Raw genomic sequence first — 72,089 nt, 5'->3', positions numbered from 1 at the left:
TCGACTTAATCCGTCTGTCTGTCCTTGTTTATCTCCTCTATGTTTAGCCCCTTGTGGGTAGTAATCCTATGGTCTTTCATGACCGAACAGGGTCCAGTACAGATCGGTGGCTCTCAACCGGGGCCCATATAGCCCCTGGGGGTAAGACTTCGTTGTTAGAATTTGTCCAACAAATTGGTTTTAGTTCTACAATACAGAAAATATTTTAGTTATTTTCTTATCCAATTCCTAAAAATATTTTATCATAAAAATACAACAGGACTTTTATATATATAATATATAAGAGATAATGGTGTCATTGAAACCCAGGGCTGTCAGGTAATGCTGGATAAGTGCTATAGACAGACCATAGTTAAGTTCCAGATTCGGTAATTTTGAGAATAAGGGGTTCAACGTTGGTTCTATGTCAGCGTGTGTATATAAGAATTTTTTGCGTAATAAGATAAAACACCAAAGCTGTATAGATATTAGAGCATTTATAGATAGAAGGCCTTATAGATCTTTTCCTTTTGATATATATATATATATATATAAACATGGAATGGCTATGGAGGTCCTGGGGTGTAAACTAGGAATCGAAGGGGTCCATAAGTATAAAAAAAAGGTTAAGAACCATTGATATAAATCTCTACAACTCTTTACAACCCCAACGGTGTAAATGTCTGTCTATAAAAGTCTGAGCAATAAACATCTTTGATATACAATCGTTGATTAGTAATTTGTCAAAGCAGCCTTGGCTGACGGTGATGGACTTTCTTTATTGACTCTGCCCTCTCCTCGCCACCACCACCACCACTTCCTCATAACTACAATGGCGTTCACATAGTGTCCGGTAGCCGAAACCAGTTAAGGGTCTCACGAGCCACTGGGGAGCACTTCTTTGCAACCATTAGTCCTGCTAAAAATAACAGACAGGTTTCCTTCGAATCACTTCCCCCCAGCTTCCTTTAAAAACAAGAGGTGGCGTCAGTGGAGATGGTATTAGTGTTGTTGTTGTTGTTGTTGTTGTTGTTGGTGGTGGTGGTGGTGGTGGTAGTGGGGGGGGCATGGTCAATTACTATAGCAGTCTAGTGCTATACTATGTTGTGACAGTTCTGTTGCTGACTGAATCTCCCCCCCCATCTCACTGCCAGCACCACCACAACCACCACCACCACCACCACCACCTTTATCCAACCCTCCTACCTCTCCCATCCAACAAATCACACACACACACACACGGGTATTTTTTAGTTCGCCAAGAGTAATTTATCTGTAAAATCTTCCCTACACAATGCCCTCGTGGTGGCGGCGGCGGCGGCGGTGGTCGTTGTGGTAGTGGCGGTGGTGGTGGTGGTCGTCGTCGTCGTTGTGGTGGTGGTGGTGGTGGTTCTGGTGGTGATGAAGGACCATGGCGGGTGTGTACTGCCCCACACCTCCATTGTGTATTTTGGCTGCTTGTCTCTCTTGACATCCGCCTGTCAAACGCAGTACGGAGCTCCCCACCCGAGAATGTCATGCACTGACACCCAGACAAGACACCCTTGCAAACGGGCTTCATAAAGGGCTGACTTATAAGGAAGGCGTCAAGCGTGAAACGCCCACATTCTGTCCCCAACTCAGGCGCAGCGAAGCATCAAGCTACAAAAGTCAGCTTGCATTTACACACACACACACACACACACACACACACACACACACACATGCGCACACACTGAGATTTCAATAGAAAGTACTCTTTCTAGTCTTCCTTTCAAATGCGTTAAATGAAGGACGGCCCCAGAAATTATCTTCTGAAAATCTGTTCTTATCTATCGAGTAATGAGTTCATAAATCTTATTCAGAGGTGCGAATACACAATTATATGTATATGTGTGTGAGTATGTATGTGTGTGTACATACACACACACACACACACACACACACACACAACAATATATATATATATATATATATAATATATATATATATATATATATATATATATATATATCGTGACGTATTTTTTGCCATTTCAATATGGCTAACCCCTAAGGGTGGATGCTACTGTGTAGTTTTTAGCCCCAGGAGGACACACTCCTCCAGCTGGCCATAGACACACTATCTGTGTCCTGTCAGTATTTGCAAGGGAAGTCATCCTTCCCGTCTTCAACTTATGATACACACGGACTCGAGTTTCGAGGTATTGACCTCTCGTCAGCGTGTGACAATCATAGTTGTCGCCGAGAATTAGATTTCCTTCACAAATACTTATACTTTACAGTAGCATCCACCCTTAGGGGTTAGCCATATTGAAATGGCAAAAATACGTCACGATGTGTTACCGCTACTGTATATAACTCACTTTGATATTTATCATTGTTTGATTTCACTTTTCAATATCAGCGACAGTGGGCGTGGAAAAAGTATAAGTATTTGTGAAGGAAATCTAATTCTCGGCGACAACTATGATTGTCACACGCTGACGAGAGGTCAATACCTCGAAACTCGAGTCCGTGTGTATCATAAGTTGAAGACGGGAAGGATGACTTCCTTTGCAAATACTGACAGGACACAGATAGTGTGTCTATGGCCAGCTGGAGGAGTGTGTCCTCCTGGGGCTAAAAACTACAGTAGCATCCACCTTAGGGGTTAGCCATATTGAAATGGCAAAAATACGTCACGATGTGTTACCGCTACTGTATATAACTCACTTTGATATTTATTAATATATATATATATATATATATCAATTAAAACCACTGGTTTTAATTGATTAATATCAATTTCTACCCTTATTAAATTTTATGGATCTTTTCCTTTTGATGGACGGAATTTTCTAGTTAACTATAAAAATTTGAAACTTCGTATACTGGTGGTAGAATGTGTCAAAAGAAAACATTATTGTAAACAAAATTGAAAACAAAATTGTAATTTGTAAGTTTAACGTAGTTTAATTCTTCGAATTTTAACCAATGAAATCCCAGCATTTCAGCTCAATTCATTTGCTGCGTCTAAGTAAACAGCACACACACACGCACACGTGTTATTCATCCTTCTCACTTCTACATATATATTATATATATATAAGTTAATCCAAACGAGAAAACACAGAAAAAAAGAGAAAAAAAAAAACACACCAAGCAGGACGTGGAACAATAAAGTATTATTGACGCTCAGGAAAGAAGGGAAGAAGGAGGGTTTACGTTTCGAGCGGAGCTCTTCGTCGGAAACAAGGAGAAGGAAAGATCCCAAGAAGGAAGACAGAGGAAAAATATTTGAGCTGGTGGTGCTCAAGAGATCACATGTTGAAAGAACAGAAGTTGAGAGGTAGTCGAATCATGGTTTTTAAAGGCATATATATATATATAATATATATATATATATATATATTATATATGTACCTCTATTTTAATACAATCATGTGTGATGTGTTGGTATATATATATATATATATATATATGATTGTAATTAAATAGAGGTACATACGCAGATATGTACACTACACGCGCGCGCACACACATTGTGATTGCTCCGTCTTCGCAGATGACTGTCGACTCCTGAGTTCTCTCGTGTGTCAACAGGTGACAAACGAAACTTCCACGGGCTTGGCCGGGATCCCTATGAACTGCCATAAGTCCCTTCAGAGACGAAATCGACCTCCAAGCCCTTTCGCAAACTACACACGTCGAAATACTCGGTCTTGGAGGAAGGACATTGCATTCAGCTGATCTTTCATTGGACTTCAGATTGTTGACGTACCCAACCTTGTAAAGGAATACACGGCCACCCGTTTCACACTTCCAACACTTTACGTTCTCATTGAGGTTCTGACGACAACCCCTCCGAAACCAACGCTTTAGGCTTTCGTGCTTAGGGTGATTCTCTTCAAAAGTTTTACAACCTTACCCAGGGGATGGAGCCTGAGGGACACGTACCCCCTTCAAGAAGAGAAGTGCGACCTTCAAAATAATGTTATTACACCCTTTTCTTCTGGAATAGGGAATCCGTGTATACAATAAGCAACAAATAAAACAATTAACAAAAGAAACAATAAAAGTTCCCCAAAAGGGGTAGTTCCTCACGCGGACAACCGAGGAATCCCACACAACCTGGTAGTGTCAGGAGATCAACATATTATCACGAAAGAAAAAGAAAAAGGTCGACAAATATGGAAAAATGTATTGCGAAAATCGGCCTCGCTTGGAATTGCACGCATATTGCGTGAAGTGCTCTCTGAGGTCTTCGTTGTGACTTGACAGCACAAAACCCCGGTACGTACAATAACTTCCATCTACATCACAATATTGGATACTGTGCGATGTCTTCAATAATGATGGTGGTGGTGGTGGTGGAGGTGTTGGTGGTGGTGGTGGATGTTGGTGGTGTTGGTGTTGGTGGTGGTGGTGGTAATTAATATTCAACTCCGAGAAAAAGAGTTGAATATAAACTAATTTCTCTTTTTAACATGAATGAAGTTCGTGATGAATGAAGATCAAAAACGAAAGAAGAAAAGCGAGGAGGAGCGACGGCGATTATGTCTGTCGACCTTTCTACGTAAGTAAATGCATAAGAATAACACACAACTAAAAAGGAAAAGAAAAGAAAATGTACTCTAAAATTACTCGACTGTGACAAAAAAAAGTTTCCAAAATGACAAAAGCAAAAAGATATTAATATTTTGGGGATAAAAAGGAAAAGAAAAAAGGAAAGAGAAAGAAAAGAAATGAGCGCATAATTTTGCAGACGACCTCCATGTTGCATGACGGAATTGATTATGAGGTGAGACTCATAATGAAATGCCTCGAGCGTTTCAGTGGCCGTGGTCGATGGCTGTGTTCACTCGAGCAGAACATCGTCGATTTACTTCGATGAATAAACAGATTAAACGCTCTTCTGATTGCTGTATTTACAGCAATCAGGTATTCGCCATCGACTTCCGGTTGGCCGAATGAAAGGCAAAGTGTTAACACTGTCACTACTACTACTACTACTACTACTACTACTACTACACTACTACTACTATGAGTAATGATCTATGTTTTTTTTCTTTTTTCTGCACTGTTTGACGAGGGTGCGTGGCCTAGTGGTTAGGGTGTTGCACTCACGATCAACAGATTGAGAGTTCGATTCCTGGACCAGGCAGTACATTGTGTTCTTGAGACAAAACACTTCATCCAATTTGATCACGATAAGCAAACCATTTGTGTAGGTCATTCAGCAAGAAATTGCAGAAGCATCATTTTCTCGGATTACGAGAGACTGCCATTACACCTGAGGTTGTCAATGACCCACGAATCTCTTTATATTTTACTTGTTTCAGTAAGTGGAGGGGGGGGTGCTTTCCTGAAATGAATTTATTAAAAGATGGGTGGCTGAAAGTTGCTGAAATGGCAGCATATTAGACGTGTGAGTGAGAGAAGAGGAATTGGAGAGGACAGCTGACCTTGGCATTCGGGGAGATCTTGGACGGAGGGGTTCCTCGATTATCCCCAGAGGTCCTCCTGTGTTAGGAGGACAACATCACTGTCATCATGCCCCCTCCTCCTTTTATTTCATGTTATTTTGCTGTTGTATACTGTGTATATTTCCTTTCTCTGTCTCACTGAGTATAATTTCTATACATTTATACATACATACATACATACATACATACATACATACATACATACATATATATATATATATATATATATATTATATATATATATATATTATCCCATTTCATTATATGCAAACCCCCACATTTGTACTGTCTTTGTACTGACTCGTCATGGCAAATAACAGAATTATTATTATTATTATTATTTTATTATTATTATTATTATTGTTAAGTCAGAGAGCTGGAAGAATCGTTAGCAGGCCGGACGAAATGCTTAGCGGCTTGTCATCCGTCTTTATATTCTGAGTTCATATTCCGCCGCCGAGGTCAACTTTACCGTTCAGGCTCCATAGACTGAGTATCGGTGAAGCACTGAAATCGAAGTGTCTGGCTCTCTCCCACAAAATTTACAGGCCTTGTGCCGAAAGCAGAAATGGATTTTATAACAAGAAATAAAGAAGGGACGGACGAACGGGAGTAAATTCGAGTGTAGGCTATAAACCCCGCCAAGATCTACACTGGCTGACATGGAACACAAGAGCTGAAAAGAGCGGCGGGAAATACAATACTTGCAGTCATAAAGTAAAACACACTTTAAAGAGTTACATGAATCTAATATGGACTGATGACCACCAACGAGGCGTATCAAAACTATTAATAAGATAACCTCAACTCTGTTCGAGGGTGTTTTTAGTAAACAAGATTTGGATCGAGAAAATGAGGAAAACAGTCAAAGCAAGTGAAATGCATTAAATATCCATCAACAGAAACGAAAGAAAACTTCCATTTATTATATTTTTTTTTTAATGTCCATAAAAGTTTCGATAAAAAAAAAATGTACGGAGTTGTTATTGCATTTTATTTGATTTTATTTCGTTTTGTTTTTCTTTGCGACTTGGGTCGTTTGGTTCAGTGAATCCTTACACAAAAGGCTTGAAAAGAGATATAGAAGATTGAACTCAAAAGTCTGGGACCACCCAGATTGCTGTTGAGGAAATTAGATAACAAGCCTTTAAGAGCTACATGCAGTCAAGATAAAAAAAGAGACGATGTGTTGTACAGCTAAAATGGAGACTAATTAGAATGGCGATAAATATACGACGTAACAGCTTTTAGCTGTTGCTACTAATGACAAACGCCGGGAATAAACAAACATTATTTGCCAGTCAAATGTTTAAATAAACGGACATACGAGCCGTAGGTTCTTGTCCCATATCTAAAAACAATATCTTCTGTTGCCCAGATTTTATTGTTGAAGGGAGCGACGAGTTCGTTCTTGTATATCTCAACCATCTCAAGTTGTGATGTCTGACACCGCTTACTGGAAATGTCTTCGTATTTCGGTCGGGGGAAAACACAATAATCACTTTTATCCTGTAAAGACATTTCACCCTTGAAGACGTCAGCCCAACGGGAAACGAACAGCTGGGAATGTGAGAGGAGAAAATCCGAAGAAATATTCAGTCTTTTTTTTTTTTGCAACGTAACAGAAATAAATAATTGATTCTAATACAGGCACAAGGGCCACAAATTTGGCGGCAGGGGTTAGTCGATCCAATCGGCCCCGATGCTTGGCTGGTACTCCATTTAGACGACTCCACAAAAACGAAAGACAAGGCTGACTTCAGTGGGATTTGAACTGAGATATTAAACGGCCGTAACTAAAAGCCTGGAGGCATTTTGTCCGACACTCAAATCACTTTATCGAACCACATCACTACTACTACTACTACTACTACTACTACTACTACTACTCTACTACTACTACTACTACTACACTACTAATAATAATAATAATAATAATAATCCTTTCTACTATAGGCACAAGGCCTGAAATTTGGGGAGGGGGACAGTCGGTTACATCAACCCCAGTGCGTAACTGGTACTTAGTTTATCGACCCCGACAGGATGAAAGGCAAAGTCGACCTCGGCGGAATTTGAACTCAGGAACTCAGGACGTAGCGGCAGACGAAAGGCTTCTAAGCATTTCGCCCGGCGTGCTAACGATTCTGCCAGCTCGACGAAAGGCAAAATCGAGCCCCCCCCCCCGCCGCCCACCAAATTGCTGGCCATGTGCTAGAATTTGAAACTATTGTGACTGGTAGATTTAACCCCCACTAATCGGTGCCCTAGTGTGCCTTTACCAAGGTGCACAGTATTGCAAACGTCCAGACGAAGGCCAGTGTCTGCGACTAATTTGCTAATTTGATGCCCTGCTTCCCAAGAAGCTTTCCGCTCTCTCTCTCTTTCTCTCTCTCTCTCTCTTTCTCTCTCTCTCTCTCTCTCTTTCTCTCTCTCTCTCTCTCTCCCTCTCTCTCTCCCACTAAGCAAGGATGCCATGCAAAGAGTAATGGCCGCAGTCGTTACGTTTGTGATTAATCCGAAAAAGGGGATTTGGAAATGTGACCCTTTAAAGTAGATACCGTAAACCATCCGGGCCCATTCGCTGCGTCCGTCTGTCAACTCATAAAACGTATCTAAATGGTTTTATTGACGATGGAGACACATCGATGAAGGCGCTCCGCTGACAGACATCGTTGCCGCCATTTTCTTCATTTTATTGATGACATTCACCAGCAATTAATCATTTGGATTGTCGGATTATTACAGGAGCGATTAACGGTTTCAATGTCGTGAGAGAAAACATGATGGATTGGTGGAGGCGCAGGCGTGGATGTGTGGTGAAGATACTCGCTTTGCAACCCGTGTGGTTTTGAGTTCAGGCCCACGGCGCGGCATGTTGGTCAAGTGTCTTCTGTTATAGCCTCCGACTGACCAATGCCTTGCAAGTGAATTTAGAAGGCGGAAACTGTGCAGAAGCCTGTGGTGTATGTACATGTGAGCATGCGTGCGCGCGTGTACGTGCGTGCGTGCGTGCGTGTGTGTGTGTGTGTGTGTGTGGTGTGTGTGTGTGTGTGTGTGTGTGTGTGTGTGTGCGTGTGTGACTGTGTCTGTGTTTGTCCCCCACCATCGCTTGATAACAGGTATCGGTGTGTTTACGTCCCCGAAACTTAGCGGTTTGGCAAAAGAGACCGATAGAATTAATACCAAGCTTGAAAACAATAAGTACTAGAATCGATTCGTTCGACTAAAATTCTTGAAGTATGTATATATGTATGTATGTATGTATGTATGTATGTATGTATGTATGTATGTATGTATGTATATATATATATATATATATATATATATATATCCGGTATACGCAATTGAGGCAGTATCAAATTAAAGTAGCTATCTATGTGTCATACATAATGTATATACACTGTCGATAGGCCAGTGACTGTAGTATTAGTCCTGAGATAACATCTCTTATGGATATTCTGTATTCAGAACACAATTGGTATCAGAGGGAGTCGGAAATTCCTGCCAGCAAGGTCGCAAGGTCAGCGAAAACACCAGATGCATTTCGGCCTTTTGGTGCCTTTGCAATGGCGCTTACTCACAGCCAACCACATACTCAAAAAAGAATTGGTCACATCTGACTGGGGCAGGATTAAGACCCATAGAGGCTTTAAGCACTTAAGATTTTGGTGTCCCCGTATATTTGTAATTCAAAATATAAACAATAATAAACCATAAAATATCTTTGTTTTTCCAAAAGGAAACGAAACTAAATTAAGATGGCAAATAATGTTTATTTTTGTTTACTTCCACATTTAAAAAGTTTCTCCTTTTTTTTAATGCAAAGTCTTTGATCAAATCCTCACTGTGACACTATGAACACTTGGACATTATATTCTCGATTATATAAACCCACTTGGAATATTATTGTAGTAAGTTTAAAGTGATTTTCTTTTGTGCCGTAAACCATTTCCCATTTCTTTGGTGTCCCCCACTTCCCGTAATGTCCTAAGGACGTGCTTAATGGTTAATCCAGCGCTGCTTCTGGTGTTGTAAATGGCCACACGGCTGATTGAAAATCCGCCACATGCCTCAGCTGCTTATAATACAAAGACCATGTTTGAGGAACCCCACCCCAACCGGTTCCGTTTTACGACTCTGCCCATTGTATTACTTGCAAGTTACATACATTTACATATTATTTCGTAATCCTGTGTTCCTTCCTTGCAATATAGAAACATTTCTCATGGCACCAGCAGACAAAACGGAAAAGGAGTCGCGCCCGGGGGATAGCGAGGGAGAAGCGCGGGAACAGTCCCTCTGACCCACGGAGATCGTATTTGCCGAGAGCCATGGCCCCAGCCGACAAAATGGGAAAAGCATTGCCCAGGAGGATGGCCACTCTGACTGGAACATTGGAACGGCCACTCTGACCCATAAGGCCTACCCTGGCGGACATCAATCTCCGCCTCGATAGCAGTGAGCAGGGATATGGCCCGGGGGCCAAGAACGCCAGAGGTTTCAACTGGTGACGGCTCAACCATAAACCTGCCGGACAGCCATCGATTACCTTGACGGTTCCTTTTTGGTGCTTTTTTTTTGTATCCATTTTGTTTACTCTCTGCAGACGGAGTTTGTAGAACAGAGAATTCGTTATCGCTGCTCCACAAGTTGTAATTACATCCATTACATATTACACAACGCAACACGCAGCACATATTTAGCACAGCACAATACAACACCACACACGGAACACCACACAAAATCAAACACGACACACAACACAAGTCACTCAACGCAAGACGAAACTCACAACATTCACAATACCACACATAAAGGAAACGCCACACTTCGTCTTCTTCTGTCTTTTCTTTTTTAATTCTTCTTCTCTTCTTCTTCTTCTTCTTTTCTTCTTTTCTTTCTCCTTCTTCTTTCTGCTTCTTTTCTTCTCCTTCTCCTTCTCCTTCTTCCTCTCCTTCTCTTCTTCCTTCTCCTTCTTCCATCTTCTTCTTCTTCTTGTCTTTTCTTCTTCTTCTTTCTTCGTCTCTTATTCTTCTTCTTCGCTTCTTCTTCTTCTTTCCTTCTATTCTTCTTCTTATCTCCTTCTTCTTCTTTCTTCTTCTTCTTCTTCTTCCTCTCCTTCTTCTTCTTCCTCTCCTTCTTCTTCTTCTTCTCCTTCTTCTTCTTCTTCTTCTCCTTCTCCTTCTTCCTCTCCTTCCTCTTCTTCTTCTTCTTCCTCCTCTCCTTCTTCTTCTCCACCTTTTTCTTCTCCTTCTTCTTCTTCTTCTTCTTCTTCTTCCTCTTCTTCTTCTTCTTCTTCATCTCCTCCTCCTTTTCTCCTCTATTGAATAATATAATCAGGAATCAAAGACGAGACGGTCACTGATGGAACGTCTGACGCTAAACAAAAATAATTTCAACGCATACATTCATGTTTTTTTTCCCTTCAATTCTGGATTCTTCCATTCGCGGTTTTCGTTGTTCGTCGTTCGTTGAGGCAATCAAAAATTGGTTGCCTGAACGAAAACGCTGAATCGAAAGTTTCTGATCCGTCCGTCCATCCGTAGCATCGCTGGTTGCATCAGTTTGTGTGACGTCACGTGTTGCCGAAAGACTGGAAACAGAAGAAAACGTTTGTGACAACAGGACGAGCAAAGAATAAAGGAATGGCAAACGTGTCTGTGTGTGTGTGTGCATTTTACACCCACCACACACGTCATGTATATACTGGGAGAGAGATAGATAGAGAAGGAGCGAGAGAGAGAGTGAGTGAGTGAGAGATAGAGTGAGAGTAAGAGAGAGGGAGAGAGAGAGAGAGAGAGAGAGAGAGAGTGAGTGAGTGAGTAGAGTGAGAGATAGAGTGAGAATGTGTGTATTTGATGGCATTAAAATTCGAGACATTCCAAGTTCAGCGGCGCACATTCACGAAAATGGTTCTTGACGTATTTAATCTGGGACCCGGAGTAATTTTCGAGAAATTTAGGGGGAAATATCTGATATGCCAACAACGGTCAATGTGTATAAAATATGCATACGTGTGTGCGTGCGTACGCGTGTGTGTGTGTTTTATCTGTGCTTGTGTTTGCGTATTCATGTATGTATGTATATGCATGAATATATATATTCAAATATATACAATCATGAAAAATATATCCGAAATTTTACTCTGAAGGAAAGCAAAATTTAAACGACCATGAGGCATTCATCAGTTACCTCCCTTACACTAAAACTTTCCAATAATATTTGAACGAATATTTCGAGTTATTTCCCTTGAATTATTCCTAATTTTTACTTTTTTTCATATTTAAAAAAAAATTTATTTGATGAATTTAAAATGAATCAGAATTTATCCGTTTTAACAGTTTTGTTTTTCTAAGATTTTTGTCACAAGCTGCATAAGTTTTGCGAAGGTACTTTTGCAATCGAAACGAGACTAGTATACAAAAACATATTTTTAGCCCCAAGTAATCGGACAAACCAACAGCAAATAGGATTCTGGCTGTGATCCACCCGACTTTTTCTCAATGTGACTTTTATTTTTGAAGACAGTAGCCATGAGGCGAATTGACTGAGTTATTGCAGTGTTATGTGCTGTGCCTTGGAGTATTTTTGCGAACCTCTGCGCTCTGCGTTCGGATCTCATCGATCTCGACTTTGTTTTATACAAGGCGCATTAAAAGCAAAGTACCAATGCAAGGCTGGGAATTGGTGAAACTATTCCACTGAAGCATTCTTTGATGGATCCGTTCTCGTTTTGTGCATTCTGGATCCAAATTCGCAGCCAACGAAAAACGGTGACGATTTCATGCGACAATATCAGTAATTTGGGAAATAAACGAGAGAGGGGGGGAGCGAGAGAGAAAGAGAGGGAGAGGGGGAGAGGGGAGAGAGAGGGAGAGAAAGATAGGGGAGGGGGGAAGGAGGGGGAAAGAGAGAGAGTGAGAGAGAGTACTTCTTTCTTTCCATCGAAAAGATTGTCTGCCGCCATCACCACAACCACACAACCACTACATCCCACACAATCACCACCCAACCACCTCAGCTACCACTGACACTAGCTCCAACCCCCCCCCACTACTACCACCTTACACCATCACCACTACTACCAACAGCAACACTTGCACCGCACCACAACAACAACCACCACAACAACAACAACAACAGCCTCCCCTACTTCTAACCATCACCTCCACCACCATCACTACCAGTTTGTGTAAAATGAGATTAGATTTCGCCCTTCATTTTCGAAATGTCCTACGACTGAATGGAGACGTTCTCCTTCTGTTTCTTGACCTGTTCTTCTCGTCTCATGTTTTGTGTCTGCTAAAAATACAGAACAGCTTTTAAACGTTTTGTTTACTTTGGAGATTAAAACCAATTTCAGTTCTACTCAGAATGTTTAACTCATTTTCTGTTTTATTTTAGAAAAAGTTATTCTCTATTTTGAACTTGAGAAAAGGTTCAGCATTTCTATTTTTGTTTAAAACTTTGAAATCCTACTTCAGTGGATCGATTCCTCGATTTATAACTTGAGATTCGACCAGTTTGGTGTTCGATAAAGATATACTTCAGCTGTGAAGACTGAAATGTGTTTATCTTCAAATAAAACATGAAATACAGGGAAAATACATGAACTTATTTGGGGGAACGATGAAGCTTGTAGCAGATAAAGCTATAATTAAGAATGTGTAAATATTGGGTTTAAAAGCTCTTTGGATTGCAAAAGTCGAAGAGTTTTATCTGCTTCATGAGTCACCGTTCTAAAACGAGACGTCAACATCATCTATTCCTATTATTGTAAATATTACAAAAGAATTCCAAATAATTTTACGGTTCCTTTTGTAATATCTTAATTATGAAACAGTTGCAAGGGAGAAGACTCTAACATTTGTCTCCCTTGCAATGGGCCATCCCTGGAGCATCTATATGCTAGAGATAGTAACCAGATCTCTCTCTCAACTCAACATCAGTCTTTAATGCTGGCAGGACACATTAGACAACGTAGAAAGACGGCAGAGTTATGGCTAGAATGCTTTCGATCTACACGATCACAGATGACCAAGAGTGTCGCTAGATTTTAAAGGCATTGCTGTGTGGTTAAGAATTCCGCTTTGCAACCATGCGAGTGAATTTGTTGGACGGAAGCTGTGTGGAAGCCCGTAGTATGTGTCTGGACGTGGCAGAAATCGTGCCAGACTTTAAAGATAATTACTTAGATCGATCTGTTCGACAAAACCCTTCAAGATGCTGCCTTAGGATGGCCGCAGCACAATGAATGACACAAGTAAAAGATAATTTTAAAAAATTGATAAGAAAAAACTTTTTAAACTGTTTATAAGGGAATTGTGCAGGTTAAAACCTAAGGTGGAGTTAGGGACGGGGTCACCGGGGTCACAGAGACAATGAGGACCCCCAGAAGTTGGAGATATCACGTTGGATCAAGCAGAGCTGATACATCCGTTAGATTCTGAATTCAACTTGATATTAGTTTCGTATTCAATTTGAATTTCTTCGATGTCATCTGATTTTCATTTATCAATCGACATATATATATATATATATATATATATATATATATATATATATATATATATAGAGAGAGAGAGAGAGAGAGAGAGAGAGAGAGAGAGACAGACAGACAGACAGACAGACAGACAGACAGACAGACAGACAGACAGACAGACAACAGACAGACAGACAGGAGAAGACTGATAGACAGATAGACAGATAGACAGATAGATAGATAGATAGATAGATAGATAGATAGATAGATAGATAGATAGATAGATAGATAGATAGATTGATAGATAGATAGATAGATAGATATACACACACACATATATATATAGACAGACAGACAGACAGAAAGTCAGATAGATATTTTTTATTTATTTCATATTTTAATTCTATTTATTTATTTTCATGTTTTTCATTGACGTTCCCTTTCAGCCTGACCATCATCATCATCAATTCCTTAACATTTGTAAGAAGTCAATATGCGATGCCAGAAGAAATTGACAAACATTCAAAGCCTATAAATATCGAAAATGTCGTCGTAACGGAATAAGTATTGATGTATTTGAAACAGTATCGACGACATATTTGTTATTATTAACTGAACAACCTTCGTGACATTTCCTGACATTTCAATGTCTTAATGTTAACGTTCTTTAATCTCCAAACGATGTTCCCAAACGAATATGAATTTGCTAATTTCTAGAGAGATTTTAAAATCTATCTGCGCTGCTTGTGAATATCAATATATCAGTACTTGGCAGTAATGGTTTCTTTTTTTAACCAAGCGCCGGTGTGGATGGCTGTGTGGTCAAGAAATTTCGCCTGGTAATTCGTTGGTTTGGAGTTTGACCCAATTACGCGGTCCTTTGGAAAATGTCTTCTTTAATAATCTGGGGATAAGGCGGCGAGCTTGGTTAAATCGTTAGTCTGGGGATAAGGCGGCGAGCTTGGTTGAATCGTTAATCTGGGGATAAGGCGGCGAGCTTGGTTGAATCATTCGAGTTGCAAACAAAGTGCTTAGCGGTATTTCTTTCGTCTCGTTACGTTCTGTGTTCAAATCCCACCGAGGCCAACTTTTCCTTTCATCCTTTCGGGGTCGATAAAATAAAGTACCAGTCAAGTACTAGGGTCGCTGTAATCGACTTTCTCCCTCCCACTAAAACTGCTGGTCTTGTGGAAAAAACTGAAACCATTATAATCTCAAGACGATATTGTGGATAACATTTGGCAGTGTGGAAGGGCACCGATGGATTGATTCCGTGCTTCGGTCATAGACAACTACGACCCTTTCTTGGAAAGTTCTAATTTTCTTGATGTTACAATGGATCGCAAAGGGGAGACATCTGCTGCCGCGGGGATGCCAGCCACTTTCAGAAGTAGGCAGGATTTTTTTTTCTAAACTACCTTTTCTAGATGCTTCTTGATTTACAGGTAAGTATCGCTTTCCCTGAAAAAGGCTGCTCAGTCACTCGAGGTGCTGCCAAATCTCTCCGTTGGCATACACAACTAGTACTTATTTTATTGACCCCGAAAGGATGAAAAACAAAAATGACCTCGGCCAAATTTGAACTCACAACATAAAGATAGACGCTACATCAGATCGTTTGAGAAGCACTGATCCTACAGGACATATTTCTCTGGCCTTCACGCATCATCTCCGATGCTCACTCCCGTTTTTTTTTTCAACTCCATCAGAGTAACTTGGGACTTCTAAAAGGAAAGTTTACAGAGAACGTATAAAACAAGGGCTTTTGAAAGTCTGAAGACAAACATGGACGTTTTGGACAAACATATGAAAATGTATTGGACAGACAAAGGGTTAAAACGAAATTGTTGGTGATCAGTTCTCTTAATAGTGATCTAAGAATATTTATTTTCACTGTTGTAAATAAATATATTTGTCCTCCTCTGTGATCTTTGTTGCATGATTACAAACTCATCTCGTTTATTAATTTTGTTTTTTCCTGTCGGTCTTTCTGAAAAGAAAAACTCGAACTTCAGTCAGATCAACTTTGCACCCTGTTCTCTTTCGAGTGTCATTGTAAAATATCTTTTCTATCTATTACTAATTTCCTTTCACAGCTACTAACGGGACCACAATTATCATTTTTAACCTTACCCACAACACGACATCCTTTTATCCCTAAACTCTGTACGTCTTCCCAACCTGTGTGGATCGGCAAATCTATTTGATTTCTAAATTCAAAAGGTAACTTATAAAAAGAATTAAACGACAAAATGCATTAGACAATCACGCAAAAGACAATCTTCTTTTCTTCTGTTGTGTACGTGTGGTTGGGGTGTATTCTTTTTAATCCAGTTCTTTCAAACGAAGTTCCAAAGCAATTAGAGATCTAAGGGAGTCTGTGATAATATCTAAAGCCATTACGATAAATTACAATCCGCCATTATCAACTCACGCACCAAATCTACGTCTGCTCGGCTGGACACGTTTACATAAAGCATCTTGTTTACAGATTAAGAAATAATTTTGCTAGATTCTTTCTTCTATCTTTATCTGTCTTTTTCATTCATATACTTTATTTCAATTTAATTAGATATTGAAATTAGCTTCATTTTCCCCCACTTTTTTTTATCGTGAACCGCCATTGTAGCTTGCTTTTCTTTCTTTTTATCATTTCAGGTTTTTTTTAGCCTTTTTTTGATTTTTTTTCTCCCTGTCTCTCCCATTCACCTTACATCAGCAACCTTTGCTTTCTTAACAATGTCCCAAACACCTTATACTGGCCGGTAAAAGGGAGAGATGGAGCGAACAACAACAATAACATCTGAGAAAGGAGAAAAGATGCTTGAATATTTTGTTAGAAAAATCATTTAAGCCGCTGCTGTATTATTATCATTTTTTTTTCTTCACTAGTTGCTCCCTGTTCCGCCCGCTGACCATTATCTCGTTAACCACGTTCCTTTCTTTTTATGTCGCTATCAATTGACAATCGACTGATCGACGTTACACACGTAAATACACACGTTGATCCCCTCCATTCACACCAAGAGAAGCACAATAGATGTTTCTCATCCACTCACCATATCTCTCTCTCTCTAACACACACAGGGACTCAAGTCTTTTTCTCTCTTACTTAAATACACCTCAATCCATTCATACTCAAGCACACAGACACACACAAACATTCTATCTATCTTTCTCTCTGACTCTCTCGTTTGTACACAGGCTCACTCACGCGCGCATCTCCTAACACCTCCAACCCCCACACACACACTCTCTCTCTTCGCTCTTTGATTCCTCTTCAGTAAGATTTTTCTATAATGTCCTCCTCCTCCATTGTTGGCCGTCACTGAAATTAAAATGGCTTTCATAGCTTGACGGGGGCAGGCTATAGTTTATTTTGCTTATTTGTTATAACCTGAGACAAGAAAATGAAATCAATTGCTTGGCGAGAAGAATAAAAGTTAGGAGGTCATTGCGGCTCCTGTAATATCGCCGAGGCTCTAATAAAAGCCGTTTAGCTCTTTGTAAGAGCTAAAGGTGTGTAACTTTTATGTCGGTCTCAGCTCTGTTCAATCTATAGGATTTACCTTTTGACTCGCCATTCGTCACCGTCGTAGCCACTTCCCTACATTATCTTTTACAGGCGTCTTACATCCATTTATCTAATTTCCTATTGAAGTCATTGTGGGCTCGGTTTCGAAAAAGAGCGAATAAAGGGCCTTTACCTGCGTGCACAAATAAAACTTGTCACCTTCCTATTTTCTCATTTACCGCTTTCTAAAATATTCACCTCTTGGATGTAGTTTCTATAGAGATTTTAAATTTATGGCGGTCGGCAAAGGAGGAGAAGAAGAAAAGAACAGAGACGTGATGACTGAATGGGGCGGCGATGATTTAATATGAGTCAGTTTGATATCGCAATGCTCTGGGTTCGATTCATCTCAGAGTCAACTTTCATTAAATAATTATGGAAGTGGAAGGAGATCATCGTTAGAATATCGAAACTCTACATTCTGATTTCAATTCCCACTGAGGCAGTAGTAGGCTTTGTCCTAAAAAAAAAACAACCCAACTAACATACCGTAAATCCTCGAGTATAGTCCGCCCTTGGGTATAATACGTAGGGGATTTTTAGGGGGCTGTGCTTCTGAAAAACCTAAACCTTGTGTATAATACGCACCCCTTCTCTAACTTGAGTCCTTGGTTTGTAAAAATGTATATGGTGACGTCCTTTATTATTATTGTATATATAACATAATGCAAACGTGTAGCGTTTTTGTGAATTTTGTTTGCAGAAAATAAAGAAATAACAGTAATAACGTTTAATAAATGTTGCTTACTGCAAGTCATGGATGATTCTTTTATGACTTCATTGCTTTCAGACTTAGCTTAAGGTATTTTTCTCGCCCGACATCAGAAAATGCGTCTGAATAAACATTGCCGGACAGCAAATAGAGACTTGGACATTGCTTAGAAAATATTTTTCATTTTTAACCTCGTATATAGTATGCACTAGGGATTTTGACCTTTAAATTTTTGGGGAAAAAGTGCAGATTATACTTGAGGATTTACGGTATCTGATGGGGGAATAGTACGGAAGCAGTAGATGAGACTGAAAGACCTGGACTTGGCTGCTGACATCGCTTAATCGCTGAAAATTATAAAGACCTACAACGGTTCACATGAGAACTAGAAATGAATGTTTGAAAGATTGATCTGAGAATCGGTGGGAAGAAGACCAAGATGATGAACATTACAAATGATAATCGGGATCTTTTCCTTTTGAACGGCAGTTTTCAACACAATTTCTAGTTAACTAAACACTTTTAAACTTCGTATACTGGTAGAATGTGTCAAAATAAAACATTTTTTTCTCTTGGCTTTCTTGAGAAAATTGTAATTTGTAAGTTTAACGTATCTTAATTTTTCGAATTTTAACCAATCCTATGGCCTCTATTGAGCTAAAATCATTTGCTGCGTCTAAAACTGAGACATCCTGTCACTAACCCTAACCCTAAATTTTAGCCTTTCGTTTTTGTTTCCTTAATTGTTAAATTAATTTAATTGTTCACTTTGTGAACCACTGCTTTAGCTGAACGGATATAATCTATATATATATATATATAAAGGAGGGGGTGTTGAAAAATCCCTGGCTTTGGGTAAAATAAAATACAGGAGGATCAGTTAGGATTTTATTCAACCTGTTCCCCTCTGATTCACACTTATTGCAGGGGTCCTTCAGTCTTTCTAAGCCCTGTAAAAACACTCAGAAGGTTGGGCCTTCAACTAGGTCTTTTGTGATACTCTTAAAGGCAGGAACTTTTCAGCACCCCCTCCCCTATATATATTTATTATATACACACATACCCATAGCTAAGGTGATATTTAGAAAGTGCTCAATGTAAACGGCCATCCCAACACACCAGGAACTTAATACTCAGAACTAAAATAAGATTTTTTTTTCTTTCTATAACTTACCTCACACAAAACTGAAATAAGAAAAAAAGAAAATCTTAAATTACTGAAACTACCTTATTTCTGTTAAATGCCTTTTCTTAATCCTGAAGATGAGTGGAAGAAGAATTGGGTAAAATGAAGATTTTATTCGTAAAACAACTTTATCAACACTATAAAAAGATTTGGGATTAATTGCAAGTATCAAAAAAATAATAAAATCCCTTTCTATCAAGTCCCCTGTTCTTCATGTTTATCTGCAATCATTCTCTCTGCCCCCCTTGTTCTACTTATATCTACCCTATGTACCCCTATATTTCCCTCCCCACTGCTCCTACCCCTTGCTTGCACATCGGTATTTATTCTCAAGCCGTTTCTGTATCTCTCACCCACTACCCATCCCCCCCTCATACTCTCATGACCCATTCCTTGGTCCAGTGTTTCTACCCACCTTCATGATTGAGATGTTCTGGTATCCCACCAGCATCTCTCATCCACCTTTATGTAATTCTGGGTAGTCTTGTACTTCCTCCATACCAAGGCATTTGGGGATTGTCTCTCCATCACATTTGCAGCCCCTCAACACCCAGCATAGAACCATTGCTCTTCCTCCACTCAAATATTAACCCCTACCTCATCCTCTCAATGAAAGGAGGCTTCTTGCTGGCCTTTTCTTTCAAGCTGCTTGGCAACCTCACCAGCACTCGTGTCACAGGAAGAAAAAAGAAAAACAGCACCCGGTGGTTGATAACGGAGAGGGTATCCAGTCGAAGGAAACCTGCCAAATTAATGTTGAAGCTAGACATGGCTCTGCAGCTGGTGGATCCTGTCAAATCGCCTACCCTAAGCGGCCATGGGAACTGGATGTTAACTGATAACAAACTTGGCTGAGCAGAAAAGCAAGTATCAAAAGAATTTCTTTTCATGTCAAGGCATATGGTCAATTAATTTCCTTAAGGGAAGACATAGTGGAGTAAATCATTCAGACTCGGTCAAAAGACACAGCCACACACACACACACAGATTATATATATACACACACATAAAATATATTTGATGGCAGCACAACTTTTGGTCTAGCCTGTATTAGATTGATTAAAGATTGACTTGCACTAAGTGTCTTGCAGAATCTGTCCTCAAAGGAGTTGGATTAGATAGCATAGAGAATCCAGTTCAGTTACAACTACCTTTTATTAAAATAAAGTTGAGTAAAAATATATAAAACTTCATTTGGATTCATCAAAATTTAAAATGAGAGTAATAAAGGTTATTACAATGACAAAAATTTAAACTACCTTTAAGATACAGGAAATGTCAAATAAAATAAAATTTGAATATAAATATAGGCTAACATTTTAAAGAATAATTATTAAAATCGAATTTTAAAATTAATGTGAATTTCATGAGCTTAGCACACACAAAATCAAATTAAATGTTATTATTACAGGAGCTAATTATAGAAGTCAGTAATTAGAGTCCACTCTGTATGGTTGGTGTTTTTCTCCCCCAAACAGGGGGAGCATCATTAAGTCTCTCGTACACAGAAAAAGAGGCACAAATACAGCTGTGTCATGATTTTTATTCCTTAACACGAGTTCAATTTTACAATTGTTCATTATTTTTAAAATTTGCTCATTTGGTTTTCTAAAAAGGTAGAGAGAAGGGCAACATTGGGATAAAGAATGAGTGGAAGTTTTTTTGTTGTATTGTTTTTTTCTTTCTTTTCTCTGTGACCATATCTAAGAAAAAAAAATGGTTTTAAAATAGGGGAGGAAAAAAATAGAGAAATTTTATCAAACTATCAAGATATTTTAATAGGAAGATGAGAATTCATATATGAATGAGAATTTAGAAAAATTAATTCACTCGCACATACACACTGCATGAACTCATTATCCCAGCCCACTCTCCAAGTCCTTCGTTATTTAGTTTAACAATCATTTTTTTTTTCCTGGAATTTAAAAAAAAAATGATAGGATAAAAGTGAACTTCCCATCAGCAGAACACTAGAAAATGGAAAGACAAGTTACTGCCAAAGTCGGAATTTTGGACAAACTGTGTACACTGGTAGACAATCAAGTTTTTCAGTTAAAAAGTTGAAAGGGATTAACATGAGCCAGCAGTAAAAATGCAAGATCCAACTCTATCGGAATGGATTAGGCAGAAGCACCACTGGCAATTAAGGAAGGAAAACGAAGAAAAATTTAATGAGCATCAAAGGTTTTTCTACTTATCGTAAATCAATCCATTCTGGATGTGTGAATGGAAGAAAGAAGACACAACCTATCACCAGGAAGTTAATTAAAAAATAAACCCAAAAACTCTGGTTGATTCGTCAGTTAATTAAATTAGAATACTGCTCTGGTACTTGACAGGTGAGCATCGGAGTAAAATGTTGTATAATCACAACGGAGAGGAAAATAATATGAGATGGAACTTAGGGGAGAGAGAGAGAGGGAAGTCTATATTAAGTAAAATACCAAAATAATTTCAAATACTCATTTGGGATCTCTACTAACAGATGAAAGAAGCATTAAAGGGACACATAGAAAGGGGTGAGGGATTTCTTTTAGAGATGAGAAGAGGAGGTGGAGAAAAATAAAATTAAAATAACTGATATCTCCCAGAAAATGACTAGACAAAAAGTAAGGTTGAAAATATGCATAATTTGTGGTAATTCTTTTTTTTTTTTCTTCCACTTGTTTTACAGTTTCTTTTGAAATCCTTTAATTTCAAACAAGTTTAAAAAAAAAAAACAGAAACACTTTAATCCAAAAATAAAAACTGCTTACTAATCTTTCTCACACTGAAGCAAAACAATTATAGAAACCTTATTAGAGAGAGAGAGAGAGAGAGAGAGGTAAATGCCTAAACACAAAACAAAGCAAGGAGAAGACAATGAGCAATAAGAAAAATAAGTTAAAAAAATAAAATAAAAAGTTTTTTCAGTTTAAATACAAGTTATTTTTGTTGATAAGATTTTATTTTTCCCATTTTTGTAAGCTTTTTTAAAATTTTATTATTCTTATCTATTTGTTGTTTTTGTTTTTTTTTTCAATATCTTATTTTTTTGTCTCTTTTTTACCTTTTCTTTTTCTTTTTTTTTTTCCTTTCTTTCAAAAATCATAGCTCAGTACTACTAAACAACAATGTCCAAAGTACTAGTGGCTGAGTTGCTCTGAGTGTTTGGAAAAAAAAAAAAATGGATTGGGTTTGGAACTGTCGCACAGCTGTAATGACCAATAGACAGCAGCCATACATAGTGGCCGCAAAACAGAAGAGAGCCCACAACCGTCAAAAGAGAAGCAAGGGCAAGAACAACAAATAAATAGAGAAAAATAAATAAAATAATAAAGAGGAAGAGTAGTAGTAGTAGTAGTGGTGGTGGTGGTGGTGGTAGTAGAAGTAATGAAAAAAAAAATTGTTGGTGTTTTGTTTTTCCTTATTTTGCTTTTTAAATTAATAAAAACAAACAGAAAAAAAAGAAAAGAAAAAACTTCTAAAAGTAACTGAAATTAGTAACTGAATGTTTACCAGTGTCTACCGAAGCAGACAAGTTTGTGTGAGTTGAATACGGGAGGGGGGGGGGAGAAACACTAGTTCTGATAGCAGTCCAATGTGTATGCATATTTATATCCATATCGTAGATTTTTTGGCCCCAGCGGTCATCTTTGTCACTCGTCTCCAACGATGGAATTGAACCAAGCCACAATTGCTTCTTCTTCTGTCTTCTCCGCACACAGCCACCTACAACGTGCAAGGAGCACATTAGACATACACACGCACACACATACACACACACACACACAAACACATGCACTCATACGCACACACACACGTTGACATTAGATTCCACTGGGGGTGAGGTCTTTCATTTTTTTTTTGTTTTTGTGGGGTTTTTTTGTTTTTTGTTTTTTTGTTTTGTCCAGTTGGTAGTAAAGGAGACTGTGTTGAATAGGGACTGTTTCTCAAGTCATCAGGTCTACTTCGTCAGCAGCTAATGTCCACTCGGCTTAATCATCATCATCATCTTCAGATTCTTCTTCAGCTTGTTCCAACCATGTCAGCCACTGATTGACCTACAAGAGAACAACAAAATTAAAGAGAAAGAACGAAAAAGACAAAAGAAAATTGTAAGCTCCAGAAGAACAAAGCAAATGCCAAAATGACCCCAAAAAGAGTTTAAAACGAAAAAAGAACAAAAGGTCGAGTTAATTAGTTAATTACCTGAAAGAGGGCCTTTCCTTTGCCAGGGTATTCATCATTGATATCTTCCTTCCATTTTAGGAATGCTTCCTCTTCAATAATCTCCATATCGTAGAAATGCATAAAGAATCGCCGTAACATATCTGCAAGAAAAGCAAAGAAAATAAGAAAAAATAAAAGAAAAAATTCACAGAAATCATTTCCCAAATTGATTTCTTCTTTGAGTTCAATATTTCTTAATTTCTGCAAGTGCCTGCGTGGCTGAGAAGTTGGCTTCCCAACAACATGGTTCCAGGTTCAGCCCTATTGCCTGGCACCTTAGGTAAGTGTCTTCTATTATAGCCCTGGGACGACCAAAGCCTTGGGTGGATTTAGTAAACAGAAACTGATAAGAATACGTCACATATACGTGTGTGTGTGTGTTTGTATGTGTCTTGACATTGCATGATTGTCATAAATGTCACTCTCTTCCAATATTCTTTGGAATCATGTCTGGCTATGGAGAAATATCACCTTACTTGCAAACAAAGTAACGATTAGCAACAAGAAAGGCATCAGGCCATAGAAAACCTGCAACAAGAAATTCTTTCTGACCCATGCAAGCATGGATGGATCCTTCCCCAGGTCATATAGACTCACAGGGCAGGTTTCTTGGTTTCCATGGTGCATATATATATATTTACCCCAGGGCAGGGTTATCCTAGTGCCTTTTAACGAAGTAATCACTGGCATTGGTTGAAGAGTTTGCTTCTCAGCCTCAAGGCACCTAGGGCGAGTGTCTCATATAGCCCTAGGCTGACCAAAGCCTTGAGTGGATTCGGGAGACATTTAACAAAAAGAAATCCATTGTCTCCAGCTTTTGCTCAATGGTTCATAACCAATGGCTTTACTACAGCATCATTTGTTTGAAGTCCACTATAAAAGTATTTCCAGGCTTCCTGACAGGCTTCAATGTGTTGCGTGATCACTTCCCTTGGTTACAGGTGGGAGTTAGCTATAGGAAGGGGATCTTTCCAAACATTCCCCTCTGACCCATGCAAGCATGAAAAAGTAGAGGTGATGATAAAATAGACAAAACCCCAAAACAAAATAAAACCTTGTAAATATCAACATTTAGACTCTTGTATGGCTAAAAATCAACTTTACATCAAACACGGAACAAACTGTAACGAATGACTTACTTTTGGGAAACTGGTTGTTATAACAAAACACCTGAGATGCATATAGGGCAACAACTTGAAGGTCTATGTGGTCATGAAGAAATTGCTGAAGGACAACCTGCAAAAAAAAAAAGGGACAACAACGATTTAGTTTATTTCCATGAGTAAAATACATTTCAGAAACATTAAACGATACTGAGTTTATTGCTTGATCTGGAAATATTTCCAATATCTTATTTTCCTCTCTCTTGACAGGATTTTGAAATGAGAACAAAAATCAGAGTTCACCATTCTAATGTTTGCACTGCCCTCACTGATACTAGAGCTAATTAAACGAAATTTAAAAAATAAATATCAAATGGAAATTGTAGTTGTGATACCTGTGCCGGTGGCACGTAAAAAGTACCCACTACACTCATGGAGTGGTTGGCATTAGGAAGGGCATCCAGCTGCAGAAACTCAGCCAGATCAGACTGGAGCCTGGTGCAGCCTCCTGGCTTCCCAGACCCCGGTCAAACTGTCCAACCCATGCTAGCATGGAAAATGGATGATGATGATGATGATGAGTATATAAGAAAGGGAAAAGTGAATTACAACTCGTTAAAACTGTACGCTAATTACATTAAAACAAGGAAACTGACATCAACAACAGTGGATGTGCAGACATGGCCATTTTGGTTTAGAAGAAGTCTGCATTGCAACCAAATGCTTTAAGGTTTGTTCTCACTGCATGGTACCATGGTCGAGTGCCTTCTGCCGTGGCCTCTGACCATTAGCTTATGAGTACAGCTGGTAGACAGAAAGCCATCGGATGCATGTGTTTTCCTTTCTTCACGCACACAAATGCAGATCAGTAAATGTTTGTGTCTTCTCCACATCTTGATGTCATTGTTTACATCAACCACAAAAAAAAAAACAGGTCTGGTCATTGAGTAATTTCATCATTTGAAAGAAGGAATGGCACCTTATTTGGAAACAAGTGATGGTCGGTGAGCAAAAAAGCAGCTGGCTTTTAGAAAAATTGTTTCAATCACATCAGTAAGGTAAAACAAGGATGATAAATATAATAAATAACCTCAGAGTTTCTTAACCCAGACATTCACTATCATATATATATATGTATATATATATATATATATATACATACACACACACACATACACACATAATACAATTGGAGAAAACAAAAAGAAGAGAAATCTTACTTTTAGTTTATCCAACATATCCTTTTCTTTCTCAACCAAATGTTTTTCTGGTGGTATACTGGGGTCGCAATTTTCCAATAATGTTGATGCCTTTGTAATATATTTGAGAATGCTGAATAGAAAAGAATAAAAAAATATTGTAAATAGATTTGGAAACAGTTACAAAACATCAAATCAATTGCAACAATTTTAAAGAAAGGAGAGAGAGAAAAGCTGCTTTCAAATAGCAATTATTAATTTTATCTGAAATTACTGTACAAAGTAAGATTACAGAAGACAACGAGATTAAGTTTTTTTTAATATTCTCTATAGGGAATAATTGGAAGAAAAATCATTAACCGTTAGCAACCGAATAATTTGTTCACAAAGACTGAAGGGAAAGATTTTGTATTAAATTCATGTGAAACACTGCAACATTTTCAATCATTATTTTATTATTCTTTTATTTGTCACTGGAACACTGCCTTTAGGGGTTCAGGACTTACTCTCTGTCTGATACATATTCTAGCAGTCACTTTGTGCCAAACCATTTACTGAAATGTAAACAAACTGATGCATACACACACACACACACAAACTTCCACTTTCGCACTACCAAAATTCACTCACAAGAATCAATCAGCCCACACAGCAAGTACTGAACCCCAAGACTATAAGGTTGCAAAGTGAGCTTGTTAACCACACAACTATGCCTGTGACAATTGTGGAACAAGATCACCTTGTGAGAAAGACTCTAGAGGTGTATTTTAAATAGAGAGAAATGTAAAAAAAAAAAAAAAAGAGATATTAAAACAATGTCTTCTAACCTTGTGGTAAGAATATTAACAAAACCAGGGCTTTGGTGCAAATCATTCTGCACTTTGTCCTTGATCCATTTAAAAATTGCTGTGGCACTGGGGTCAGTCTGGATTTGTTTCCAAAGTTCAGATTGAATACGGAGAAGAGGAAATAGAAAGCTAAGACCCCTGTCTTCTAAAATCTCCATCATTTTCTCTTTACTCTGGTCGATTTCTGGGTTGAGAGAGGAAGAAGAAAAAAGAGCAACTGAAGTCAAAAGTACACAACATTACCATAAGTTTAATTCTCATTTCAGAGAGAGCCAAATAAAATAAAATTCTTCAAACTAGGCCTCTTAATGAACCATTGTCCGCAATAAATGAACTAGAACCTATTTGAAATGTAAACTATTAAATATCAAAGATTATGGCATCCGTGCTAGCGGGGTGCAAAGAGCACCATACGAGTGTGATTGTTGACAGAGCAGCTAACTGGCTTCCGTGCCAGTGGCACATAAAAGGCACCATTCGAGTGTGATCGTTACCAGCATCACTTTACTGGCACTGGTGCCCGTGCTAGTTGGGTAATAAGAGCACCATCTGAGCGTGATCGTTGCCAGAGCAGCCAACTGGCTTCCGTGCCGGTGGCACGTAAAAGGGCATCATTTGAGCGTGATTGTTACCAACGTCGCCTTACTGGCACCTGTGCCAGTGGCATGTGTAAAAAGATTCGAGAGAGGTCATTGCCAGTACCGCTTGACTGGCCCCCGTGCCGGTGGCACATAAAAAGTACCCACTACACTCTCAGAGTGGTTGGCATTAGGAAGGGCATCCTGCGGTAGAAACTCTGCCAGATCAAGATTGGAGCCTGGTGCAGCCATCAGTCAAAATCGTCCAACCCATGCTAGCATGGAAAGCGGACGTTTAAATGATGATGATGAAGATAAGATTCTATTCGAGACAGAAAAAGAGAAACGAGCCACTGAGAGGATTGCAGACCATACAACTGATTGTATACTAGACACACTCAGTAAATTCCAAGTGCACTCAGCCATCTCAATACACAGAACACTTTATTATAACAAACATAATATGGTGACCTCTCTCGGGGTTCAAAAGTGTATAAGCACCATGATGAATAATAATAATAATAATAATAATAATAATATATGGTTCAGACGGTTGTCTTTCTGTCTTGAATTATTTTGAATATCTCAATGTATAAAAGAATTTACACATTAATCATAATGAATTCGTCCAACCCATGCCAGCATGGAAAATGGACGTTAAACGAGGATGATGATGAATTTCATGATCATAAAATAGATTCATTATATAAAAATGTAAATTAAAACTTTTAGGAGATAAAACAGGGAATTTTTGAAAATTTCAACCCACAAAAGAAAAAGACCCTTAAATCGTTTGGCCTTACCAGGTAACATGTCTTGCAGGTTTATCTTACTTTCATTGAAGACATTCACTAGCCATTCTTTGTCCTTCTGCTTGTGCATTTGTTGTAGAGAAATAAGGAAGAGTGGATAGTGGGCTCCTTTGTCCAAAACTTCAGCAAGCTCCGATAGGCTGATAACATTCCCTCCTATCGCATGTGCTGCATAACTGGCCACATAGGATTTAATCAATGGAACGTCAGTCTCCAGCTCTTGAAGTTTTTCAAGCAGGCTGCGGTAAGCCTAAAAACAGACATCACAAAATACAATCAACAGATGCACAAAAACAAAAAAAAATAATAAAGCATTCTTTTACAAAATGACAAATTCTTGACATTTTTGCTAAAATGTTAGAAATTTTCAAACATGTGGAGTCCCCTAGTGGGAATTAAGTACAAGGGAGATAATTGTTTATTCATACTATTTAGCAGGATTAGAAGTTTGAATTTAAAATTAGGAATAGTGGATAGCACCAGCTGCATGATGCAACCCAAGCTATAAAAATTAGACACTTGATGAAGCAAACATCCTTAATTAATGGTAATAATAATGATTTTATAAATGTAAGCGTTAAACAGCTTTAAAAATATCAATCTTTACTTACTCCTATGAAAGTTTCTGATGTTACAAGGTTTTCTGGTTTCATGCCAACTACAAGACTCATGACTTTCTCTCTTTCGGTATCTGGAAAATAAAATAAACAAAAACTTCCTTTAAAACAACATTAAACAAGGGAGGCATATTCAACCTATCAATGTCCAGACTATCGTTGGTTTACATTGTTTTCAGCTAATTGTGCATTACCTATCTTATAGCATCAAGATTTCAATGATGCAATTGCTTATATTTTGAGCGACATTGTAGAGTAGGTGTGAGAGGCCAGATATGGCTAGTTTTAAAATTGAAAAAGAATATTAGAGCCAGAAAAATCTGTGGTTCCTGACCCCACCTTTTTTTTTTTACCTATGGATCTTTTTTGATTCCTATTTTACTCAGGTGAACCCTTACAGACATTTGATGTTTAAAAATTTTTATAATTATATAATTAAGTATAATTTTTATAATTAAATATTAAAAATTGTATTAAAAAAAAAATTTTGTACAGTGTAGAAGTATAACTAAGTGCACACAAAATTTAACAGCAAAATCCCCCAAGGGTCAAGTGAAAACCACTGGCTTAAATGTTAATGAGTTAAAGCATACATTTCCCTACTTTTTACCCTAAACAGTAATTCAACCAAGATTGCAAGCCAAAGGATAAATTTGCTCTTGTATTCTTTTCAATTACAGATCTAAGCACAACACCAAAGCTAACTGAGGAACTTCGTACTCAATTCAATCTCGTGTTTCAAGTACAATAACTCTCTACAGCAATCCCTTGCTTACAACAATTTAAATAAATATAATTATTGTAATTATCTATAGAAATGCAATTAGAAATACTGACCTGTTTTGTCCACATTGGTTAACATCATTTTGTAAATGCTATCGGTAATAAATCTGAAATTAAATTTATATAAACTTTATATTTTCTTTTTTTATGGTGAAATGTAATAGGAACAGATTTTAGAACAAACACCCAAAATTTATTGACAAACAATTACAAAAGAATTTAAACTAGAATCAAACAATTATGTACAAGAGTTATATAAATAAGCCAGGACTTGAAAGAAATCTTGTGAAGAATTTAAATTACAAGTGGGTCACCACCAGAACTCTGCCCAGTCTTTTGTCCTTCCTTATGCTCTTTACATCATCACAAAAGTCTAGGTCTGGTTATAAATTGGGTAATATACACCTATAAGCCAATTTCCATTGCTGACAAGTAATATTGAAAGCACCAAACCCAGAAAAAAAAAATGTTGACAATGAGAAAACCTTCAAGGCAACATGATAAATGGGGCAAAATACAAATTATTAATGATGTAAATGAAGATTAACATCTGGAAAATGTCTTTGCTCCATAGGTAGGGGAGCAGAAATTTACGCCCTGACACTTCTTCAGCCCATCTTCTGTCTCTTCCAACAGGGGCAGCCATGTATCTCTTTTACAGCAAGACACCAATTCTGACCCTCTACCTCATCACCTGACAATAAAGCCAGCCACCTCATTTGAGGGGGTCTTGTCATACAAGTTACTTGGTGATTTCACTGGTACCATTGCCATGCAGAAACCATCCACTACGCACTGTAAAGTGGTTGGCACAGAAACCAGGACAAAGCAAACACTGGAGCCTGATGGCTTCTTTCAAATCATCCAACCGGGACTAAAGAGTAATGAGAAAAGATTTCCTCCTCTGAGCAAATGACAATATAAAGGAAGCCTGTATGAGTGATGCTACATGAATGTCAAAGGTCAAAGACCCAAATTTAGCAGTACATTAATATCAATTTATTCTAGATTAATTAACAGATTAACCTATTATCAAACGCTCCTAATTAGATAATCATGAATAATTAGTAGGTTATAAAAAATCAATGTGTATACTTACTTATTTGGAGCATTCAAATCTTTAATTGCACTGGTTGCTACTTGAACATCTCCAGAATTAAAGTAATCATCAAGTAAGGAAGTCTTCAAAACAGAAATGCAACAATATCAACTGATGTAAAGAACAAACAAAGCAAGCAAACAGAAATATTTACACAGAATAGAAACAACAATTATTCCACGTTTTCTTACACTTTGTGGTGTAAGATTTAGTTTTGTTAAATGGACATTTATTTATATTCACTTCTATTCGCGAAAAAGTCCCATGTCCTAAGTCTCCAAACTACCATTTCCTTGGCTTATATACTTTTTGAACCATCAGAAATTTTTCAAAATGACCAAATTTTCAGATATAAGCCAACACTTAATACAGCCATAGTACAATTATGTCTGCTTCAGTTTCTAAAATAAATTACAACAATAACTATTACAGGTTATGGTGCACAACAAAATGTGTGTGTGTGGTGTTTAAGGGGTAGAAGCTTTATAGATTTGTCAGTGCACATCTTCAGATGTGGACAAAATCATCAGTCTCTGACCTACAACACAGCTCTTGCATAATGCTCCCAGAAGTCAGCAAGCAAAACTGACAATCATTTTACACATAGTTTGATAATTATTACAACTATTCTCGCCCATAACCACAACAAAGGCAATTTCTTTGAATTGAAAAAAAACACTAAACTAATGTTACTGAAGCTGTGCATATAAGAAGTCAAAAATGGTAAATAGCGGAAAGGAAACTTACCATGCTGTTTTCAAGCTCCTTTTTGGTAAGTGGTGCTTTTTTGACTGCTTTAGATTTTTCTGGATTAGCTTGCTTGATGGTAATTTGAGGCTGCAAATTTAATGAGACATCATTTAAATACATATCTACATTGATATAAATAGATGTATATGAAGAATAACAAATAAAAACAATGAAATAATAAGCTTAAAATAAATTATAAAGCCAAGTGCAGGCATGGCTGCATGGCTAAGAAGTTCAGTTTCCAACCACAGGGTTTTGGGTTCAGTCCTACAGCATGGCACCTTGGGAAAGGGTACTATAGCCTCAGGTTGACCCAAAACTTGTGGATCAATTTGGTAGAAGCCTAGTGTGTGTGTTCTTTATATAGTCTAAAAATTTCTGTATTATTATATATAAATATAAATATATAAATATATATATGTGTGTATGTGTGTGTATGTGTGCACATGCATGCATGAACATCACTTGATAGTTGTAAAATGAATACCACCATCATACAAGAGAAGTGTTTATTTCCTATCTCATCTATGGAAACATGTTGGGTTGGCAACAAGAAGAGCCTCTGGCCATAGAAAATCTGCCTCAACCAATTCCATCCTACCCATGGGAAGTATAGAATTTTGCAAATTCCATGAAAGGCCAGAACAGGTTCTCCAGCCAAACCTTAACATTTGATGCTGATACAAGAGTGGCAGTAGTTTCAGCTTAATTCTAACCTCAACAGCACAAAATACAATCAAAATTCTCCATATTTCTGCTTATGATTTGTCAATACAGATCACCTAAACATTAAAGAGTTTAAAATGACAAACACGGGTTTTGCAACAGTAACCCAAATACTTGCCTGCTTGTTTATCAAGTGTGGATTAGGATTTGATCCCATGTCATATAATGGAGGCTGAAACGTTGTTTGTGGCGTCCCAATCAAAGGACGAACAGGCTTAGACAGCATGTTTGGCACTGATGGACGTAACATGTTAAATGGCTTGTATGGTCGAAGGTTGATGTCTTCAGGTCCTGAGTTTGGTTTTTCCGGTACAACTGGTGGCTGCATGTTCATGCGCATAAATCTTTGCGGCAAATCTCTTCCAGGTGCTGAAAAGGCTGGCAAGAGGAAGAAAACGTTCAAATTAAACATAAATATTCCTTCACTTTTATAATCATTATCTGATAACAGATGAAAAAATCTGAAGAGACATTTATTATTCTCAAAAAGGATTGATTATATGCAAAACACGTGCTAAATATATTTTCTACGTCTAATCTTTAATGTGATAAGTAAATATCTGATTGAACAAAGAGAAAGTATTTTACATTTTGAAAATAAAAATACAACTTAAATCCAGCCAACTTTCAAATGAACCAGGTCAGTGGTAATGAAAAAAAAAGAGGAATGATCAAATGATGTGAAGCAGCCATTTAGAGCAGCCATTTAAACCGGAATTGGTGCAGAATTTGAAACTTTAGACAAAAAAAGCAACAGAAGTGACAAAAAGGAAGGACACTTCTTTGTGAAATGTGGGTAAATGACAGTTTGCCTTTCCAATAGAGGATCTCTTTCAATGGGGCCCAAAATGTGTAACATTAACAACAATGTCATCCCCCCTATATCTTATATTATCATCTTATTACCTATAAGTATTAAAATATATCTTAACACTTTGTATGCCATTATGATAAACCCTGTAGAGCAAAGGGTAACCTCAAGCCTGCACTCTTTTAAAATCCAGGGCCTGGATGGTATGACAGGCTCTCATGGATCTAATAATGAATGCATTGTGGCTCAGTGTACCTTGACATGGTTTCTATGGTTGGATGTCTCCCCTAATGCTAACCACTTTTCTGATTATACTGGATGCATTTTACATAGCACTAGTGAGGCCATCATGCAGTTTGCAAGAGTATGAACCCCCAGGGAGACAACTTAAAGCTGGGTGATGAGGGGGTAAAATAATAGAAATAATAATAATCACATCTACTATAGGCACAATGCCTGGAAGATTGGGAGAGGGGGCACAGTCAATTACATCGATCCAGTGTTTCACAGGTACTTATTTCATCGACCCTGGTGGAATTTGAACTCAGAACATAAGGATGGGCGAAATACTGCTAAGCATATCACCTAGCGTGCTAACGATTCTGCCAGCTCACTGCCTTAATAACAATAATCCTCTCTACTATAGGCACAAGGCCCGAAATTTGGGGGGAGGGGGTTGTTGTATTGACCTGTGTTTCACTGATGCTTAATTTTATCGACCCTGACAGGATGAAAAGCAAAGTCAGCCTCTGTGGTATTTGAACTCAGAATGTAGCAACAGACGAAATACTTCTAAGCATTTCAACTCAGCATGCCAACAATTCTGCCAGCTTACCTCCTTTAGCAATAATGATAATAATATTACAAGTGGCTCGTTAAATAAAATATGCAAAAGAAACTGACCTGGTGTCCTCTGCACAGAGCTTAAAGGCGGCTGTGCCAATAATGGTGATTGCATTGGTGCCAATGGAAGAGATTGGTGGTTTTGTTGAGTTTGAAACATCGGTGGTGCTGACGTTTGTTGTGGGTTGACTCGTCTGGTAGATCTGGGGCTGGTACCTGTACCAACACCACTCATTCCAAATCCAATGCTGTTTCCAACTGGACCGCCTGCACTATTGTCTTGCATGCGTCTATTGTTGAACTGATTGGAAAAGTTACCTACAAAGAAAACGACACGAGTGTCCGCAAGATTAACATTTGCTTTCTTCCGTTGTTTATTAGTTGAATGAAACCCTAATTTAATGAGAAATGTTTATTTTTGTTTATTTTGCGATTTACATAATTTAGCAGAGTACAAGAAAAGAAAAGAAAATATTAGAAACAATATACAGAGAGAGAGCATTGACTTGGCTCAACTCTTTTGATGCCAACCAATGTGAGACCATATCTGATTCTAAGATACAAACTTCTTGTTTTTAAAGTGATTTAAATTAAAAACTATCAAAATTTCATATTAATTCACGTTCCCTACACCAACTTGATTTTTTTTTTAATAAGGACAAAGACATTTTACTAAATTTCTAATTATTTTCAAAATCAAGTGAAACAAAGTCTACATATTTCAACAAAAATATGAGAACAAAATGGTTAAGAAACTTTTTTTTAATCCCACTAAACTTTTTGAAAACACAGATACTGGATTCCTTGTTCCCAGGGAATATAAACATGTTACCACTCTCAGTCTCATGCAAATAAGATGACAACATTCACAATCTGGAAATATAATCTTGGTTCTAATCTCCACTTCCATCGTGGGTCAGACGAAATTTGCTCACGTAAATTCCCTATGGCTGGATGTTCTTCCTGTCAATAATTCACACCTATTTCCAAGCAAGGCAATAGGTTCCCCCCGAGTCCTTTGAAAGCAAACAGCACAATGGCCAGACAGGTTCACAAAGAAGATTCCAAGTTGACACCATTTGTAAGACAGTGACATTTGTTTAAAATCAATGCCAAGACAAGGAGACACTAATGCACACAGGTCCCTATACACAAAATGGGCTTCTTGACAGTCCCTGTTAAGCAGATTTATTCTCAAAGCACTGGTTAGCCCAGGGCTACAACCAAAGAAACTTGCCCAAAGTGCCATGCAATGGGACTGAGCTTGAAACCAGGTGGTTGTTGCAAAACGAACATCTTAACCATACAACCAGGCCTGCTTTGGTCCTCATCACTTTCTGCCTCTCAGCAAAGAAAAAAAAAAAGGAACTCCACACTGAAGTAAGACAATCAAGGCTACAAATATAATTAAACAGGTGGGAAGCTGTAATTGCATAATATTAATTTTAAATACAAGGTATCAAAATGATGCCAAGAAAACTTTGAATGAACTCACCTGGTGTTGGCTGACTACCTCTCCTGCCCATATTCATAGAATAACCGGACAAAAATCCATCTGCTTGAATTACACCTGGTCCAGTACCAATGTTATCTACAAGAGAAAACATGTCTAAAATGGGCAAATTATAAATCACCATTCTGGCATGAAATTAGAACAAACAAAACTAAAGAGTCAATAGGTTTCTAGTTATGAAAATGACTAATTTGGGTCAGCAGATGCTGGGAATTTGGAGATAAAAAAAAATATTAGAAGAGGAGAAAACGTTTATTCCATTCTCTTTCTAGGTTAATCAATGCTGACTTTTACCACTGTCTGACATGTTTACAACATCAGAAATTAAATAATTTGGTTAAAAATCTACTAAATGTATTACTTATGATATTAATTTATTTGAAAGTCATTCGGGGCCACTGTTATTAAAAGGCTAAAAATTCCAAGAATACAAAGTCAACACCAAAAGCATTTAGCTGGCGAAATCACTAATTTAGTAACACAATTTACATTATTATATTTAAATATCTTTGTTATACTCACTAAGCAATCCAGTAGGGGCAGCACTGAATATGTCTGCCAATCCCCCTCTGTGGCATGGTCCCATATTTCCATTCATCATGCGTGATCCAAACAAACCACCAGTAGGTCCACCAGTACGCCCCGATCCATCCGGAAGACCAAGGTATATTCCAAACTCCTAGGGAGAAGTTAGAAAGGGAAACATAAAACTAAAGACACATAACATCAGAACATTTCAATACTTGGGCAAGGCGAAATATTTTATCTCAGAAATAATTACATTTGTGAGACCTACTTAGCATGCAAGGTGCTACCCTGAGGTCCCAAAGGCTCAGTTCTTGATTGTGTATAAGATCTCAACACTGGCATGAAAAAAACCCCAAAAAACAACTGAAAAATGGGTGTTTTGAAGTAAGAAATATTCTGTGTTCCCTACTGAGCTGCACAAACACTCTTTTGTCACTTTTGCCATCAGAAATGGAGTGAATCAGAGATTGGCCGACCTTGAAGCCTGTAACAGACAGCACAATTGATCAACTGCTTGTTATATGAAATAAAAATAAATATATGCATCCAAAGAGAGCTAAAAGTCCTGTGTTTTCTCAAAACAAGTCTATAAATAAAGAAGTAACTCCTGCCTTAAGATTTCTTCAGTTATTTTTCATTACAATTAGCAGAATTTGCTCAACTTTCTTTTTGCTTTTATAATTTCCAAATTAGGTTTACAATAGACAGATTGTTAAGTCATTAAAATGAGAATTCAAATTTATTACCAGACACAGCAATTCTCAATTAGTATCATTATTTATTTATTTTATTTTTTAATAATATATTTGAATTTAATACTTTCATTGCAGATAATAGTAAGTCTTTTGAATATTTAACGTAACACAATAATTCTATTTGTAAAAATTAAAAATGACAAAAGATTAGATAAAAACAAACAAAAAAAAAAGGTACATATGCTTACGTCTGCAGCTTCTTGTCGTATCTGGGATATTGTCTTTGGTCCATGATCACTAAGCACCTTCCGTGGTACCCACTGGGAGAAGAATAATAGACATCAAAAATGGTAATATCAAATAACTATATTTAACAGCATTAGATTATCAAAAAAGCATCAAAGTCAACAATATGACAAATGAAAAAAAAAAAAAACCAAAACAAATGTATATAACTACCTTGTTGGCCCGTAATTCAACAACATCTTGAAGCATGAAGCGAATTCTTGAGGGCAATTCTGTGTTAGAAGCGAAGTTCTTAATTCGCTCAAAGTACTTATCCATCCAGGCCTGAAAAATTAAATTGTTTTTTTAGTAATTCACTTTCCATGAAAAAAAAAATGTTGATAGAAGTAAAGGCGTTAACTACAAATGATTCTCCATTAGCTACAAATTAACATTTTTAATTTCTGTAAAAAATCTAACATCATTAGGTTCCCTAATTAACTGTTACAAATAACAAGCTTCAAAACTATTGAAATAGGGAGTGGATATATTGAAAGAGTTTTCTCACTATCACATAGTCCTGACCATATTAAATGTTACCGTTTCCTTGTGACTAGAAATGCTTCCAAAGACAACTGGAAATGCATGACATTGCATCCGTGAAGCTAACGCCTATTTACAAGTATTATGCAACACCCACACAAAAGGTACACAGGTCCAATGTTTCTTTCAGTTTCCATCTACCAAATCAACTGCCAAAGACTGAGGCCAACCCAGGAGTATCGGTAGAAGGCATTACAAATGAGACTGACCCCCAAAACCATAGAGTAAGGAAGTGAACTTCTTAATCCCACAGCCATGCCTCAGAAAAATCTGTTACACAGGAAATTAATTATAAATGTTTACTCTATTAACCTACAGTGGAGTTAATTAATATAGCCAAAATTTAGTATCAAGCAAGGACCAGGCACTCAAATTTCTTACACTGGATTTTTGGTGGCAACTAGAACAGATTATATTAGACGTCAACACAAGATTATTGATAACCGATAACAATACACAAGGAAGATGACCCATTTTGCAGCAGTATGGTAACCAGAAACATTAGAATTATAAAGAAGAGCAATAATTACCTTAGCCTCAAGAGAGTCAAGGCGTCGGCCTACAGTACGGATTATCTGGCACAAGCACTCCAAGTCCTCAGCCATATCTTTAACGGGGACGTTTTTCTTCTTTTCCAGAAGCTGCTTGATGCATTTGTGCAAAATGCCCTCGTGCAGCATCTCCAGTTTGCCAAGTTCACCTGAAATTCGTTTATATTAAGATATCATTACCTTTATTCACCTGTTGTTTTATGTGAAAGGTTCAGGAGTAAGATCCACACAACCAAAATGGAGCTACCGTTTTAAAGAGTTTCACAGATAAATGTTTAACAGAAATGGTTTTTGTTTCAAAATTCCAACAACAAATTTTTTTAATAAATATTCAATGGAGTTCATAAGTCAAAGCACAACACACGGTTTCATATTGAGAAAATGAGGTTTCTAAACAAGATTAATTAAATTTTAATGAAGAAATAATTATTACATCAGTTTTGAAGATATAGAAAAATAAGGACATTTCATTATTTTGATAAATATTTTTCCTATAAAGTGAAACAAATTACCTAAATTGACATATTTAGGGCAAAAGTATTCATTAATATGAGGATGTTTGTTACAACCAATCTAATTCTCTCATTTGATCTTGCACTTAATTGACAGTAATTAGAAAAAGTGGGTTACCAAAATAAAATAACTTTAAAAAAATTTTTATTAGTTAACCTAAAAAGCTTGTGATGGTTCATGATGCAAGGGTTATGAGTTAAGGGTTTTGAGGTCAAAATCATTAGAGTGCAGATTGCTTCTCACACCAGACAATATGTTGTGGCTTTGAGCAAGATAAAGCACCTCACTTTACGTTGTCCATTCGGCTAAAACTGAATACCAGCAACTGGATGTGGGGAGCAACAAGTAGGCATCCTTATTAGGGTCAAGTGGAGTTGGGCTCTCAGTGACACAGAAACTAGAATAGGCTCCAGTTTAATAGACCCATAGGTACAAACTGATTTACAGCTTAATATAAACACATTACTTGCAAATAGGGATCCATAAATCCATTTACAAAACTGAAACAGACAATCACACAGAATACGTCTTTAAACAGAGTGTAAAATATTGATTGAGTTTAATTTTTTTTTTTTTATATAACAAAGAATAAACATATTTTACTGATAATCATCATCATCGTTTAACGTCCGTTTTCCGCGCTAGCATGGGTTGGACGGTTCGACCGGGGTCTGGGGAGCCAGGGGCTGCCCCAGGCTCCAGTCTGATCTGGCAGTGTTTCTACAGCTGGATGCCCTTCCTAACACCAACCACTCCGCGAGTGTAGTAGATAAATAAATATCCAATATCCAAACTCACCAATAAATTTGATGTTGCCCAGCATTTTCTGTTTAGCCAGATGGTATTGCTCTGCTTCATCATCATTGAGGGGGCCATCTTTCTTATCAAATGCTGAAAATAAATAACATTCAAATTAGCAAAACGGGTCTTTAAAATTAGGGTAGGGATGAAGGACGGGATACATAAATGTATCAGACATCTGGGTCTCATATTCCTCTTTGTTACTCACATCACTCACCTTCTCCTATTCATTATATGAAACAGGACATACCAGACGTTTTGGCATTGGTTCTCTGGTTACTGTTTCTGTCCACATGTTCGATTAATTGTAGTCTCTCTCTCCCTCCCTCCCACTACCTGTATCTTATCTTTTGCTCATTTCACTGCTGGGGCAATGTCTTGAATACAAATCAAATTGAATCCAGTACTTATTTTTGAATCCTGGTACTTATTCTAAGCTACAGGGATGTAAACACACCAACACCAGTTGTCAAGCAGCGGTGGGGGACATAAACACAGACACATACATGGTGGGCTTCTTTTAGTTTCCGGCTAATCAAACCCCATGCTGGCTTGCGTTGGACAGTTTGACAGGATCCAGCAAGCCTTGGGGTTGTGTATCAATCTCCAATGTCAGTTTAGGCGCGGTTTCTATAGCTAGATGCCCCCTACCTAAAGCCACATCTCAAATTCTATTTAACCAACCAAAGAAAAATTTGAAAAGTCTAAAATTATAATCTCTCACATTTTAAATACACGCAATGTAAAAAAAAAAAGAAGTGGTTTACCTTCGGTAGCACGGGATCGGTTTTCAAATTCATCCTGGCACTTATTTAAGAGTAGACGTCGAAAAGTCTAAAAATATTAATGTGAAACAAAGTTACTAACATTAGTCATAACAATTATTAGAATTTGTGAAAACTATCAAAAGCAACAAATTTTGAATGATATTTTAGATGTATTTTAAATATGAAAAATGATTTAATAAATATACATAAAACTGCAAAGAACAGGAGGAAAGAAGAAAAGGACTTACAATAGTTTTAGAGGAAGAGTGATCAAAATTTGGAGCGTCCTTACAGAGACGGTGACATAGCTGTGCATAAAGTGAACTATATTTTGGCTCATCTAAGGCTTTTTCGAAGATCTGTAAAAATCAAAGAAAAGTGGGTTGTTTTTCAAACTGATCTTGTCTAACATGAAAAGAAAAATAAACAAAATAGATTTTAATGTTTTTCTTATTTTTTTTTAAAATCCAGCATCGACAAAAATAACAAAGACTAAATTCTTTCAGAATCTAAAGTAATTGGAACCAATTGGTAATTATCTGAAAATCTGAGTTTTAAAAAACACATTAAGTTTGTAGTATTTGCAAACCTTATGGACTTAGATATTATGCAGACAAATTTAAAAACAAAATAAATTTGCATTCACTGAATTCAAATAAATTTAAACATTTTTCTACCTTAAAATAATTACATATGGTTACATATGTACCCACACCTACAAGATTGGAATAAATTTTTTTTTTTTTTTTTTACATATATTGTTAGTGTTATTTATTCCAAAGGCCAGAAGATGAGTACAACGGAGAAGGAGGGGAGAGAGCAGTGGTAGTTCATTGTTACTGTACATCTACATCATACCTTCAAAACAGTCCACTAATTCAGTTCACACTATTAAGCAAGGTATAAACTGCTGCTTTTTAATTTCTTTAATCCTAACAACAGCCCCACAGCCCTATGCTTCCATTTTTTCTAAATAAATCTCAATTCAAACAAAGTAACAATAAACCTGACATTAAAATTGAAAACTTTTTTTTCCTTCAACAGTCAATGTTAATCCAGTTATTTTAAGCTAGATTAAGTTTTAAGCTTTTTAAAAAAAAAAAAATCTGATTAAGTAACAAAAATTTTAAAATCCATTTCCTTTTATTTCTTTGGTCAGTGTTCTAAATTATTTTACATCCATTTCCATGCTTTCAGCAGGAACAGAATTTAAACCACTCGGACAATGTTCATAGAAATACGCTTAAACTTGGGATCTTCCATTAATCATTGAATCATCCAGAATAGGCATCTTTTGATTAACAAGAAGGCAATTAATCTGCACTGCCTAAGGATAAAACTGATTATAGCTAGTTTTTGTAACTAGTGACTACATGATCAGTAGTAGTAGCACAGCAATTGTGCACCATGGAGCTATTGTGCCAGGGTGGAAACTTGCTTCTCAATTCAAACAGCTTTTATCTATTCCCACCTGTCCACTCGTAAAACATTCCATCACAAATTTATAAGAACATGATACAAAGTTATGCTTCAAACACCATTCTAAAGTTTATTTCACTAAATTCTCATTAAATTCTTTATAATTTCCAAAATTATCTGAAAAAACAATATTAAAAATACAAGAAGAATTGCAGTCAAATTCAAGAAACAAAAAAAAATATATATATAATTAAACAAATACATTTGTCCTTACCAGAAGAATAATTCCCTTAAGGATGAGCTGGGAGTCAATACCAACATTTAGAAGCTCCAAACTTAACTTATCAAACTTCTCCGGAGTAAGTTTATTGAGAATTCTACAAAATAAAGAAAGAAAAAAAAAACATTTTTTTGTAAAATTACATTTAGTAATTAACTATTGAATCAATTAAAAAACCAGAACCAATTTGGCTCGTTAGCGTTCAGATTATTCTTTATATACATAGTTTGGAATATTTAATCCTGCATTATCTTATAATCTTATAGCCTCAAGATTTCAACTATATGATCACTTACTTTTAGTATGACATTATAAGGGTGGGATCTGGCTAGTTTCAACATAATCGAGCCAGATAAGGCCAGCTTAAATGCTGAAGTATTAAAGCAGATTTTCAAATATCAAGTTTTATCTTGCTTCTCCCTTCAAAATCACTCAAAGAGATGAAATATAGAAAAGGGCCTTTTTCTATTGCTTAAAAAAGGTATTAAAATATAATTAACCGCAAGTGTGTATCCACCACAACTTCCCATCCTCAATCTACAGTCACAATTTTATTCCACAAATGCTTAAACCCTTTTGATGTCGTTTATGTTGAAACATCCTGTCTTTGTTTCAATTAATGTTGAGAATAATGAAGAATTTATTAAAATAATTGTGTTGTTATTAAGCTAGTGTTTGGAAAATAAATTAACATGAAAGCTTGGTGCAAGATTTTAATTTACATCATTTTAAAAACAAAGAATTTCTATCATGGAACTAAAGATGGCTTCAGGCAGGTTAATATCAAAAGGCTTGGAATGCTGCAACCACATTCTTATAGTTTACAATTCCTATTAGCATTTTGACACATCATTTAAGAGATAATTAAAATAGAAAAGGTCATTCAATGACATAAATATTAACAATAAATTTAATAATTGTCAATCCAAATATTTAAAATTTTCCAGAGATTAGAGATAAATTTGTTGCAATTATCTGTGCTCTGATTTCAAATTCCATTGAGGTCAACTTTGCCTTTTAAACTTTGGGGATTGAAACAAAAGTATCAACCCAGGGCATTGGATTGGCAGAATGGTCTGAGGGACAGGTGAGGTGCCTTTTGGTATCTGTGCCAGCTCTGTGTGTTCCAACAACTGTTGTGATGACATTGGTGCCAAATTGTGTGATCTGTCCAAGTTGGTGGCCTTTCCCTTACATTAAACACTCTGATATTATGAAGAGTGGAAACTTGAATACATAGGCAACACTGCCAGCCTTCCTCAGAAAATCTTGCCAAAGCCAGCACATGCAAGTACAGATACAGGGTCAACCTTAATGGATGGCAGCCCTATTTTAGAGATAAAAAAAAACCTGAAATCAATTTTTAAGGGAGTTTCCCATCTTTTTCTCTCCTCCCCACAAACCCCCAACACATGATAAATATATGACAACACATTTTATTTGAAACAAAGCACTGAAAACCTTTGTGGGTCCCATTACAATGATGGGAATACTGCATCGGTTAAACCATTCATTCCTCATCACAACATCCACTTCCCATGTTTGCAGAGATCAGACAGAATTTTGTTGAGGCCAACCATCCTATCGCAAACCTGTTTCAAAGTGAAATAATATTTTCCATATCCAGACATATTTTTCACAGAAGAGTAGAAATAACATTGCTTGCTCGTTTAGAAACCCACTCGTCAACATAACAGGTACACACATATATAAATACATACATATAATAAGCTTCATTCAGTTTCCATTTGCCAAAATAGTATTACAAATTTGGAAAGGTATATTATATGCGTCTACATTCTTGAAACAGTCACATATGTCTAGATGATATTACATCTAAATTTTCAAGTTTCATTCAATGAAGCTGATATTAATTAGGTTATTTCTAAAAATGAGAACAGACTCTACTGGGATGGGGGTGAGGGGGTGCTAATTTCCAATAAATTAAATTAAAAAGAGAAGTGAATTCTTGAACTAGATTCATAATTATGACTTCTGCTGCAGTCTCCTGTTTGGTTTTGTTACAAGCACGGAATTTTTTTATACATAGCATTTCTCCAGCATCTCACTGACTGAAACACTTTCTGGAAGATCATTTGCCAGTGACTCAATACAGCTTTATAAACTGTCCTAGAAAAAACCAATTACGATAACAGACTTAAAAAGTACAAATTTTCCTTTTCTTTCCCTTATGTATTCACAACAAATATATCTTCACACGTTGAGTTGAAATTGCTCAATTAAAATACAAAGAACCTCAGACAAAAAGTGGGTGATGGTTGTAAATTTTTAATTTTTGTTTACATAATATATGTAAGTCATGAAGAAACTTACCCTCTGGCCTTACGGAATATCAGATCATTTTTCTCATCAACTGAAAGACCATCTCGTTGTTTACTAGGTGGATTCCATCTGAAACAATAGGAAAATGCAATGTTAAAAAAAAAAAGTAAACAAACAAAAAATAACAATCAGTCACAAAGGTATGTAGAGAGAATGGTTTCTGTATGGTTGCTCGACATGCTAGAAACAGTAGGCAACTTTCCCTCAAACAACATCCTACTTATCCCTATAAAATGCAACAATAGTTAAATGTTGTCCAGGTCTGTTTGCTCAAAGACGACAATGCTATAAACATCAACTAAAATCTACTCTGAGCATTGATGAACTCAAGACCACTTGCTTTAGAATAATTAAGGACATCATCATCATCACAGCATCTGACAAAATGCCTAATATTATTATTTACAGAAGTCACTGTCGTTTGTGCGTAACCCCAAGTCAACTCTAGTCAAACAGATGTATTCTAGACATGATGACCTATCTTTTCAGGAGTACGTAGGACTAGGTTGTGTTTTTTTCTTTCTCAACAAAGTACAGATATCATTTGAGGGACAGTTTGGTTATCTCTTGCAGATCAAGCGATAACAGAGGCCCTCATGTTGACTTGTGCAAATTACAGAGGTTAGTTAATCTCAAAAGTTGACAATGTATGGTCAATAATCTTGAAACTAGAGTTGAAATTATTTTGAATCAACCAAGACAATATTAAACCACTTTCAGTGAAAATCTCCAATAAACCAAAGACATATTTTTCTATAAAACCCTACAAAATCACCAGCATTTGAAGAGTAGCAGACAAAATGTCTTGTAATATTTCGTGGCATCATTTTACATTCTGGAATTCAAATTCTGCTAAATTTGACTTCAGGAAGAGATGGAACCAATACAAAGTAGCAGCCAAGTACTGGGTTTGATCTAATCAACTAAAACCTATGCCCTGCCTTTTTGTGCACAGGTTAGAAACGAATATTTCCTTTTAATGGTTATTTTATATTTCTTGTTACTTCCAATATTATGACTCCTCTGTCTGAAGACATATCGGTAACCAAGCAAAAGTCTGAAGACTAAATATTGTAAAGTCTGGATTAAACAGATCCAGAGGAACCAGAAAGGATTTTTAGAAAGACTCACCGTCCTCCGGAGCGTCGGGAAACACCACCCTCTTCTTTATGTCCGTCCAGTATGCTGCTTGTTGTTGGAAGGAAACACCAACGTGCAGTTGTGATAATTTAAAAAAAAAATTTACCCTGAAAGAAAGAAAATAGATTTTTAACAAAGAGTTAACAGAAACTGAAAAATCATTTCAATATATAATACAATGAAAACAAGGTGTGACCTTATCAAGCCTTTAGCATTCAGATCACTCGGTCAAATGTAATGCTTATTTATTCACATAGCTTTGAATTAATCATGCATTATCTCACAGCTCGGAGATTTCAGTGACGTGTGTTTATTTTTAGAACGACATTGTAGAGTAGATATGAAAGGCCAGAATCTAACCGGTTCAAGCATAAAACAAGTAAAATATTTAGACCTGACTTGGCCAGCTTGTAAATCACATTGCAACAATCTTTTACATTCCCTAATTGGTAATTACCAAATTTTTAATTCATCACTTATAAACAATAATGAAATTAAAAAGAGTTTCAAGAAACAATACTGATAGCAAAAGGTTTTTGTGAAACAGTATTTGGGAAATTAGTCCTAAATTAGCTGGGAACCAACATTGTGTTTACCATTATAACTCTTTTTAATCATTCAAGAATATTTCCCCAACTCGGTTCAAAAATAAGGTTCATTCACATCGCATGTTATGAATGCTAAGAGGAAATTTTGAAAGCTATGCTGCAACCATTTTGTCACAGCTCAACTTATTAGAAAGACTTAATTAAACCAAAGACATTAGCTATAACACTAAACTGCCAATTTACATGTCAGTGGACAGCATCCATACAAAGCAGATACTCAAACAAGAAATCCTTAAATTGATGTTTTAGCAAATCCCCAAACTGGTTAAGCATCAAATTCACAAGACCAGCACTCAACATTAATTTCATTATTCCTATTATTAGATTCATTTAATAAATTCAATTAAAAATCATTACCCGATCTAATTACTCCAATCTTGATAGAAATTTATCTAAATGTCTTTTATATACATTTTCTAGTTTAAACTTCTGTAACTTACCTCTAGAATTAAAAACTATTACATTCACGGTTTATCTTGCAATTTTCAATAAATACAGATTCCTTTTGATTAGAGATAAAAACTTTTGGAGAAGAGTAGTGTAGTGGCTTATACAACTTAACCACTGGATATTACAAGTACGTATTTTAATCAGTACTGAAAGGATAAGAGTAGGACTTACCCAATGCTTCTACGGCTTTGGTCATGTTAGCTACGTAACACATTACAGACACTGGGTCTGGACAATTAAAACTCCAGAAACAATCCCTAACCCCTCTACCTTGTTGCTAATACAACAGAACTTGTTACAATAAGACAGTCTATAATGTAGAGTCATGTTTCTACTTGCAAATGAAAGAATGGAATTATTCTATGACTACCGTATTATTTTTGTATATACTATTTTTGTTGTTTGATATCTATCAACTATTAATGCTAGTATATTTTCTTTATTCCTTCAAGTTGGAGCAGATGGTGAGAATATGATCATTACAGAATTAGAAATACTAATTGTCTCTTTCGTAAATTAATTAGGGGAATCGTTTTCATAGCATCTCTTAAATACACTTTGGTAAAAGAACATTACAAAAATTAGAAATTTTATTTACTAAAGCAGCAAATATAAAAATTATTTTTAAAGAAGCAACTAACAAAATTTCTTGGATATATAAAGATTAGAAATATGACACCCAAGGTGTGTGTGCGAGAGAGAGATCATAGGCTGAACCAACCCTATTTTATATACAAAAGTGTACTTCCTAAGGCTTCTTTGGGAAGAAGAAAGCCATGCTAATTTTAAATTATGAAATAAATGAGAAGTAGATCTTCCCTGTGAGTGGATACCAGTCTATTTTTAGGCAATATTCTCAGAGGAGCTGTTTCACAAAGTGTGTAGAATTAAGTGAACTTCTCAAAGACACCTTAAAATACCTGCAGAGGATTTCAATGAACACATACATGGAAAATCATTTTAGGAGTTCTTTGAGCAACAAGTCCAACACTATACTAGTAAAACAGGTATAGATTATTTTCATGCAATAATTGAAACTTTCTATGCCCAAAACCAATAAAAAAAAACTGAGGATCAAAATGGTTACAAGTAATCCTCAGTAATACTCATAATCTACTATAATCCACAGCTTATCTTGTTAGTGTTGTTGAGGTGGGCATAATTCCCCTAGTAAAATACACTCTGTACATCCTTGTAAAGTAGTTGGTGACAGTAAAGGCATCCAGTCACAGAAAACAGGGGAGACATTGTTGGTGGAGGTAACTTCAAATAAAAACCTAATCCAGGACAAATTGAATGCAGATTGGGAGTGCCTTGGTTCGAACCCAGATGCCCCTTTGGTTTTCTTATTAGGTGCAAGTGTAGCTGTGCAGTTAAGATGCAGCCAGCACCTTAGGCCAGTGCCTTCCACTCTAGCTTTGGGCTGACAAAGCCATGTGAAGGGATTTGGTGTGAGGAAACTAAAAGAAGCCCACTGTGTATCAATGTACATGAATGTGTACATGGGTATGTATATATGTATGTATATATATATATTACACACACACACACACATACGTCTGTGTACTCTTATTGTGACATCATGTCATAGTTGAGCCCTTGTATGACCACTGTTATACAAATGATGATGTGCATTCCTAATCTTCCACAAAATGAATGCCTCAGCAAAGGGGAAATATTAATTCGCTTGGAAACAAGTGAGGGTTGGCAACAGGAAAGGGATCTGGCTGCAGAAAATTTGCCTCAACAAATGCAAGCATGGAAAAGTGGATGTTAAGCCGATGAAGATGGTAATGAGAACCATGATGGCAAGATAAGTTAGCTGTGTTAGCTAAAATATATTGTAACCCAACTCAAGTATCTGAGGTGAATGCCTTCTGTATCATCTAAACATATACTAAATTACTCACTAGCAAATAAATCTGAGAATCCTGTGTTTCACTGACCAACCACAGATATTCCACAACCAAGTGATTTGCTTGGTCAAGTCAGTTTTTATCTGGATTCAAACCCTACCTACCATTCCTAAAAGGTTGATCATCAAGGGTACCCTCCATAAACTTTTATTCATGCAGTCATTAAACCAACCCCAGGTCACGGGTTTTGTGTTCCCCATCATAGTGGGTAATGGACTCTACACTGGTCCCTAGTTTTAAACAGCTACAGACTTCATTGATTGAACACAATAATTTAAACCCGGCTTGCGACAGACAACAGTTGGCAGTAGCTGTTAGGGGGTGTCTGACTTCAAACCACGGCTAAAGATATACAACAAATTCTAATGAAAAGTAAAATTTTTAGCTGATTTTTAGCCTTTGATTTTATTAAACTTGTTTTACACCTATTCTTTAGTGAGTAGGATGAGCTACTTGAAGAAATTGTTTTCTTTTTAAACAGTTGCCATTCCTACCATATGCCACCAGTATTTTCTTCGAGCAAACTAGAGAAAGCAGAGTTAGATGCCCTTGCTCAATAACACTGGTTAAATCTGAATTAATGGCAATATAATTAAGCCCAGCACCTTAAATTGTACTGGAGAGAAGTGAATAGACAACTGCAGGGACCAAGAGTGAAACCTGGGTTACAAGCCCATTTGAGTTCTTATCAGGTAATCACACCTAACTGCAAGTGGAAAATAGAAGAACAAGTAAAAGTTCCTCACATCAATGGCATCCATTATTAATCTGGTCTAACTGGTTCCACTGGAGCTAGAAACATACAATAATCATGATATCTAAGAAGTAGTTTATTAATAAATCAGTTGACAGAGTCAATGTAAGAGTACAGTAGAAACAAAGACGGAGAAGCCGGGAGAATAGGAAAGTATCTTAATAGATCATCCGTCAATGTTTGAACATGTTTCTATGTTGGCAAGCACCAGCCGAGTCTACTGACGAAATGTCATCACTGTAAATCAATCTTTTGTTAACTTCTCTGTTTTGAGACACTGTTTCTTCACTGCCAACTCACAGCCGGATGTATTTACACCAGTGCACAAAGACTTCCTGCTGCATTCATGCACCTATGTTTGCCTGTCGTAATACAACTAGTGCAGTGGTGTTTAAACTCATTGAAATTTTTTAAATTTCAAGTCCAGCAGTCAACAAATGTGTGAGTTGTAAAAAACAACAAACAAACAAGGTGACTCAGATCTGCTATGGTGGAATGTGTGAGGTCCGAAGAGTCTCTGGAAATGTTGCCATCACCCTCTCCACACACAATTCACAATGCCAAACATATATCATCATCATCATCATCGTTTAGCGTCCGCCTTCCATGCTAGCATGGGTTGGATGGTTCAACTGGGGTCTGGGAAGCCAGAAGGCTGCACCAGGCCCAGTCTGACCTGGCAAAGTTTATATATATAAACAACATATGTAAACAAATTTTTATTTTGTTTTTAAAAGTGTCAAGTGTATTATATTGTATTTTACAGACAAGTAGGTAATATTTCGAACGCATTATAGCCATAAAAAAGATTGGGTATTATTATCCTTTATAAGACAGAAAAAAGTTGTCCCATGGCTGTTGACAAATTTTTTCCATCTTAAAAGGGTAAAAATACCCAATCTTTTTGCTGTTTTCATGGTTATAATGCAACTGAAATATATATACGTATGTGTATATATATATACACACACACACACAATAAACATATGTGCTGACACGTTGATTGCTTATGTTTACCTTATGAATGATGAATATAATTGAAATTAAATTTTAAAATATCCAAATCAGAAAACGAAACTAAAATTATACAAAATTTAATATTAACAATTAAATATTCAATAATGAAAGTGACTCTTCTATAGAAGCTGCATTGAGCATTGGTGCAAATGCAGGTGAGTGTGTAAATAAGTAGCCATGTCTACCTTGGCCAGCACAGTAATTATGTACAGGTGTGGGTTTGTTTCCCTCCCATGCATACTAATGCCTTTTTTTTGTTTTTTTGTTACATGGGTTATATGCTCTAATACTGGACTATTTTGTATAAATCAACATATGGTGAAGACTTTATATGTTTTTAGATGATAGAAAATAGTCCCCTGGAATGGAAAAACAAGGGGGCATTAGTATGCATGGGAAACAAGCCCCTTCTACACACACACTGACTATGCCATACTCTGAGTACTCTATTTTTGCTCAAGTAAAATCCATTCACAGTCAGTGTGCATGTGCACATAAAACTGATGGAGGCAAAGCTATGGAAAGATTTGGGCAGTGGGGTCAGTCCACAAAACCTGTAAAGGGCTCAATTTATGGGTACCATGGACAGACTCTTCCTCTATTTGAAAACAGAAACTCCTATGTGTATCTTGACTGATTGAAAGCACACAGCACAATGTTCAATGTGGATTGTTAAACTTTTTAGCACTTTAACCTCTCAAAGTCTGAATTTGAACACTGACTGTATCACTTCTTTTTATTTATATTATTTATTAAAGAACTTATAAGACAAAACTTAAAACTAAAAGACTGAACACCTAAAGAAACTTAAATGACCATTTGAAAACAAACAAACAAATCAGATACAAATTCCTTTTTAGATTAATATAAAATCAAAGTCAATGTAAAGGTTATATCAAATAAATTAAAAATTACAAAACTATATTGAAAATTTATCCCTACAAAATTTATTAAAGAAACATTGTTTCTATGGAAATAAGAGTTAAATCAAAAATTTACTAGCATCTTTTTCACAGAAAAAGAATTGTTCAACTGTATCCTGCTCCACGGAAGCCCTTAAATTTGATTTATTTTCACTACAAAAAAAACAAAAAAATTATGAAATTGAAAATCTGAACATTATATTACAGCTTACATTTAGTTAGAGTAAGGTCTCTAATAACTCTAATTGACTTTCATCTTTCTGCACAACCCCAAACAGACTGGCTTGCAGTATTCGTTTCAACTACCTACCAAAGTCAAATTCATTTTGGCACCAAACCGCATGAGACCATTTCTGAGTCTAAGATACAAACTTCCTTGTTTTAAAATTATCTAAACCCTACCCCATCCAAATTTCATGATAATTTATGTTCAAAACATCAACTTAATGACAAAGTTATTTTTTCTAAGTTCTTCATTTTCAAAATTAATCAAAATGAAGACAAATTATTTCAATAGAAATATGGTAACAGAAGGGTTAAGTGGACAAGATGCCACAAGATATCTGCCCCAGGTCTTAAAGATCTGAGAGTATCAGTGTTTAACTTGCACATCACTGGAATACATTGATGGTTGAGAAAGAGGAGATTGCAGTGTGTGAGCAGCTGAAAGTATTCCCTCAAAATAAAACCTAGGCCAATAATTATTTATTTGGTGCACATAACTGTTAAACCTACATCTTCAAGATGAACTTCCCAGTGGAGATACACATACCATCAACAACAAAGATCATCATTGAGATTTTATATATAAAAGACACCCTTCGGTCATGAATGACCAATGAGATTGCACCCAAAAACTTCCCCTCTGAGGCACAAGTCTGAGCAAGGTTGTCTATGGAAGACCAGCAGTCGCATATGCATACCACAGGCCACATCACCTCTGTTATCCAAGGGAAAGGCAAAGGCTGATACTGAGTGAACTGAAGCAACATGAAATAAAGTGTCTTGCTCAAGAACACAAAACATAGCCCAGTCCAGGAATCGAACTCACTACGTCTTGATTGTGAGCTTGATGCTCTAATCAGAGCCATGAACCTTTATATATATATATATATACACACACACACACAACTATGCAGAATACATACATACAAATGTATACACATGCACTCAGCACAAGCAAAAAGAACACAGTTCTGATAAAGGACAGAGACAACAACTATTGAAGAGGTTGCAAGAAGCAATGAAAATTTTAAAACAAAAATAAATGAGTGGAAATTGAACCAGTGTGTGTGTTAATAAGGCATTAAAACAGAATGAATCTCCTCAGGCACAACAATATATATTGAATTTCACCATTGACATTTAACCATTTAGATTGTTATCTAATACACAACACCCAAAGACATAATACTCATACACACCCCCACCTGTATACAAGCTACAGGTAAATATACATTGAATACACACATACCTAAAAAAAAATATCTTGACTGTATAGGGCTTAGAAGAGCCCTTGTGCTTTCTCCAACCAGCTCATGTTGCAAGCATTCAGTGATCAGCTGCAATACTCAGATAATGGCTTAAAGACTTCCAAAGCCAATCACCATTTCTGTTGCATCCCAAGAGGCCTGGTTCTTTATTTATTTTTCACTGCTAAGAGTATTCAGGATTTAAGAGGCAAAAGTAATATTTAATATGCATTTCTCTAATAATCCACTAATACATCGCTTATTAAAACCTGAGAAGATTAAAACAAACTCGACCTAGGTGGGATTTGAACTCAGAATGCAAAGAAATTATGCAATGTATTCTATCAAATGGTTGACAACTTTATTCATTTGACTGTGAATGAATACACACATATATGTACTTATATATTAAATACACACACATATACATGCAATATTTTTTTTTTCTCATATGCACACATTTACATACATTGATGGGTGTATTTGCGTATGTGTGCATATATATACACACACACAGACATGTATATAAATTTGTGTGTATATATATATACACACACACACACACGTATATATGCATATATTCATCATCATGGCAATGTTACTCAAGCTCCAGTATAGTCTCAGCTACTTTCATAGGAACCCACTGACCCTCCTCTCAAACCCTTTAATTATTTATATAAAATGGCAATGCCAAGAAATTATTAGCATGGTCCTATGGCAATGTGTTCGGTAGACATTTGCTATTCTATAAATTCTGCTGGATCTCACAGGAACATGTGCGACAGATGTGTAAACTTTAGTTGCTTCCACAGGTAAACTTTCAGTTTCTAATCTTATGCACTTGCCAGCGGGTCAGAACAGGTGGTCCTCGCAGCTAATATCAAGTTTCAACTCAGTTTTAACTAACAGCAGGAATCTTCACTTGCAATGTGGCAAATTGCAGTGCAGATGATGTTACAATGGCCTTCAGGACATGATTTTGGTGTCAGTGCCCTCTTGGTCAAAGCTTTTGGACAGCATCTGAGGATATTCGCCACAATCATTTTTGTCAGACAACAGAAAGAAAACTTTTGACTTAACATCCCAACAAAAATTGTATATACTTAATAGAACATCATAAATGGATGCATCAAGAATTTTATTCAAGAAGAATCAAGTTGAGTTAACAAGATTTGCCCTCCACCACTTGCTCCAATCTTATCCAGGACACCTGCTACCACACCTCTCCTTAACTAACATTTCATCCTAGACCAATGACTTCCTAACCATAGCAAAGTGTTGTGCTGCTCCTCGGGTCAGCCCTCCATGAGGAACTGCACCCACCCCACACTCTGTATGTTAGCAGTGGAACCAATGGCTTCTGTTGTTCTCTACTTTCATCTTGTCCTGACCACAATTCAACCTTGGAGAGTCTTTTCAATTGAAGACTCTTGGTGTTGCAGCATCTCCTTAATATAGGTCACCATGCATTCCCATTTGCTCATGCAGGGCAATGTACTTGAGCTCCAAAATAGTCCCAGCCACTTCCATAGGAACCACTGGCTCTCCTCCCAAATCCTTTAACTATAAACACCTGGGCCTCATTTATGAAGTGAAGCCAGGGAATCCATGGCAGATGGCATGTTGGTATATCTTGTTCAATATGGTTAGCCATACTTCCAACACTAGGTTGGTTGCTTCTATGGATGTTGTGTCTTTACAGCTTGAAGCTCATGCGAGTCCAGATTATCAGCTCATCAAAACTCTCAGGAACTACAGACTTTATGGGAGAAATGTTATGGTCAGATTATTCACAAAAGCTCTAATGGATGGATGTGAAACAGTGGATTTGGTGAGCAATCTTCTGCACTTACAACTCAGCAGACTTCTTCACGACCATGTTTTATGGAATGCACCAACAAGTTCACTGAAACGGTACAGCCAGCAATAATCTCCTCCTTCAATTTGCACCATTGAAGTTGTAGACCCAACAGAGATTGTCAAACTAAACCAGAATGCAGTTCCACAGCCTGTTTGACAGATGGTGCCTCTTCAACCATTGAGTGAGGCATGAATCCATAAGTGTTCATCAAATCCAATCACTGCACTCCTTCTCAAACTTCCCCAATTAGATGACTATGCTTGAGTAGTCAGGACACTTAGCCTGTTGAGTAACCTTGGGCAGTTTTAGTGTGCTTTGTAAGATTCCCTCAACTGGTCCTCTGCTTAGACTTACTCCTGCCTTCTTCTTTACCATCCACACTTCCTGCCAGCATCCTTTGCATCAATGGGAAACTGTTCCCTGGATTGATCACTGGAGAGGTGAGCTGTCAGCTGCACTTCTGGCCTTTGCTGTTTTATAAACCTACTCAAGTTTACTAGAAAGTTTACCTTCTAGCCCTTTCCTCCCTTCACATAATGACCCTCCACAAAGTGGAGATTCTTGCAGCAGAGGTCTTCATCTCCTCAACCATCTCAAACTCAGCAGCTCCTGCCTCAGCTGGTTAAACTTTGGTTGTCCTGTTGTTCCTGGCATGGATAGGTTTTTTTTTTGTTTTTTGTTCTCTTCTAGCCCAAGCCTCCCTGCTAAGTTGCTGCTGGTGATTGTCATGGCCTCAAAACATTGATCAGCACCAAATTTTGACATCGCTTCCAAGGTGGAATCAATATATTCAAACCAAAGCCACTCTTTGTTAGCTTGGATCCAGTTTACCCAATGATATTCACTTGCTTGTCATGGGGCCTGCATTACCTGCAGGCTCTGGACAGTTCCTTCCATACTTCATCAGCATTGGGGGACTCTTAAACACTGCGATATTTGAACCAATTGCACACATTTAGCCATTGGCTGGGGAATCTTCAAGCTATGTGACTTCTAACAAACTTGCACACAATCTTAGGCCATGTGGGTTCTGGTATACTTTGCTGCAAACACATTCCACAGTCCCTGTGTTTCTGCTGTTTAGTGTCAGTTTTCTTTCATCATTCTAAATGGGATTCTCATCTCACTCTCTTGAACCCACTCTAAAGAACAACTGGCATGGCATGAACGTCACATCTTCAACAAAGCAAGATTTTAATACCTACATATTTATATATACCCAATCATGCACCAAGTGTGTGTGTATATATATATATATGCCAGCTTTTACCTGTACCAGCATGGAAGGCAGACGTTAACTGATAATCTTTTATCTAATTTACGTTTCAGTTACTGGACCACGGTCATACTGGGGCACCGCCTTGAAGGGTTTAGCTGAACAAATCAATCCCAGGACTTTTCTGGTACTTATTCTATCGGTCACTTTTGTTGAAGAGTTACATCACAGGGAGTAAACAAACCAACACTGGTTGCCACGAAGTGCCATGGGAAAAACAGATATGTGTGTGTGTGTGTGTATATATATATATATATATATATATATATATATATATGATGGTTTTCTTCCAGATTTCGTTTACCAAATCTACTCACAAGGCTTTGATCAGCACGAGGCAATAGTAGAAGACATTCGCCCAGGTGCCACGCAGTGGAACTGAACTTGGAACCATGTGATTGGGAAGCAAACTGTTTATCACACAACTACGTCTGCACTTACAAAAATTTTCATACAATCTACAACACCTTCAAATTTACAAAGATGTATTTTTTATGCACTTTTCTCGCATATGGCGTAGTGGTTAAGAGCGCGGGCCACTAACCAAGATTCCGAGTTCGATTCCAGGCAGTGACCTGAATAATAACATCGAAAAATACCATAGGAATGAGAACCCAGGTTCGAAATTTCACCAAGACACCTGATGAAGGCTGCAGGGTATACCAACCGAAACGTTGAGTTAACAACAAACAAGATGAGGACAAATATCCGTCAAATGTAAATAATCCCTCATCTCTTAGATATAGAACTGTATTGAATAATTTCTATCCTGAAGTTCTAAATTGTCTATTATTATTATTATTATTTTGATATACGCCAAGCCACACGTAAATAACTCGTTCTGTCCAGCAAACGTTTACACATGGCTTCGATTCTTTCCTATGACTCAACCCAACTGCTAATTATCCACAGGTTGTATTAGTAAGACCATTAAAATAGCTAAAATTTATGTCATTCTTCACACAAAGGCCACCAGATTATTTGGAGCCAACAATGTCGCTCGGATGAAAAAAATAAAATCTCCCTGTCGTCTTCAAGAACAAGCGGAGGGATACAATGCCCGGATAAAGTCAAGGATGGTAAAATCTTGAACGATTTTGATGATAATATGAGATCTTCTCGGTGAGGGTTGGCCTAAATTTTAACGAGGTCGATATTTTGTTTATGTAACATTTACGGAAGTGGTCACTGACTTCACACAAACACAAATGTCGACGAATAAACAAAACACAAACAAGACAAACAGAAAGGTTTTGGCATTCTTTCGATGAAAGTAAGCAATCGTCGAAAGAATGCCAAGATTTTTTTTGTTTTCGGATTTTTTTTGGACGTGTGACCGACGAATTTTCAATTGCGCAGGCAAGTTAAGAATTATGAAACCACAACTCAAACTTCGGAATTTCTAGAACTACAAAAGAATATCCGAGATCTGAATTAAAAAAATAAGATTGGCACAAAAGTTTAAAACAAAGACGCAAAAAAAATATATCGAATTGAAAACGATTTTGCGCGTGTGTGTGTGTGTGTAGGGTGAGCGTAAAATCTAGGTACATGGGCGGAAATGGTTATTTTCAATAATTTTGAAGAAGAAAATTACCGAAAAAAGAATATTTAGTGATATAATCCCATATATCCAGGCTTTATGTTTATCCTGTGTTTTGTACGCAAGAATTAAGAATGAAATCAATCCTTAAAGAAAAGGGAAAAAGACTTGACAACGCATTTATTTGGAAGCACGTGACGCAAAAGCTGTGTTTTATATTCGATGGAAGAAAGAAGAATAGATTTTCAGCTGAACAACAAAAGCCATCATCGCATTCAAGTGAAATACTTGGAAAAAAGGAGATAACAATGATTGGTTTCGTGTGCTGTAGACATCAAAGAAAAATTCGGTTTATAGCTGGAGAGAAAAAAAAAAAGACCAGAATGCGCGGCGGAGCTGCAGCCAAGCCTGTAAAGCTTCCAACTAACAGAGAAAATGGCAAAATCTGACACTGGGGATTGCTAGATTTTCCATCTCCAAATTTATAACCATCATTGCTACTCATACTGGAAATTTTTCATAACCTTAGCTAGCAAAGAAGGGGACACGAGCGAAAGAGAGAAGGAGAGATAGGGAGTGCGTGATCGTGAAACAAATTATTTAATAAAGAAGACACGTGTGTTTATGTGTAAAAACACTTATGAATAGAAAATTATGACGAAGACGGAAGTGAAGAAGGAGTGCTTGGCAGGCTTTTAAGCTGACGGGGAGTGGTGGAAATGGATTCTCGAAGCTTCACACTTGAACATACGCACACACAGTCTGAAAACGATTATATTACAGCGGATCTGATAGACATGTTTTCCATTTAGATTCAATAGATTCGTGTTAATAAAAACTAAAATACTGGCGAAAACTTTTCAAACAAATACTAAAATTCTATTAGGACTCATTATTAATTATTCTAGAAACGAATAACCAACATTAGAGAATATATATATATATATATATATAATGGGAAGAATAGGTTTAAATTTTAATTTCGATTTCATTTATGAAGCTGTGTGTGTAGACGAAAAGATAGAACCGAGACATTGACCATATTCTGTGTGTGTAGGGGACCACAAAATCGTAATTCCCAGAAGTAATTTTCTAAAATATTTACAAAATGTAATAAATTATAGTATAAATTTTCTTTTTGCGATAACTATTTAATTCTTTTAAGAGGATCTCGAAACAGCAAGAACCATATTTGGGTCCGTAAACTGAATCGACATTATAATCAGATTCTGTTTTTTTCCTTCTTAAATTATCCCCACTGAATATTAATATATGCAATACAATCAGTTGGCTAAAATAGCCTACATGTCTTCGAGATTCTAACCATATTATTTCCTTCAAAAATTGAAAAGTTCTCAAAACTTCTGGGAACGTAGTCACCACTACTAGATAATGTGAGGCAAGATTTTTTCTGCAACTAAATCGTATGATTGATTTGTGTAGTGGTTTTAAAATTGAAAATACATTTGGCTTCGTTGTTGGTCTTACACGGGTGATCGATGTCCTCCTACACACACACATGGGTCCACCTACTCGTGTCACATATTCTCAGTAAAAACATCTGTTAATTCTTCGAGCCCATAACTGATTGCTTTATTTCATAAGACCCACACGCCGGGGAATCAATTTGGAATGAGCTCAAGGGAAAATATTCTATCGGAGCAGTAGTCCCACCGTCCCTTGGTCTAACCGAAAGTCATAAGGATGCGATCTCATACCTCCTTAACACAAGATGCTATGTACGACTTGCATATTAAACGCTACAAAAAGCAACAACCATTTGACAGACTTTGAAATAAAATGGACAAAAAGAGGGAGAAGAAGAAAGGGGCCGTGACAGGTTACAAGATAGAGCAAGGATCTAAAGAGTCTGCTAGTTGTTTCGACAAGTTCCATTCAAGACATTTCTGAAGAAATATGGTTTTGGTAATATATTAAAACAAAAAAACGGTTGTTAGTTATATCACACATCGTCTTTCACTACGACTGGAAACGATCCTTATTGCAAACGACGAATTAAGGGAAACAAGATTAGGAGGAAGAGTAGGGATTTCAGGATAATACTTCCTAGAATGAGGGTAATATACTGTGGAAGAGGGGGGGGGGCTTATAGATAAGATGTAGGTCAAAGCTTTAGCAAGAAAATTATTCACATACAAAAGAATTTTCGCAATAAATTTAATACGATAATCTTTATAGCGATACTGGTTAGCGTAGTTTAAAAAATAATAATAATTCATTTATTAAAACATGCTATTTCTTAAATATAAATAATTACAAATTAAATATTCTTGTTTTAGTGAATGAAATAGAATTTTCAGTAGATTTCTGGTTTCGGCAGAGTCGACGAGACGGAATCCTGAAAGTGTTTGGTTAAAAGATGTGTGTGAAGTGGTGAAATAGTTCTTTTAAGTCTCAGAACCAAGCCTAGCACCATAGCTATAGACTTACTCCAAGTGACTGCCAAGCACTGTTATGACTACTGCTACTAACACACTACCCCCTGTTAAACAGAAAAGCACTAGATGAGTGCCAACTTTCCCACGACTTACTACCTCGAAGCTCGTGCAACATACATTTCTTAATTTACTTCAAATAAACCGGTTTTGGTAATTAATTAAAAAGACAGCAAAACAGATGGTGTCGTTCGGAGCAGTTGCAGTCTTCTGCTTGAATTTTAAAAATTAGGAAATTGTTAATATTTAAAAATATATAGTATGGAATGGGATGATCATTAGGAAAAATGAATAAAGGATATATATATATTGAAATTGAAAGATCTGGTCGCCAATCTATGAATGTTTAATAAACGATGGATCACTTGTATTTCACAGATCACAAGCACTGCGGAATAAATTAGAAATCTACACAATTAGCCCCTTAAAGTCAGCGATGAAGGGGGCAAAGGGGAGAAGGAAAAAAAAAAGGGGGAAATATAGGACTGAGAGAAGAGAATTATTTAAAGTGTATATTCGTGATAGATGGGAAGAGAGGCAGTCGTCTTGATATGCAGAGGGCAACCAGCAGCTCAGAGGAGGAGGAGGTGGAAAGCCGTTAGCAGTCGCCATAGTGTGTACCTGCTACAGCTTGGTTGAGGAATTAATATTTAAATATACTAGCCGGGTCATTTTCTTTCTCATTTTTTTTTCTTCTCTTTTCCCCTATTCCCCCACCATCGGTTGAAACTATTTCATTTAACTGATGGCCGGAAGGGAACCAATACGGGTTTTTAGAAAGGCATGATCATCACAATATCTCAATTTAAAATTGTGTCCTTTATGTAGAAAGAAAGCTGTGAAAGCCTTGTGTCGAAATCAAACTGAAAACTGGAAAGTAATAATCACACACGGCTCTTTTATCTAATCAATCTTTCTACACCTAATTGTCTTCTATCTCACACACATAATATATATACATACACACAAAGATATGGACACATCTATCTTTTTCTCTATCTCTCCCCACACGTGACAAAAATGACCAAACTTTCAACTGTTCTTTTAATTCTAATCTCAACGAAATAAATACCACACTATATCTTTCTTTGTCATTTAATTTTTTACAGAAACCTACAACCCCACAGTTACACACACATATATATATATACATACATATTTCTCGCAAATGCTGTCCAAAAATCAGAAGATATTTAGAGGGAGGGGTCATGCAATGGAATAAAGGAACGGCGATGCATGAAAAGAACATTTTAAAGTAAAATATCCAGTTCTTTCAAACGATCGAAAGCTTCCAAGATTCGCGATTCTTTTTTTTTTTTATTTAAATATCTAAAGAAAAATTGATCTTTGCACAACCAGTAGACACAAATTTATGAAAATTTAGTTACAAATCGCTTATTTAATCCGAAAGCTGGAAAGTATAGCCATGTCTATGTATACTATACATGTGTGTGTATATATATATAATTACACGATATACATACATGCACAAATGTGTATATTATTACATAGTTATATACATATATCCACAAGAACATTATACAGGCATGTATATTACATACAGTATATGACTATATTATATATTACTGGATATATATACGATCATACACCAATATGTATATTACACACACATTATACAGGCGTGTAGATTAAATATATGTATATATATAATCAGAATAAGCAACAAGGGTGTCCAGAGGTAGTGTAGTACAATCGTTTCATGCCACTTCATTTAATTAAACAATGAAAGTATTACATCAGTTTTAAAATGTAGAGCACTCATTTGATTTATATGGATAATACCAGACCAAATTCTGGTGCCTTTAACTCAAGTACCATATTCATCTGAATCTAAATTTTTGCCGAACATACATACATATATATATATAATGAAAGGGAGCAATGATTGTGAGGGATGATGGCGGCCAATTAGTCTCAACTGGTGTCTTTTAATTACACACAGCCATGTATATTATATATATATCTGTGCGTGTGTGTGTATATATATTCATAGATATATATATATATGATGAAAGGGAGAACCGATTGGCAGTGATGATGGCGGCTGGAGTTAAAAGTCTCAACTGGTGTCTTTATAATTACACACCAGCCATCAGCTGAACATTCTAAGGACGACACCACTCCAGCAGTGGCGAAGAATTAACCAATATTTCTCAATCGTTTTTTTCTTTCTTTTACCCCAATAACATCAATATTTAAACCTACAGATATTGAAAGATAATTAGAAGGGCTTACCTTTAATTAAAGAAAAAAAAAGAACCAGTGCTCGTTAAATAATAATAATCAGTGTGGGGGGTGAAAGATAACAATTAGAAGGGCTTACCTTTAATTAAAGAAAAAAGAGGAATCGGTGCTCGTTAATAATAATAATAAGTGTGGGGGTGAAAGATAATTTAGAAGGGCTTACCTTTAATTAAAAAAAAAAAAGAATCAGTGCTCGTTAAATAATAATAATAATAATAATCAGTGTGGGGGGTTTTTAAGCTGGCAAATCCATTATATCACTGCAGCAGTGCATCACGGGAGGAACGGGAAAAAAAAAAGCTACGAAACCTCTTTGGACAGACAACCCTCTCTCTTCATCGTTAAAACAAAGATCGAGGTTTTTTGAAAATAATTATTGTAATCTATTATTATTAAATAAGGTTTGGTTTTTCGTTTAAATGAATGTGAATTATTTCTGCTTTTAAAAAATTAAATTTGTTCCTTTTCGCTGCATGAAATTAGTGGAGCAAAGCATCACGGGAGACAAACCAACCGCTGTTTCCCATCCAAAGAATTATTTTTACTATTAATTTTTTTTTTATATGAAATATCAAAAAAAAAACGACTTTCGGTTTCCAGGAATGCGATATCGATGTTAGATTTTTATTTCTTGGAAGAGAAACGAATGAAAATTGTATTTTTTGGTTGTTCATTATTTAAAAAGGAAATCGACAACGCCACGAAATTAACGAAGACAGAGACGGGGGTTGTTTTAAATAGAATCTCATATTTCTGGGTGTTTGAGTGACCGATGTAGCATACTGAGCTATGGTGAATGGTTCGGAATTATGTGAGAAGGTTTGGGATTAATAAAAATGTGTTTTTGATGAAGAAAAAACGATTTTTTGAAGAAAAATGTGGCTGCAAAGGGAGACAACTCGGGTGAGACGAGAAAAGAGAAAATCGAGTTTTGAGGAAAAAACATTTGATTTGGAGAGGAAAATAAGCCTAGAAGCAGACCGAACGGGAGATTTGAGTAGCGAAGGCAATTACTTACAAGCTTGGCTCATCAAAAGAGACAACAGGGAGGTATTTGAATGTGTAGTCCGGGCGTAAAAATTTCTCGGAAGGAGAGCCAGGCCCCCCGACTTGCCAGTAAAAATGGCTGGGCTGCTTCGCTTAAGATGGCGGCCACGGGAAAAAGAGTTGGGGAAGGCGGAGGCGAAGGCGGCAGAGGCGGACGGGAGGGGGCGGCGGCGGCGGAGGAGTGCGGTAGGCGTACGACAAGGCGACTCCTACTCTCTTTCACGTTTTAACCGTCTACGAATTTTGGCATTTTGAAAATTTAATTAACTCGCTAATAAATCTCTCATAAATGAAATACACGTTTTCTTCCTTTTTTTTTTTTTTTGTTTGTTTTTCCCCTGACAATTAATACGGCTTAAAAATATACAGATCTTAAAATTTACTTTAGTTCGGTAATTTCGGACAAAAAAAATTTAAATGAGTATATTTGGGGTAAAAATTAATTACATTAAATAATACATATTTCAAATAAAAAAAAAAAATAATTATAATAATGATGAAGATGGTGGTGGTGGTGGTGGTGGTGGTAGTGATGATGATGATGATGATTCCTTTTCTTTGATAAAAATAATTGTTACTAATATAGGCACAAGGCCAGTAATTTTGAGGGGAGGGGGTCTGTCAGTTATATCAATCACAGTATTTGACTGGTACTCTGTTTTGTTGAACCCAGAAGGATGTAAGGCAAAGTTGACTTTGGCAAGATTTGAACTCACAGTGTAAAGAACCCAAACAAATACTTGCAAAGTTTTCTTTTTTCTCCAGTGTTCTAATGATTCTGCCAAATATTTGACACAGGCATGGTCGTGTGGTTAAAAAGCTTCCTTTGCAACCACTTGGTCTCAGGTTCAGTCCCACTGGGTAGCACCAAGGGCAAATGTTTTCGACTGTAACCCTGGACCAAGCAATGCCTTGTGAATGACTATAGTAGATTGGAAACTGTGTGGAAGCCTATCATATATACAAATGCATGTGTGTGTGTCATTGTGTTTGTCCAACCCTTCTCCCATCCCCACTTGATATCCAGTGTTAGTTTGTTTACATCTCTGTAACTTAATGGTAAAAGCAGCTGATAGAATAAGAACCAAACTTAAAAATAAATACAGGGGTCAGTTTATTCAATGAAACCCTTCAAGATGGTGTCCCAGCATGGTTGCATTCTAATGGCTGACATACGCCACACACTTATGTCTGTATCTATGGCCCTGCGTCTACCTTTTATCTTTTACTTAAGATAAAAAGATAGACACAGGGTCATAGATACAGACATACAAATAAATGTGTGGTGTGTTTATAACATTTAACTATCTAAACAAAGAAATATATTTTGAAACAATGGCAATCTTGAACACTGACATGTTTTCAGAAATCAGAGCCTCACAAAGGAGATGACAAGGAACCAACTTCTGGTAATTTACTGTGCTTCAGAAGATATGTCAAGCTCAATAAAATCATAACCAGACATAATGTCATGTCCTTTACAGCCATGCCTCCCACCTCTCCCCCTCTCTCTCTCTCTCTCTCTCTCTCTCTCTCTCTCTCACATACACACACACAAACATACACACACACACACACACACAATCTGTCCTCTAAGCCAATGTTACTCAAAGTGGTAGTCTGCGGACTGGTGCCAGTCTGCAAGCCATGGAACAGGAAAATTGTCATACCATCTCCGGCCTTCTACTGTCTCCTCAGTCTAACCCCACTGGTTTGAGCTGGGATGGGAAGCCCACAGTGTCTAGGCCAGGTTTTATGAACATTATGATACATTAAAGGTATCTGTCTGTGTATCATCATCATCATCGTTTAACATCTGCTTTCCAAGCTGGTATGGGTTGGATGGTTTGACTGAGGACTGGCAAGCCAGAAGGCTACATCAGGCTCCAATCTGATCTCATAAGGTTTCTACAGCTGGATACCCTTCCTAACACCAACCACTCCATGAGTGTAGTGGGTGCTTTTTATGTGTTGGGAAAATGTTCTTTAACTAAATTCCTCATTTTCAAAATTTATTAAAACAGTATCAGTGTATTTCAATGGAAATAAGATAACAAAAGGGAGGGGACCCAAGAAAATATGGAAAGAGGTAGCACCATCAGAATAATAAAAAGCTGTAAGGAGAATGATAATAGGGCAAAACTGTAAATCTGTCTGAAATAACTGACTGGGGTACACCAAAATTCAAGTAACACTGTGGGCAGAGATGATGATAACAGGATTTTTGCTCAGTACATAACATAGCTTCAGCTACCAAGGTGACCTAATCAACAATGGAGGTCAGTGCTTGAAAAACATACAAAACAGGCATAGGAGTGGCCATGTGGTAAGTAGCTTGCATTCCAACCACATGGTTCTGGGAAACCACATGGTTCTGGGAAACCACATGGTTCTGGAAAACCACATGGTTCTGGAAAACCACATGGTTCTGGGAAACCACATGGTTCTGGGAAACCACATGGTTCTGGGAAACCACATGGTTCTGGGAAACCACATGGTTCTGGAAAACCACATGGTTCTGGAAAACCACATGGTTCTGGGAAACCACATGGTTCTGGGAAACCACATGGTTCTGGAAAACCACATGGTTCTGGGAAACCACATGGTTCTGGAAAACCACATGGTTCTGGAAAACCACATGGTTCTGGAAAACCACATGGTTCTGGAAAACCACATGGTTCTGGGAAACCACATGGTTCTGGGAAACCACATGGTTCCGTTTCATTGTGTGGCACCTTGAGCAAGCACCTTCTACTTTAGCTTCGGGTCGACCAAAGCCTTGTGAGTGGATTTGGTAGGCGGAAACTGAAAGAAGCCCGTCTTATATATATATATATATGTGTGTGTGTGTGTTTGTGTGTCTGTGTTTGTCCCCCCAACATCGCTTGACCACCGATGCTGGTATGTTTTTGTCTCCGTAACTTAGCAGTTCGGCATTAGAGACCAATAGAATGAGTACTAGGCTTACAAAGAATAAGTCCTGGGGTCAATTTGCTCGAGTAAAGGCGGTGCTCCAGCATGGCCACAGCCAAATGACTGAAACGAGTAAAAAAAAAGAAAAGAAAAAAAACAAGATAAGGACAGCATTGTGTGGTAATGAGACAGAAGTGTTAAATGCACATTATGAGTGAAGGTCAGAGGAAAATGAATGAATCATCCTTCACTGGACAAAGGATGAAGCACAGATGGGCTGAGAGAAAAATTAAGCATAAGAGGAACCAGATGTGGTGTGCAAGAGAGATGAAGGCACTGGTATGGATGTGCAATGTGTGTGGAAGAAGTTCCAGGAGGTTCAAGTAGAAGGAAACGGTGGGAGAGGAAGGTTGGAGAAGTCATGGATGGAAATTGGTAAAAGTTGATCTCAAGAGGCTGAATTCTCATTGAGGTGTTTACAGATGACAACAGGAACAGGATGCTGTATTTAACAACACCCATCCAACCTATGCAAACATGGAAAAGTTGACGTAAAAGTGGCTGGTGGTAGTGGTGGTGGTGGTGGTGGTGGCAATGACGACAAGGAGGAGGAGGGTATACACAAAGCTACAGGAAATAAGATGTAGATTCATGTGAGGTAGATGTAGTTGAGAATTCAATCAGTAAAGCTAACCTGAAAAGCCTGAATATACAGCTCAATAAGGTTGCTTTTAATGAAAATGAGATTAAAGATCCCTTAAATCGATGAATATTTGTATTATTTGCTTATGGCCTAATGAATAGGTGTGGGAAGTGTTCAAAACTTCAATGTATGTTATATGTGTTGTGGCTGCTTTTTACCCCCCAGAACAATCCTGATTGCCCATGGCTATAATTAAGGGCCTTCCAGTTAAAACTCTCCAATCATTTTAAGGGTATAGAGAAATACTTTATCTATTGTGGCCTTCCCTAATTAAAAAAAAAACAGCTGGTAGGGTTACTCTAGCAAGTTGAGTGAGTGTATGGAGGTTCTGTTGTTAGCTGGTTCTGTCCGATGCTGTTGCTAACTCTGGTGTTGAAGAATTGTGGCTTTGTCAAGGCTACAAGCACAAAGCTTTGCATTATACTCATATCTATCTTACCAATGTCTTACAGTGAGATAAAATAATATCTTCCCTTTATCAATGAGCAGCAAAATGGTTCTGAGCTGATTGATGTTTTTGAATCTTCTTTCTTTAGGATTCACTCCACTGAGGCAGACTCAGAAGTATCTGATGCCATCTTTGGAGACATGAAATGACTAAAGCAGTTTTGAACTCCAGCGTTATATGTTTGTAATCCAAGAGAGTGCTGTACTCTTTCGCCACAACTTTCTCCCACTCTTTCTTCTGTTGGCCTGCTCGCTTAGCCAGCAAGGTGGCGTCATTTGAAGGCTAAAACAATGCAAAACGCATTGTGACTAGCGATGTGTAGCAATATCTGATGTATGTTGTATTGGTATGTATTGCAAGAAACAGCTCGGTTTCTTTCTCTAACATTTTACATAGTTCAGCTTAAACAAGTTAATGTGTGAGGAACAAAATAGGGATTTTGAAAAGAGTATCTATAAAATTAGTTTTTGAACATCGAATGGGTTTGGGGGATCCACCAGAACAAAATGGTAGCCAAAGGGTTCCATGGATAAAAATGGTTGAGAATCACTGCTCTATTTCTATAATTTTTTCTCTCACTCTGTGTGTGTTTGTGTGTGTAGCTGGAGGTCTCTTGTTGGTGCGTATGCTCCACATGGAGTCAAAGGAATTAAGAACTAAATTAATGTGTCATTCCTACTTGTCAAAGATGTAATTTGCTTGCTATTTCTAGTAGGACAACAGATCATGTAGAAGCCCTCTCGTTGGCCACAGAACATAGTAATACCAGGGCTGGGTTGTCTCATGCGAATGACTGCCAACCCCACTGATTTCTGTTGCTAAGCAAGAGCTACAATCGAGGGTCTCTCCAACCTGTCCTCCTAATGGTGTATTCACCAAAACGGAATTGCTTTGTTTCTTTCTTCTCCCGTTCCAATTACAAGACTGACTTCTTCCTTGCACTGTTAGAACTGAATATCTTCCACTTGAGATTCATGATGGATTGCAGACATTGATGATGGAAGCACTCAAGAAGTCTGTTGTGATGATAACAGAAAACATGTTTCAGTGCCGTCATCAAACAATAAACCTGACCATTTCCTTAAAGAAATGTCAACTTTGGAGAATTCCTGAGAATTCTTGAGATTATCTCTCCTTCTTATATGGAACTGGTCTAATTACCATTTGGTAATTAAGACACATCCTCTGGAGCTGAAGATAATTTTAACCAATCAGGAATTTATGTTGTATGGTATTTGACATGATTTCACTTTGATAAACCTGAGCAAACTCTCAAGAGCTTATCCATTCATTGTCGTCGTCATCGTCATCACCATCATCATCATCATCACCACCACCACCACCATCATCATCATCATCATTTAACGTCCGCCTTGCATGTTGGCATGGGTTGGATGGTTTGACAGGCACTGATCAGGCAGAAGACTTCACCCAATTTCTGTGTCTCTTTTGGCAGGGTGGTTTTTTTTACAGCTGGATGCCTTTCCTAACACCAACCACCCCACAGAATATCAGCTGAGTGCCTTTTATGTGACACCAGCAGAGGCAAGGTCAGTTTTGACATGGATTTTTACAGCTGGTTACCCTTCCAAATACCAACCATGTCACAGTGTGAACTGGGTACATTTTGCATGGCACCAGCACTGGCAGGGTCACCAAGTAACTTGCAAGACAAGGAATTAGGAGAGGGGTAAGGGCATTGGAGGAGGGGGGTCTTGTGTCTGATAATGAAAGGTTAGAGTGTGACTGAGAGACAGAAATAGGTGTCTTGTTTTAGAGGAGGTACATTGGTTATTTTTGAATGGACTGTACCATACGTATTTCTTTATTACCCACAAGGGGCTAAACACAGAGGGGACAAACAAGGACAGACACACGGATTAAGTCGATTATATTGACCCCAGTGCATAACTGGTACTTAATTTATCGACCCTGAAAGGATGAAAGGCAAAGTCAACCTTGGCTGAATTTGAACTCAGAACATAGCAGCAGACGAAATACCGCTAAGCGTTTCGCCTGGCGTGCTAACGTTTCTGCCAGCTCACCACCTTATTGGACTGTACTATACCTGATCAGTTTGGTATTTGCACCTGTTTTGGGGTGGTAAACTCAAACAGTTGTCCACTTCAACACAAAACAGATTACATCAGTGTCAGAGCTATCCTGGCTCCAAAAAATGTTTCTCTACACTTATAACTCAATTGACAATGTTGTTGATGATCGGTCAACTACCCCATCGAATTCTTTAACTCACCACAACCACCAGGTACAGCTCCTCATTGTTTTTAGTTGAAAAAAGGGACTCCTTTTATGCTAGGAAGAGGCTGACCAAGAACCCGCTGGCTTGACACCATCAAGAGTGATACCGGAATGGACATAGCCAATCTGAAAGAAGCGGCCCAGGATAGAACTGACTGGAGGACACTGATCCAACGAGTGACCGAGAGTCGACTTCTACTGAGCGGATAGAGAGAGATTATGCTATTACATATTTTGTCTGAACCAAAATTATGCAATGGTACAAAATTAATTGTGCACAAACTTCATTGAGCCAAACGTTCTTACTGTTTGTAGTAAAGGCTTATGTAACCCCGAAATAAAACAAAAAAACCCATTGTTCATAAAGAAATGGATGGAATGCCGCTAAGCATTCTGCCTGACATGGTAATGACTCTGCTAAGCTCACCAGCTTAAGTCTGGTTTCAAATTTTGGTACAAGGCCTGCAAGTTCGGGGGAAGAGATAAGTTGCTTACATCAATCCCAGTTCTCAACTGGCACTTATTTTATCGACAAAAGGCAAAGTTCACTCTGGCGGAATTTGAACTCAGAACATAAAGGCGGACAAAATGCCACTAAACATTTTGTCTGGTGCGGTAATGATTCTATTAGCATTCCTTTCTACTAAAGGAACGAGGCCTGAAATTTTGGGGGAGGGGACTAGTTGATTATATCAACTCAGTGTATCACTGGTACTTAATTTATCGACCCCAAAAGGATGAAAGGCAAAGTTGACCTCGGCAGAATTTGAACTCAAAACATGATGGATGAAATGCCACTAAGCATTTTGCTTGGCATGCTAACGATTCTGCCAGCTTGTCGCCTTAAATGATAATAATAAGAGCACTCAGAGAGCGTAAACCCCTGCCAAGGCAACACCAATGTCCTCTCAACGATTAGCCAGAGATGATGTTTAAAATGAGAATATCTGAAATAAACTTGATTGCTCTCACAAAAGACAATACTAAAAATGAACCCGATCGCTCTCAAAAATTAAGTTAAAAAAAAAAACGGAAAAATAATCTAGAATTCTTGTCTGGTATCAGATCGATCCCAAAATCTAATCAGTTCATGCCAGTCACGAGGCCAAACATCCCTGAAAGTTTCATCCGAATCTATCCAGTGGTTCTTGAGATATCTTGTCCACGAACAAAAAAAACAATACCTCCGCCTTCGCTAAGGCGGGGGTAATAATCCTTTTTACTATAGGCACAAAGCCTTAAATTTTGAAAGGGACAAGTTGATTATATCGACCTCAGTGCTCAACTGGTAGATATTTCATCGACCCTCAGAGGATAAAAATGCACTCGACCTTGGTGGAATTTGAACTCAGAATGTAAAGAGTCAAAAGAAATACTTCTATGTATTTCCTCTGGTGTGCCAACAAATCAACCTATTTGATGCCTTAATAATAATAATAAAAATATTTCTTATAAGGCAACAAGCTGGCAGAGTCGTTAGCACACCAGGCAAAATGGATTATGGGATTTTGTCCGTCCTTATGTTCTGAGATCAAATTCTGCTAAAGTTGACTCTGCCTTTCACCCTTTTGGGGTTGATAAATTAAGCACCAGTTGAATACTGAGGTTGATGTAATTAACTTAACTCCTCCCCTGAAATTGCTGGCCTTGTGCCAAAATTTGAAACCAGTATTAATTCTTTCTACTTTAGGCCATAAGGCCTGAAATTTTGGTGAAGGGGCCAGTTGATTAGATTGACTCCAGTACTTTGCTGGTGCTTATTTCATCGACCCCGAAAGGATGAAAGGCAAAGTCGACCTCGGCGGAATTTGAACTCAGGACGTAAAGAGCCGGAGCAAATGCCGTTTAGCATTTTTATCCAGCGTGCTAATGAAAAAAAAAGAAAAAAAATTACAAATCCATATATTTGTAGGCGTCGGATATAACCAATTAAGTGGACTCCAGTCTATAACAGGTACTCGTTTTAATCGCCCCCATGCCGCGATTAAAATATGCATTTTTAATGCCAACGCATCACCGCTCTGGCTTCTTCCCACTCTCTAAAGATAGTCTGATAATGAAAGCAGACAGAGAAAGCCGAGCCGAGCTTCACATTTTTGTGTGTCCAAGTCACATGCATTGTCAATGTAACTTGTCATCGTTCTGAGGGTTCGGCGAAAGAACGACTCCACTGGTTACGGCACCCACTCACCTACAACTATTTCTTAATCAAATAGGAAGTATTACCTCATTCCAAGGAAAATAGATTAGCTTTTATCATCTTCTGATGTAACAGCCATTCATAGCTTTATTGTTTGCAATATTAAGTAATTTACATATCTCAATATAAGCGTTGTCTTAGTAAAAGAACATCCTATTTCGTAAGTATCTAGGATACACACACACAGACATAAATACACACAGCTACATACACAATACGCACACACACACACACACAGACATAAATACACACAGCTACATACACAATACGCACACACACACACACACAGACATAAATACACACAGCTACATACACAATACGCACACACACACACACACAGACATAAATACACACAGCTACATACACAATACGCACACACACACACACACACACACAGACATAAATACACACAGCTACATACACAATACGCACACACACACATACATAAATACACACAGCTACATACACAATACGCACACACACACACATACATAAATACAGACAGCTACATACACAATACGCACAGACACACACATACATAAATACACACACATGCACAACTACACATACACAATAGGCACGCACACACACACGTTGCTATGTTGAGACGTTTAATTATATAGAAGTAGTACTTGGAAGTTTTATATCTTAGGTCTTTTCTGACGTAAAAAGCCGTCAACTACTAAACCAGGATTTAAGTTAATTTCGGTTAGTCATTATATACATTAAAAAAAAAACAACAAAAAGTGCAAAGTTTTCATACATTTTATTTCCCATTGTTAAACGGTTGAGGAAAATGAAATTAAAAGAACTCAATAATTCAATGAAAATATTTCCAAC

General features: G+C 37.2%; 1 protein-coding gene across 1 annotated transcript; it reads right to left on the bottom strand.

Moving 5' to 3' along the window:
- Nucleotides 1–23,296: 23,296 nt before the first annotated feature.
- On the bottom strand, nucleotides 23,297–46,392 carry LOC115223808 (eukaryotic translation initiation factor 4 gamma 2). The gene is made up of 24 exons (XM_036513104.1): nucleotides 46,368–46,392; nucleotides 45,130–45,226; nucleotides 43,990–44,067; nucleotides 41,650–41,752; nucleotides 40,205–40,315; nucleotides 39,957–40,023; nucleotides 39,187–39,279; nucleotides 37,855–38,024; nucleotides 36,956–37,066; nucleotides 36,745–36,816; nucleotides 35,796–35,952; nucleotides 35,256–35,369; nucleotides 33,821–34,078; nucleotides 32,225–32,484; nucleotides 31,378–31,467; nucleotides 30,631–30,713; nucleotides 29,586–29,638; nucleotides 28,743–28,822; nucleotides 28,123–28,381; nucleotides 26,721–26,925; nucleotides 25,915–26,026; nucleotides 24,731–24,827; nucleotides 23,571–23,692; nucleotides 23,297–23,422 (listed from the first exon to the last, which is right to left on the bottom strand). The coding sequence occupies exons 1-24, from the start codon at nucleotides 46,390–46,392 to the stop codon at nucleotides 23,357–23,359; spliced, it is 2,883 nt and encodes a 960-aa protein (XP_036368997.1). The 3' UTR covers nucleotides 23,297–23,356.
- Between the last annotated feature and the right edge of the window lie 25,697 nt (nucleotides 46,393–72,089).

Source organism: Octopus sinensis, linkage group LG24 (genome assembly GCF_006345805.1).
Source record: "Octopus sinensis linkage group LG24, ASM634580v1, whole genome shotgun sequence".
NCBI lineage: Eukaryota > Metazoa > Mollusca > Cephalopoda > Octopoda > Octopodidae > Octopus > Octopus sinensis.
The sequence above is the reverse complement of the archived record's forward strand: the minus strand, read 5'-3'. Positions and strand labels throughout refer to the sequence as shown.

Bases quoted from the DNA above. Each gene is read 5' to 3' on its own strand.
- LOC115223808 (XM_036513104.1), bottom strand. From the start codon at position 46,392: ATGACCAAAGCCGTAGAAGCATTGG. The intron at 37,067-37,854 runs GTAATTATTGCT...TTAATTTTTCAG, and splicing joins TTGACTCTCTTGAGGCTAAG to GCCTGGATGGATAAGTACTT. The intron at 23,693-24,730 runs GTAAGTCATTCG...CTTTTCTTGCAG, and splicing joins TAACAACCAGTTTCCCAAAA to ATATGTTACGGCGATTCTTT.